This window comes from Chiloscyllium punctatum, chromosome 18, assembly GCF_047496795.1.
Source record: "Chiloscyllium punctatum isolate Juve2018m chromosome 18, sChiPun1.3, whole genome shotgun sequence".
NCBI classification, from domain to species: Eukaryota; Metazoa; Chordata; class Chondrichthyes; order Orectolobiformes; family Hemiscylliidae; genus Chiloscyllium; species Chiloscyllium punctatum.
The window spans coordinates 1,083,954-1,156,042 of NC_092756.1; positions in this window are offsets into that span (position 1 = coordinate 1,083,954).

The window sequence follows — 72,089 nt, forward strand, 5'->3', positions numbered from 1 at the left end:
ATTCTACGACTAGCCAAGAGGAAAAGGGAAGCATACATAAGGTCTAGGTAGTTAAGAACAGAACGGGCCCTGGAAGAATACCGGAAAAGTAGGACAAGTCTTAAACGAGGAAACAAGCGGGTTTAAACGGGTTATGAAATAGCTTTAGCGAGCAGAATTAAGGAGAATCACTAAGCATTTTATTCTTATACAAGAAGCAAGAGAGGAACTACATAAAGGATTGGTCCACTAAAGGAGAACAAAGGTAAGCTGTGTGTCGAACCTGAGAGAATGGGTGAGATTCTGAATGATTACTTTGCATCTGTGTTCACTGAGGAGAGGAACATGAAGAATGTTGAGATTAGAAATATAAGTTTGATTATTCTTGATCATGCTGACATAAGTGGAGAAGATGTGCTGGGTAGGCTAGAGTTTATTAAGGTGGACAAATCCCCAGGACCGGATGGGACCTATCCCAAGTTGCTGAGGGAAGCGAAAGGGGAAATAGCTGGGACCCTGACAGATATCTTTGTGGAATCCTTAAATACAGGTGAGGTGCGGGAGGATTGGAGGGTAGCTTATGTTGTCCCCCTGTACAAGAGGGTTAGAGGAATATTCAAGGTAATCAAGGATGAGTGTGTATGATGTCAGTGGTGGGAAAGTTGCTGGGAAGGTACTGAGGGATAGGATCTACTTATATTTAGAAAAGAATGGGCTTGCAGTGATAGGCAAAATGGTTTTGTGCAGGGGAGATCGTACTTTACCAACTTAATTGAATTCTTTGAGGAAGTGAGCAATTTGCTAGATGAAAGAAGGGCTGTACATGTCACATAAATGGACTTTAGTAAAGCGTTTGATATGATTCCCCATTGTAGACTAATGGAGAAATTGAAATCATATGGTGTGCAGGGTATTCTAGCTAGGTGGATAAAGAACTGTTTGAGAAACAGGAGACAGAGAGGAGTATTTAAAGGGAGTTTCTCGAAATAGTGAAAGGTGACCAGTGGTGATCCACAGGGGTCAGTGTTGGGGCAATTGTTGTTTGTAATATAAATAAATGATCTGGAAGAGGACACTGATGGTATGATCAGCAAGTTTGCAGATGACACGAAGATTGTTGGAGTAGCAGAAAGCATAAGGGACTGTCAGAGAATGCAGGAGGATATAGAGGGACTGGAGATTTGGGCGGAAAGTGGCAGATGGTTTTCAATCCAGACAAATGTGAGGTGATGCATTTAGGCAAGACCAATTCTAGAGCGAATTATACAATGAACAGAAGAGCCTTGAGAAAAGTTGATAAGCATAGAGATCTGGGAGTGCAGGTCCATTGTACTCTGAAGGTTGCTGCACAGGTGGATAGAGTGGTCAAGAAGGCATATACTATGCTTGCCTTCATTAGACGGGGTATTGAATATAAGAGCTGGCAATTCATGTTAAAATTGTACAAAGCATTGGTTCAGCCACATTTAGAATACTGTGTACAGTTCTGGTCCCCACATTGTCAAAAGGATATAGACGCCTTTTGGAGGGTTTTGAGAAGGTTTAAGAGGATGGAAGGTGCTAGCTATGAAGAAAGGTTGAGTAGGCTAGGTTTATTTTCATTTATAAAAAGGAGATTGAGGGGGGACCTGATTGAGGTTTACAAAATCGTGAAGGGTTTAGACAGGGTGGATCGAGACAAGGGTGAAGGATTCAATAAGCAGGTCACACTTTCAAGGTGAGAGGTGTAAAGATTAAGGGGGATACACGCGGCAAATACTTCACACAGAGGGTGATGGTAGTTTGGAACACGTTGCCAGCAGAGATGGTAGATTCATTTAAGATGCATATGGTCAGATGCAGTAGATGAAGTGCAGAGGGATATAGATGTTTAGGAATTGACCGACAGGTTTAGACAGTCCATTTGGATCGGCTCAGAATTGGAGGACGAATGGCCTGTTCCTGGGCTGTGAATTTTCTTTGTTCTTTTTTGTTAACTTATGCATTCCTTTTCATGTTGTATTTATTAGCAGGTGAGATGTTGGAAAGTGCTTTTGGCAAAAAGGACCCGAATGTCCTTGGTCACACATCACGAACAGAATTCATGCAGAGCATCCATTCACCAGGACAGGAAATGAAATGTCAGCCTTCATTACAAAATGAATCATGTGTAGGAGTTGTGGGGTGTTGTTGAGGCAGTATTTGGGCTATTCTGGACAGTCTTTCTGAGCTTTATAAATCAATGGTCTACTTGTCACAGAAGCAGTGCAAAGCTGTTTTATCAGAATAATCTCTGGGATGATGGTGACATGAAGAGAGTGTAAAGGAAATGGACGTTTAATTTGTAGCACGGTGAGAGAATAAGAGTTGACTGCATTGAAACTTGAAGATTATGGACGAACACACATTATGTTCAGAGATAGACCTTGATGGCATAAGAAATACATTTTCCCCAAGATACGTGCTTCTTGGTAATTTATGTACCTCTGTGAAGCTCCTATGTTGGTTGGGAGAGAGCTTCAGGCTCTGAATGAACTCTCATTGCTTCAATCTGCAGTTGGTGTGTGACTCTGCAATGAAAGTCATATTGTTCACTAATCTGTCAGCAGCTGCAATGCCTAACTCCTGAAAATGTTAGCCGTTCCCAACAGCTTCTGACCTCCATAGGGAATATCGGTCTGCCTTCTCGGAGATGTCCTCCCTCCTCACCATCAACAAACCATATTAATGTATCCATTGTGTACCATTAGCAATGGAGCCAGGAGGAACGGCATGGAATAGTCTATCCATGCAGTGTCTGTTTCATTGCTTTGGCTTGTTTGGTCGTAGATAACATTCTCCTATTCCTGTACAAGGGGCTTGAGCGGATGAATGGCCACCTCCTGATGTCATGGGAGACACTCAAGAACCTGACTGGGCAACCAACCCGTGGTTCCTGTTTAGCAGCTCAATGCGTTTGACGGGACTCCTTACCTTCCTGTGTAATAGTCAGGAGAGAATGAATGGGCTATCCCTATTCTTATCCAATAGCATTGATGGGCGGAATGACCTCCTCATATTCCTGTTAAGTAAGCTTGAGGTGCTGAATGACCTCCTCTCTTTACTCTGGTAACGCACAGTGTCCAGCAGAACTGTAACATGAATGTTACCGACACTCTAACAGCACAAGCCTGAATGCTGTCCGGGTCTTGCTGCACATGGACACAGACTGGTTCAGGAGCTTAGGGGGACACAATGTTCTGAACATTACATGATTTTCAGTCACCATCTCCACTTCTGAGATTCTGATGGGAGGCAAGACACCGAGGCGCAAATGAGGATGTTTGTGCTGTGGATCTCCTGCAGCGACGTCCCGAGACTTAGATGGGACATTTCGAAGAACCACAAACATCTTCGTTGTGCTGAATCACTCCAACCTGTGGGGAGGTTACCCTTGAGTTCCATAAAGTTCAATTTTCTTCAGATTCCTTGATACCATCCTCACTTAACCACTGCCTTGTTGTCAGGGCCAGTCACTATTACCTGGTTTATATATATTTTGTTCATGCCAATAGGTCACGGTGTATTTGTGCGGTGTGTTTCCGTCTCAGATAGGGGTGCGACCATCGGGACTTCTCTATCCTAGAGAGGCTGGGGAGATAGTGTGAAGACAGGGATGGATGGATGTTTGACACGGCAGCCACTTCAGGAGTTGGGGCATAGAGCAGATCAGCCATGATCTTATTGAAGGGAAAGGCAGGCAGTAGGGGCTGAATGACCTATCCTGCTTCTCATGTTCTTGAATTCTGTTATTGGAAAGTTCATCATTGTTATTTTCCTGGTTGTCCTGCGAAGGAATGTTGTAGTCAAAGAGACCAGAGGATTTTGTGAGCAATATCTGGGTACAGAATAGGGTTATTATTCACTGTGAATCTGGGTCAACAGCATGACAAATAAATGGAGACAGTGGAAGTTCTGTAAAGAGAGAGGAGGGGACTGTTTCACAGTAATAACAACTCTATTTTTTGCCACTAACGTTTTCCAATCGACACCAAATCATGTTTGACGGTATTCAGGGGCTGAATGATCACCTCGGTTTCTGTTCACCAGGTTGTAGGAGTTAGTGGTCTCCAACTGCTCCTGTGTAGCAGATTGAGGGGCTGAATGGAATGGGGCGAAGTAGGACTGAGGAACATGAATGGGTCCCTGCCCGACCAGGCACTAAGGTTGTGGCTGATCAGATTGTGGTCTCAGCTGCACGTTCCTATCTGCAGTTCATTATCCTTGAGTCACTTTCCCGTCAAATATTTAAATAACACACCTTTGAATAAATGCAAACACACAGGTACCGCAAACACACAGGTACCACAAACCTGTGGGGAGGAGAAATTCCCAATCAAATGGCCTTTTGAGGATTTCTCCTTATCCCTGTTCCTATCGAGGTGAGAGAGTCATTGCTTCTTTTTCTAGTCCAACTCCTCCAGACGTCACGACAAATTATCATTGTAACTAAGTGTGTGATATGGTAAATGATATCCGTCTCAGACTGGGTCAGGTTCAGTGTTAGGAACAAGTCAGACAGGTTTCTTAAATTTATACAAAATCTAAAACAAAAGCACAGTTACTCGAAATACGATGGATATATAAAAGCATAGAGTTTGAAAATTGACAATATGTACATCAACATTTATTTTTCTATAAATCTGAGACACAGAAATATGCACACAAAGACACACACACACACGTCTGAAGGCAAACAGCAAAAAATGAAACTCTGCAGAATATTAATTCGAAAGAGTTTTGTCCAAATAACAGTTAATTTCATGACAATAGCAAAACTGAGATAGTTTCAATTGTTATTCTGCCTCTGAAGTGATTCTGCCTCACTGAAGCTGCTGGCACTGGGGTTTCTTCCTGGAACAGTTGGATTTGGCTGAATTCCCTTTGCTATATGCAGAGGAGAGATTCCAATTAATCCTCAACAGGAACCCTCAAAGAGTGCTAAAGGTGGCTGATTGGTTTTCAGCTCTCATATGTTGCCGTAGAGAAGTACAAGTGGAGACGGAGAATTGGCCGTTGCTTCTACGACGGTTTGTATTTGCTGCCTCTCTGATCTGAAACATGCAATAATGTGACCCGAGCACCAACCAGGACTAGGTAAGGTCTGGTTGAACATTCTCCTGATTGAATGACTTCATCCTCGTTACCTGCTCCATTTTGGAATGATTTGTAATTTATAATTTGAAGGTATATTTATATGTGTCTGCATAATTTTTGCAAAATAAATTCATGTCTTTATAGCACCTGTGTTAAAATGAGTATGTTGTTTTATAAAATTGAATCCTCAGTTTTATTCTCTCATCCCTCAGCTACGCCCCAATACACTCTCCTCAGGGTCTTATATGGTTCAATAGGATCAGCTGTCATTCTCAGACTTGAAGTACTCTGACCTTGTAGAGGCCATGAGGGGCATTGATGTGGGTTATTTTCCAAGACTGGAGGAGTACAAACCAGAGGGCAAAGATTTAAAGTGAGAGGACAATATTAAAAATATACCTGTGTGGTAACATTTTCACAAAGAGCGTGTATGGGACGAGCTGGCAGCGAAAGTGATGGAGGCTGGTACAATTACAACATTTAAGAGGCAATGGATGAGTATATGAATAAGAAGGCTTAGAGAGTTATGGGGTAATGTTGGCAAGTGGTTTTACATCAGAGTGGAATATCTGGTCGTTGCAAATGAGCTGGACTGAAGGGTCTGTTTCCGCGCTGTATGACACTATGGTTCTATCAGGTCTTCATTCTAGCAAGGGGTAAAGTGAAGCATCTGTGAAAAGCTTCTAAAACAATTGCATATTTTTTTCTTTCAATTTCAGGGTTCATTACTACATACAATACATTCGATGTAGTCTCAGCATTGTCATGTACAGCTGCAGTAAAACATCCCGATGATTATATCGGACAGCCTTTGCATGAAACAGCATCATTCAATGCACTTCCCTAATCACTTGCTGAATCTACTGACTAGGTTTATATGGCTCATGTACCAAGACGCACACATCCCTCCGGACCAATGCCTTCTGTGATGTTCTCTCCATTTAAGTAGATTACTGTTATTTTATCTGTTCTGAGCACTGACTTCCCTTAGCCCTTGTTATACTGTTTTCTGCAAAAGCTTTGCTCACTAACTTCCCCGTTGGTATCCCATTGCAGGGTCTCCATGTGCTGTTAAAGGACTGTCTTGTTAAATGAAGTAATTGAGCTCCAATCCAATCGGTCACCTCATCCAAGTCATTGGTATAGATTGTAAATTGTTGATAATGTCAAACTGATCCCTGAGGCATTCCACCAAGTTACAACTTTACAACCTGAATATAAACATTTATCCCGAATGTTTATTACCTGATAGTTTACCAGGTTTCCCCTGTTGCTAGGCAACAGGCTAGAAAGGTAGGATGATCTCATCCTACACTGTGTAATGCACTTAGACGGCTGAATGACTTCAATCTCTTCCTGTGTAAATATTTAGAGGGCAGAATGGACTCCGCCTGTCTCATTATAACGATGCTGACTGGCTGAACAGGATTTTTCATTATCTCTGTAACATCATTGAGTGGTTGAGAGAATAACCTATGGGATAGGGGCAGCAGTTGTCCATTCAGCCTGCTGCACCATTCAAAATGTGCATTGTTGATGTGATTGTAAGTAATCATTCCCTTCCTGTCAGTTCCTAATAAGTATGGATTCTCTTGTTCATCAAAGATCTATGGAACTGAACCTTTCCAATTCGGCATGAGAACATCACAGATCATATAACCCTAAAGAGAAATGAACATCCCTGTCTCAGTCAGAAATGGGAAGGTCCTTATTCTCAAAATGTGTTCCCTCAAACCAATCACCACTCCTTTGATATATAAGGAGTCGACCATTCGGAACATATATCGACCACTCAGCCCCTCAACCCTGTCCACATTCTCATTAACTCTCCAAAATCAAATACATACCAAATTCAGCCTCCACTGACGTCATGGAATGACGATTCCAGGCACTGCAAGATCAGATGAGCAATGAACCCTGGAGCAGAATTTGACCTTTCAGCCCATCTTGTCTGCCATGAGATTTGATCGCGGCTAAAATATTTCCCAACCCCATTCTCCTGCCTTCCCCGACTGACCATTGATAACTTATTAATGAAAACGTATTTATCTCTGTATTAAAGACAGCGTGTGCCTGTATGTGGGGTTATGTTCGTGTGTTTGCGTGTAAACGCACATATCTGTGTGCCTATCTCTGTGTGTATATGTTATGTGTGTTAGTGTCAGTATCTCAGTTTGTGTGTACCTCTGTCTGCATCGCTGTGCAAAGTTGTTTTTGAAGTAAATAGATTGAAATTGGGATCAAATTTTCCCTCCTCCTCTCTCTCTGTCTGTCCCTGTTGATCGCAGAGTTCATACAATTCCTACAGTGTGGAAGCAGGTTCTTCGACCCAACACATCCACACTGACCCTTCGAAGAGTAACCCACCCAGACCAGTTCAAATACTATCCTATGTTTGCTCATGACTAATGCCCCTACACATCCCTGGGCAGTATGGACAATTTAGCATCGCCAATTCAGCTCACATACGCACCTTTGGAAAGTGGGGGGAAACAGGAGAATCCGGTGGAAACCCTCGCAGACACGGAGAGAATGTGAAACTCCACACAGACAATCGACCGAGGGTGGAATTTAGCCCGGGTGCCTGGCACTGTGAGGCAGCAGTGCTCGCCTCTGAGTTTGGTGATTAGATTGATACAATACCATCCTCTGCTGGCCTCCCCACACCACTGCATCAGTGGCAGATTTTTTACTGTCAGAAGATAACAAATCCTTTACTGTGAATCTCTCAAATTGCACGACCGTTTGATTTTTCCAATAATATCTTTGGAAGCATAGAGCTGTTTTGTCCGATACTGAGCAATGTTGTTCCTGCGTCATTACCAACACTACTGGGCCTTCTTCAGGACTTTTCAATAGTTTCTCCAATAAGTTTCAAGCATTGCAAGTCACAGAATGAGAAATCAATTCATGTCCCCTCCTGACAAAATGATTCACTCGGAGGTGAACATTTCCATTCTGACAGGCCCAAGTATATTTGCAACCCTCCAACTATCAGCATTGTGTGTGCGAGCCTGGTCGTGTGTGATTGTGTGTGTGTTGATTTTGCTGTCGGTTTGGATCGTGCTGTGAGCTCTCTCACTCTCTCTCCCTCCCAGTCTGAATCCTCAAGTAATGTCACTCTCTGCCGCTGTCACTGCAGTAAGGTGGGGAGGCCAGCTGAGGGAGAGATTGTTTCATTTTCAGCACTACAGAGACGGTCAGACAAGCACTTACATATAGATACTCACAGTGTCAAATATAGACACACAGGTACGGGTGGTGGTGGGGAGAGATTGATATTGGGCACTCCACTACCTGGCTTGAGCCTTTCCATCCTATTCCAGGCTATTTCTCTTGAAATGCGAGAAATGGAGGGAGGAAGTGAAGGTGGGAGTGGGGATCCCGACTGTTCGTGCTGATGTGGGTGGGGGGTGGAGAGGGTGATGTGTCCATAGTGTTGTATCCAAAAAGTGTTATTAGTGAGAGAGATATAGTGGAGGGGAAAGAGAGAGAGAAACAAGGTGCTGCTTGCAGCAGTGAGAGTGGTGGAGCTTGAGCCTTGTTCGGGGGGTTGTGCTATAACAGATACACAGCAAGTGTGAGGGAACAGAGAGAATATGGTGTCCCTTATCCTGACAGAGCGGAGAAGGTTGTTGATGCTTGCCCTGTTTTGCTGGACACGTCTTCAGACCGCAGATACTGCACTGAGCTGGGTGGGGAGCTCAGACCATGCTCAGTGGGTCTGGTGTTGTGGCCCCCTCTGGGAAGGGAATGGTCCCCCTCTGTACTAGCCCATCCACTAGGAGTTCAATGCCCCTTTCGACAAACCGTGGTGTAATTGTCCCTTATCTGCCATGCTTGGGGTAAACTGTGCAGGGCAGCTCCAAGCTGAGAAACCTCAACCATGTGCCCACTGCCCTTTTAAAGGTGGCACCATTTTCAGGGATCACGGACTATCCAGGGGCATCTGGGCAATGGTGAGTACGTCCAGCCATGATGGGTGGGAGATTCGGGCTGGTATTGAGTGAGATGGACACCATGGGCGGGGGGGGGGGGGAGGTTGGGTAGTTAATGAGGTGCATTCGATAAGACAGCACCAGGAAACAAGCTCAGCCTCGTCCAGACAATCCCTCTGTCTCACTCAATGAAAATGTCACTGAAACATATTGTTGTTAGAATCCAACCAATGAGTTGAAGACTCTACTGACCCCAATCCCAGTGACAAGCTGCAGCTGCTTGATCAATGCTCTCAATCACAGAGAAGGAGCTAAACGTCACCTTACCCTTGGGAATAAGGCAGTGGGGAGGGTGTGGTTTTGGTTTCAGTGGGGGAGCACTTTATGGCAAGTCGTCATAATTCTATTATATTCAAAATAGAGTTGGAAAAGGATGACCCAGGTCTAAAACTCACAGTTCTAAACTGTTGAAAAATCTATTTTGATGATATTAATCAAAAATTGTCAAAGTCGATTGGGGTAGATATTCGCAGAGAAGGGGGTCAGTTGAGAATTGGGAAGCCTTCAAAAATGAGACGTAAGGAGGACACAGACATTATGTCCCTGTTAGGGTGAAGGCTAAGGCTGGTACGTGTAAGGAATGCTGTAGGATTGGAGAAGTTGAGGCTCTGGTCACGGATAAGAGGGAAGGATATGTCAGGTATAGACAGCAGGAATTGAGTTTTATTTTCTTAATTCATTCATGGGATGAGGGCGTCGCTGGCTAGGCAAGCATCTATTACCCATTCTTAATTGCCCAGCGAGCAATTAGCAGTCAACCACATTGCTGTGGGTCTGGTGTCACGTGTAGGCCAGACCAGGTAAGGATGGCAGTTTGTTTCCTTAAAGGGTGTCAGTGACATCGGAATGGTCATTATTAGCCTCTTAATTCCTGATTTAAAGTGAATCACTAGAAGAGTCTGAAGGCAACAAGAAAATACTTAAGAGGAAATTGGGAGCATAAAGTGGGGACATTTGATAGCTTTGGCTAATAGAGTTAAGGAGAAGCCAAAGGTATTCTACAAATACGTCAAGGACAAAAGAGAAACTGTGGAGAGAATAGGACATCCGTAAAGATCAGCAAAACTGCCCATGTGCAGAGCCACAGGAAATGGGGGAGGTACTGAATGAATATTTTGTATCAGTATTTACTGGGCAGGAGGACATGGAAGCTAGAGAACTTGGGAAATAGGTAGTGACATCTTGGAAAGTGTCTATATTACAGTGGAGCTGCTGGAGGTCTTAAAACATGCAAAGGAAGGAAAATGTATTGGCATTATTAGATGTACTCTGTACTCTATGGGAAGCTAGAGGAATGACTGCTGGGCCCCATGTTATCATCAATAGCCACAGGTAAAGTGCCGGAAGACTGGAGGTTAGCTAATGTGGTGCCATGACGGAAATGATTTAAGAAGGGTTAGAAGGTAAAGCCAATGAGCGTGACGTCAGTGGTGGGGAAGTTGTTAGAGAGGATTGCAAGGCATTGGATTTTCATGCATTTTGAAAGGTAACGACTGATTAGGGATAGTCAACATAGTGTTGTGTAAGCAATATTTTGTCTCACGGACATGACTAGGATTTTTTTTGAAGAAGTGACTAAGAAGATTAATTGAGGTCAAGAGGTATACATTGTTGATATGGAATACTGTAAGGCATTGAACAGTATTGTGCATGGTCTTCCGTTTAACAAGGTTGGTTCATATGAAATACATTGAGAACTAGCCATTTAGATACAAAATTGGCTCAAAGGTCGGATACCGAAGGTGGTGATAGAGGGTTGCAATATCCTGGCAAAGATTTGCAATTTTCCCCCTGCTGTACAGATAGTCCAGTTTATGGAGTAGTACACCAGCACGGCCTGCACAGCTCTCCATCTTAGCCGTTACCTTACCCCAGTTTATGGTGTCTGGGCTGATTCTGTAAAGCAGATTCAGAATTTGAGGCAATGGACCATTCTAGCGGACCTGGCAATATCTTTATTCAATGTGTGCATTCTTGTGATTGGGCCCACTGTTGTCTCACTTATCCAGTTATCCCAATCCCCCCATCTCCTTGTCCACATTTTCACCAAATTATCAGTTAATTAATTATTTGCTCTTTTTTCTGTATCATTCCCTGGCCTTGGCTTTTGACTCCCTCGTGTATCGAATGCTGGCATGATGAAGCTCAGAAACATTGAAATGGTGTGTGTCCGGCTGTTGTTCACTTCTCAATATGTCCCATGTGGTGCTCCATGGACAGGGGTGTTCCAGGAGATTTTACTCGCGTGTTTGAAACTTGGTATGCGCCTGCCCGCAGAACACCTCTGTTTGTCTCTCTCAGTTGATTGTACAGTCAGTAACACGAGGAAGACCTTAGAGTAGAATTGTAAAGGACCAGTCATCTACCTAGTATCTGAGGGGCTTGTGACTGTCTCCTGTTATTGAAAAGCTAGTGGGGTGGCTGGGGATGGTTTGCTGGAGGTTGTGCTGTGAGCTGCCTCAGACCTTCAGGGAGATCTGAGGATTTTGTGACCCAACACTGAATGGACCATGGGGACTGTAGTTACTCCATCTGGGTCTGTAACATGAACAACAAATGGAGCAGAGGCTGCAGAGAAGGGAAGCTCTAAAACCATGGAGTGAGTGCGTGTGGGGAAAGGGACACGCCGTATTTGCCTGTGCCTTAGTCTGGACAAGTACACCTTCTCACTCTACCCGTTACATACAATGATGCACACTCTCCCTATCTGCCCCTCACACACATTCACACTCCCCGTCTCATACGTTCCACATACGCACTCCACTCTGTCACACCCGGATGCACACAGAGCTTCTCTCTCTCTCCCTGCCTCACACACATGCACAGCCCCCCTCACTCTCTCTCACATACAGAATGTGTGTGTGTCTCTCTCTCTCCTTCACACAGACACGCACCCTCTCTCACTCATACACACGCGCGCTACTCCTAATTTGTAAATAAAACCAGTCTGACTCCAGGTCAAGACGCAGACAGAGTCCAACCAAGGCCTCACGCTTAGAATACATTGTCTGACCACAAGTGTTACTTCATTTACATCGATAGTACCTGAAGGTATCTCCAGGCAGTGACTTGAAATAAATTCTACGATTTGCATGTTAATCAATGAAACTCGCATCTCCATTCTAACTGATGAAGTACTTAAGAGCCATTTTAGGTGTGTGCACAATTCATGTGCATAAGTTGTACAATCCTTTGATCTTGGCTAAAGATGGCTGGAAGTGAAGACTTTCCGAGGGAACGGTTGATGAACAGTGGAAGGCTTTCAAAGCAATTTTTCATGTTCTCAGCGACAGCATATAACCGTGAAATGGAAGGACTGTAGGAAAGGGGTAATCTGCCGTGAATGTCTCAGGAAATAAGGGAGGCTATCGAATTAAAATAAATGGCATAAATAATGGCAAAGACCACTGGGAAAGTAGAAGATTTGGAAAACTTTAAATGTCAAAATAATGTCAAAACCATTAAATGTCAAAATAAAGCAACAAAAAATGTATCAAGACACATCAGATAGGTTATGAGAGCAAACTACCTCAGAATATAAAGACAGATAGCAAGATATTCTGTAAATATACAAAACGAAATGAATGGCTAAGGTAAGCAATGGTCCTTTAGAGGGTGAGAAGTGGGATCCATGTAATGGGATATGTGGAAATGGGTGAGGAATTGAAGAGTTATTTAGTCGGTCTACACAATGAGGGACACTAATAACATGCCAGTATTTGTCAAAGAGGGGAAGGTAAGTGAATACCTGGAAACAACCATTCCCAAGAGAGAGATAGTGTTGGGCAAGCTAATGGATCCAAAGGTAGATAAATCTCCTGGCCCTGATGGAATGTGTCCCAAGGTACTAACAGAGGTGATGAGAGAAATAGCAAATGCACTTGTAGATGTTTTTTTCTGAATTCCCTGTACTGTGATGCAATTCCAGCAAATTGGAAAACAGGAATTCAGAAACCACTGTTTGAAAAGTGAGGTAGCCAAAACATGGGGAATTATAGACCAGTTAGCCTAACATCTGTAGGGAAAAATATTTCAATCTGTATTCAAGGAATAAATGGCAATGCGTCTTGATAGAAATTGTCCCGTTGGGCAGACACAGTGATGGTTCATGCAAGGCTGGCCATGTGTAACTAACCTACTGGAATTCTATGAAGACATTACAACTGCAGCGACCCAGTAGGTGTGGTGTACTGAGATTTCCAAAAGACATTCAATACAGTGACGCCAAAAAGGCTGCTGCGTAAGATGTGGCATTACAGGTAATGTATTAGCATGGAAACAGGCTTGGTTAACTAAAATGAAGCAATGAGTGGGGATACATCATTGTTATTCTGGTTGTTGATCAATGATTGGTGCAGTGCCTCAGGGATCGGTGCTGAGACTGCAATTATTCATAGCTTGCATCGATGATTTGGAGTAGGGGTCCACGTGTACTGTCTCAAAGATTGAAGATGATACTAAAATGAATGGCAGGGGAAAGTGTGCAGAGGACGGTTAAACTTTACAACGTGACATAAAGAGTTCAAGTGAGTGGGTGAATGTCGACCAGATGGAATACAATTTTAATTAATGTAAAATCATCCATTTTATTAGGAAAAATAGTTAAGAGGACTCTTACTAACTACAAATAATCCTGTATTCTCTTGTGCAGAGGGACCTGGGTGTCCTTGTGCATGAATCACAGAAGTTGGTCTGCAGTGGCAACAGGAAATTAACGAGGCAAATGGAATTTTGTCCTTCATTGTGAAATGGATTGAGTGTGAAAGCAGGGAGGTTATGTTGCAGCTTTAAAGGGTGTTGGGGAGACCACACCTGTAGTACGTGCAGTTTTGGTATTCTCATCTGAGAAAGGAAATAGTGGGTGAGAAAGGAATTTAAAATACTACAATGGATGCAGAGCAGGCTCGCGAGGTTGGTTCCAGAGGTGGTGGGGGAGGGGGCGGGGAAGGTGTTAATGAAGAGAGACTGAATAGATTGGTATTATACATTGAATGGAATATAAAAGAATGAGGGAGAAAGAATAGAAACATATATAATTGTGAAGGGAGTCGATAAGATAGAAATATAAAGGACGTTTCCAGTAGTACGTGAAACTAGGACAAGAGGACAAAGCCTCAAAATTAGATGGAGCAGAATTAGGACTGAATTGAGAAGGAACTTCTTGACCAAAAGGTTGTGAATCTCTGGAATTCTTCGCCCAGTGAAATACTTGAGGATTTGTCATTGAATATGTGTGACCCCAGATAGATAATGTTTTGAACACTAAAAGAGTTAAGGATTATGGTGACTGGGCAGTTAAGTGGAGCTAAAGCCATGAAATTATCAACCACTATCTTACTGAATGGTGGCGCAGGTTTGAAGGGCCAGATGGCCTATTCCTGCTCCTAGTTTGTACGTTCTTATGTAATGAGTCAACATGAAATGGGAATTGTATTTGAGAAACTGGTCGATACATACAGAAAAGAAATGAATGCAATGCATTTAGATTTTCAGAAAGATCTTGGTAAAGATTATGGCTGAATGTGCAAACTCAAATGTTACGACATTGGGTCTAAAATATGAACATGATTAGAGAATAGGAGAACTGTCACGAAACAGTGAACAAGAATAAAACAATCTGTTTTGAAGTCGAAGGATCATGACGTGTCATAGGGATCAGTTTTTGGTCCCCAACTATTCTCAATGCATATCAAACATTTAGTTGAGGGAATCAAATGCAATATTTCTCAGTTTGCTGACAGCACTAAACGATGTTGGATTGTTAGTGGGTGAGGAGGTTTAAGAAAAAAGCTCCAAAGTGATTGAGACAAGTGGTGTGAATGGGCAAATACGTGGCAGATGAAGATCAGTGGTGGATGTGATGGTGTCCACTTTGATGGGTACAATGGAACAGCAACCTTTCATTTGAAAAGGAATTGAATGAAGCATGTTGATCTTTAAAGGGATTTATGTTCTTTCTTCTTTTTTTTTCCTGCTGCGCAGGACAGTGAGTTCTGAAGCCAGAAGTCAGTACTGGGGATGGCATTGGCACGCTGACCAGTATACACAAACCCACCAACAGGGGAGCTGTAACATTGAAAAGGATCTATATCTCCTTGTGTACCAGTCACTGGAAGTAATATTGCAAGAGCAGAAAGCAGGCAGGAAGATAAATGGTGTGTTCAGTGACAGAAGTAAGGGTGTTTTACCGCAGCTGTACAGGGCCTTGGTGAGAGCCCATCTCGAATATTGTGCAGTATTGTGTGTAGTTTTGTTCCCCTTACCTAATAAAGGACAAACCTGACATTGAGGAAGTGCAGTGAAGGATGACCACACTGATCTCTGGGATGACAGGTTTGTTGTGACAGCAGAGTTTGGGGCGATTGGGCCTGTATTCCATTGGTTTTAGGAAAATGAGTGGAGATCTCAGTGAAACCTATAAAACTCTGACAGGGTGTGACAGATTGGAAGCAGGGATGATAATTCCCCTGACTGGGAAGTCTAAAACAAGGGGCCACAGTATTAGGTACAGACAGGCCACTCTGCATTGAGATGAGAATAAATGTCTGTACTCAGACACTGGTGACTCTGGGGATTTCACTCCCAAATAAGCTGTGGACCACAATGCACTGAATATAAATAAGGATTTCTCAACACACAAGGGATTGGGAGGCATCTGGAGTATAGCTGTCACAAGCTCCCAGATGTGATGAAGGAGGCCTCTGCAGGGTCAACTGGACTGTGTTTCCCATTCCCGTTTCCGACACTGAGGCTGGTTCTGGAAGTTCTGTCAGTTTTATCCTTCCAAACATCGGAGCAGTTTGATACAATTTTGTGCCTTGCTTTACCATTTTGGAGACCATTGAAAAGTTTATCATATGCGTGTGTGTCTAGAATATCTTAGAGGTCAGACCAGGGATGCATGGGATTCACCAGGCCAGAATTCACTTCCTGAAAGTACATTGATGAAGCAAATTGGAGTTTGCAATCGACATTGATTTCTGCATCACCGGTACTGATACCAGATTTTAGATATCGATTTTTAAAAAAAAATGTTATTAACTTCCATCAGCTGCCAGAGCATTAGCCCAGTCTGGATTAGTAATCCCATAGATGTCCACACCAGCAACATCTCCACGTAGAGACCTATTGGAAACCATACTAAGCTGGCTATTTCTGTGCTGTTTGACAGATCTGTCAAAAAAAACTTCTACCAGTTTAAGTATCATAATGGGACTGAGGGGGTGGTAAATGGTCAGATTGTAATTATTCTCCTCTTAGCGAACTGGACATAGCTGAGCAATATTCCACATTGCCAGGGAGATTTCAGAGTTGGGGCTGGAATGAAACAGCTTCCCCAGGGACACGGCTTGTTGTGCAGCACAAGTCTTCAGTCCTGTTGCAGGAATTGTGTCAGGGCCAATTGTCTTTGTCGTATCCACTTTATTCACCTGTTTCTTCATGTCACTTGCAGCAAATCCAATTGATTGAAGGCGGGCATCTCTGATTCTGTGGGCATCATGGCGAGGGTGAGGTGGATCATCCACTCCACACGTCTGGTGGAGTATCTTGCCAAAGCTACATCCTTATCTTTTACACCGATGTATAGGACTGTTCCACTATTTAGGATTAGGATAGTAGTGGAGCCCTCTCCTCCATGAAATTGTTGAACCGTCCATCACCATTTATGGCTGGATGTGAGAGTACTGTTGGTTTTTTGGTGTTGGGATCTTTACACCTACTCTATCAGATGTTAGTTCTGCTGTTTCCAATTCAAGCAGTCAATTATGGTAGCTTTAACAGGTTGTCATCAGGTTTACTTAGACACGACTGGGACACTGGCATGTTCATCTATACACCACTGAACCATAGATCAACTTGGTTGGAATAGTAGATTGAGGGATTTTCCCAGGAAAAATGTGATAGACTGTGCTTGAATTTAATTCTGCTTCTGCTGCTGCTGTGGTCTGCAGAACCACATCAATGTCAGGAATTCATTATTTCATCAAGTTTGGAGAGTTAGATCATTTAAAGTATTTGAAGATGAGTTTTGCCTTGGAAATAAATTGAGTGCAATAACGGACTAGTGATGAAGGAGGAGTGAAAGAGTTATCGACTCTTAGAATCACATAATGTAAAAACAGACCATGATCACCTGGTTTCCTAAACTGAATGATTACTATTTTTATTCTTTTGGCACAGACCCCTCCAAACCTTTCCTATATCCAATTGTCTTTCATATGTTGCAATTGTACTCCCCAATGCCACTTCCTCTGACAGCTCGCTATATGTACAAACCACCCTCTGTGAGAAACAACTGTCCCTTAGAACTTTTTAAAATATCTTCCTTCTCACCTTAAACCTATCCTGTCTGGTTCTGAACACACCAACCTGGAGGAAATGATCTTGTCTATTCATCCTATCCAGGCCTGTCATGATGTAATAAAGGCCACTTCTCAGCCTCCAACGCAATAGGGACAAAATCCCAGTCTTTCCTTATATCTCAAAATCGCCAATCCCCGTCACATCATTTTAAATATTTTTGTCCCCTTCCAAGTTTGTAACATCCTTCCAATAGCAGGGCAACAAGAACTGCACTCAGTGCTTCAAATTTGGCCTTATCATTCTCCTGGAGAGCCACAACATGATGTGCCAATTCATATAATCAATGCTCTGACCGATGGAAGTCAGCTTGCCTTATGCCTTATTCACTGTCCTGTCAATGTGCGACTCCACTTTCACGGAACTACGTACCTGGACCCTGGCTCTCTCTGTTTCACAACACTCCCCAGCGCGTGACCATTTTCTGAATAAATCGTACACTTGTTTGTTGAACAAAACGCAACATCTCACATTTATCTGCATGAAGATCCATCAGCCAATCCTCAGCCTACTTGTCGAGTAGATCAAGATATCTTTGTTCTCTAAGATAGCCTTCTTCACTGTCCACCATAATTCCTATTTTGGGGGTTTCATTTCCAAATTACTATCCACTGTTCCAATGTTCTCATCGAAATCATTTACAAAAAACAATGAATAACAGCAGCCTAGTCCTTGTGGCACAACTCTGGACACAGGCCCCCAATTGGTACAGCAAATCTCTCCCAACACCCTATGTCTCCTCCGGTCAAGCCAGTTTTGCATCTAATTGGATCGCTCTCCCTGATCTCCTGTGATCTACTTTATTAACCAGACTACCATGTGGAACCTTGTTGGGCCTCACTAAGGTCTACGTAGACAACATATGCTGTTTTACCTTCATCTATCTTCCCGATCACCTCTTCAAAAACTGCAATCTAGTTTGTGAGACATGGAATCTCAGACATAAAGCCGTGCTGAATATCGCTAATCAATCCTTGCCTTTCCAAATGCATGTAATTCTTGCCTTTCAGAATCTCCTACAAACACATATCCACCCTTGTCAACAAACTCACTGGCCTGTAGTTCCCTGGGATTTCCTTGCAGCCAAATTGTAAATAATGTAACGAGATTAGCTGTGTTCCTGTCCTTCAGGACCTCAACCGGGACTGTCAATGATACACATAAGAAAGTCAAGAGACTGCAGATTTCATAAACCAGAAACGAAGACAGAAATTTGCTGGAAAAGCTCTGCAGGTCTGGCAGCATCTGTGCAGAGAAATCCGAGTTAATGTGTTACAACACAGGGAGAACCTACCACCGCCCCCCTCCCATCCCTCACTAATTTAAACTTGCAACACAGAAAAGATTTAACCCGTGCTGTAATCTGTAAAAATTCGGAAGGCCAATCCTTAAGGTCAGTATTTAAAGTAAAAAATAACAACTTTTTAAAAATGTCTAATAGAGAATAATTAACTAACAACTATTTGCAACTCCTTTTTTCTGACCTCCGATAACCCCCCACCAATAAAATTATACCAAAACATTCAAATTTCAGAACTAGTCAGCTGTCAAATCTTCTCTTTTTATCTTCCTCTGTCATCTTTTCTTCTGCTTAGAATTTCTGTGTCACAGGTCATTGATAAATAAAGGTACATTTCGGAGAGTTATTCTCCAGGCAGTCTGCAGATGTTGGTGGCGTGGCAGTTCTCCCCTAACTGATCATTTTTTTTCAGCTTTATATCCCAAAGCATCGGGTCATTTCATTTTTTTATAATATTGCCAAATGCCAAATTTAAACTTCATTGTAGTTCTGTTTCTTAGGACATAATTTAAATGGATTGATCAAATTCGATTTTATTTTTTGTCTCATAGCATCCCAGGTACGGCCAGGTGCTGGACCAAATGTTACATTGTGAATTTTCCAGAACTCCCTGAGCTTGTAAATCCTTCAACTCTCTTAAAGGTGCAGTACCCTTTACACGTTCATAACACCTCTCTCAAAAAAGAATCATCATAATTGAAACACGGTCTCATTTGTTTTTCTATTCTATAACCACATTACCATAACATACAGATAACTTCAATCTGAGTTCACCTTAACTTATTCCCATATAACTATATTTAACATTGCATAAATACAAATCTCGTCTAAACTTTATCAGTTAAACCTGTGAGAACGCATCTGCTATTACATTCGTTCAACATGCTACATGTCCAATTTTTTAATTAAAAGTCTGTAACATATGACTCCAATGAAATAGTCTTTAAAGCGTTCAAAGAATGTAAGCCGATTGGGATCCATGTACACAACCGTCTCCAACAGGCTGTTTGTGAGTGCACATTAAAATGTTATAAGGCTAGTAACAAACTCAATAGTTCTTTCTCAATCATGGAATATTTTCTCTGGTGGTTGTTGAGTTTCTTTGAAAAATACCATCACATCTCATCATCCTGTAGCAGTATAGCTCCAACTCCTATGTCACTAGCGTCGATGGCCACTTTGAAAGGTTTTGAAACGTTTGGTGTAGCTGAAACGGGATTGATGGTCAATATTTCTTCTTAATGATCGAATGCCTCCTGGCATTGTTTTGTTCACCAAAACGTTATGTTCTTCTTCAGCAAGTCGGTTAATGGTGCCACAACACTGCTGATGTTTGGAACAAACTTCCGGTAGAATCCGTTGACTCCTAAGAAGCGAAATGCCTTTTTCTTCAAGGTTGGTCATGGAAATTCCTGGGTAACTTTTGTCTTTGTGTTCCATGGGGTCAAATTTCCATGACCGATGTTTTGTCCCAAGAACATCACGACTGCTTTCGTGAATTTAGTTTTGTTTAATTTTATCACCAGTTTTGTTTCTCGTATTCATTCAAAGAGATCTGCCAACTGTACCAAGTGATCTTTCCAGGACTTAGTAAAGATCACTACATCATCGAAACCGCCTGCACAATTTATTAACCAGGTCACAACTCTGTTCATGGGTGTTTGGAATGTGTTGGGTGTGTTCTTCATTCCAAAGGGTATCACTTTGAATTGATACAGTCCATTTAGCGTTACAATTCAGATATTTATTTTGAAGTCTCTGATAAAGGTACCTGCCAGAAACCACGCATTCACTCCAACTTGGTGATGTAACTGACTTGTCCAACTTTCTCGATACAGTTCTCCAATGACGGTATTGGATATAAGTCTGATTTTGTAACAATGCCAATCTTCTAATAATCCAGCCAAAATCATTAAGTCCCATCCGGTTTGGGAACGAAGATGATTGGCGAGCTCCACGCTCTCTGGCTTGCTTCAATGATATCCTCATTGAGCCTTGCCTCCAGCTCCTTCTGGACCTGTCTGGCTTTGAGAGAATTAAGCCGATAGGGTGTTGATTTATTGGAATAGTATTCCATACATCTACTTCAGGTACGATGGCATTAATTCTCCCCATATGATTCTTACTAATGTCCTCATATTGCAATAACAAACTTTTCAACTGTGTTCTATGCCCCTGAGGCAGATTGTTTATCATCCTATCCCGCTGCTCAAGGGCTTCTAAATTTTTAACATATTTTGAAGCACATCAAAATCCACAACATTTGGAATTGATTCCTCACTCTGTGGGTCAGAAACTAGCACCTGTTTCTCCAATTCTTTCTCTCCTCTAATTTTCCGGAGGGCACATTCATTTATAAGCCACATGAAGTGGATTCTGAATGTGGGAATTGGCGACAGAGGTCCTAGTTTCATTACTGCCTGTGGCCTACCTATTATTTGGCATGTATGATACGTATGCCAGAAGTTAAACATATCTTTGTGCATTCCAGGTCAATAAAAATGTTTTTGTCCCTTAGCCTGAGTCTTTTGTACCCCTCGGTGAACTCCCACAGGTAGTTCACGTGCTACCCGGAACACTTTCTGTCTCTATGCTACCAGCAACACAATCTGGTGCACTTCAGCACACTACTCATCTGCACTAATCTGCCGTAATCTCCATTTACGTTCTAGGATTCTAGATATTTCTGATAATAATCCTCAGGAATATCTCTACCTTACTTTCAGAGCACGCATTCACATGTATATCTTTTCTCATCTTGCCTTTCTGTTGCAAATCCCTTAGCCTTTCAGGACTATGCACCTTTGTCTGACCCTCTGTTTGTTCATGCTTTCCCAGCACCATTACATCAAACAGGATGTCAGCTAACTGAACCTTAACTCTTTCATCGTTGTACTTAGTTTGTGCTTCCGGTTGTGACTTATGATAGTGGGATCTGGTTACTGTACAGTCTGGGAAAATACCAGTAAATTTCTGTTTTAACTCCTCAGTTTCTTGGTCTTCTTGGGATTCTCCACAACAAGAGGTATCGCTCCCAACTTGGACCTGATAAATCATTCTCGAGAACAAACTGGATTCCTGGAACTCACACTCTGTCAGTCACTCCTACGGTTACTTCCCCAGTCTTGAGAAGGCACTCCAACCTCATCTTTTGAAGAGGAAAGCTAAAATTCTGTCCATCTATCCCACAAATTATAACACTCTCGGGTAATAGATCGGAAATACTGCAAAGTTGCTCATCTCTTACTACTAGAAACTGGTTAGATCCTGTATCTCTCAAAACTATAACTTAGTCTCCTTCTCCCCCTGTTGTTTCTGAGTAAATTTTACTCAAAGAGGCGAATTCTTTATCGAGATGAGATACTAACTGCATACGCAGCTTCTTCCAAGGCTGTGCACTTTCCTGCAGCTCTTCGGTTCTTATTGGGGTTTCCTTTAAAACTTTTACTATTGCCACGGGCTTACCTTCTTTTACCACATCTTTTCCCACAGTCCCTTTCTTAACGATCAGCACTGTGACCATACATATCCCTCCTTATGGCAGTGAAAACATCTTTTCCCAATGCTGTTCTGAAACCACCGGTACTGTAGATTTCTGTGTCCCACTCTATTACAGTGAAAGCACCTGAGGACTTTCATCTTCTTTATATCCCCTTGGGCATCTTCTTTAACCTGTGGCAAACTCTTATTCTCTACAGTTTCTTTTACAGTGCAGCATCTCCACATCTCCCAAATGCGATTCTGCACAGGACAAAATTCTGGTTGGAAGCTTGTCTTATGCAGCAACATGTAATCATCTGCTAATTCTACTGCCCTTCTCAATTTCTGAACTTTCTGTTCCTCCACGTGAATTCTTATCATCTCTGGAAGTGAGTTTTTCAATTCCTTCAGCAGAATAATCTCATTAGACCCTCTTAGGTCATACCCATTTTTAAAGCAAGCATCAAAAGGCCTATGTTTAATTATTTCAAACTCAACATTTATCTGACCTGATTACGTCTTTATGTTTCTGTACTGCTGTCTATATGATTCTGGTACCAATTCGTGAGCACTTAAAAGAGCTTGTCTGACGTCTTGAGAATCTCGTGACCCCTCATCTCACAGCGGAGGAAATCCCTCACTCGCCCTGCCTACCACTTTAGTCCGAACTAGCGTTACCCATAAATCCTTGGACCACTGCAAATGCGTAGCCAATTTTTCAAATGAGATAAAGAAGACATCAACATCTTTCTCATTAAAATGTTACAGAGTTTTGATACGAATGCATATAACACTACCGTATCTTTTAATCTTCATCTTTTTAATGTGACTTTGCTGACTAAATCGCAATTTCTCACTTTCAAATTCTCTCTCTTTTTGGTCATCTAAGAACCTTCTCTCTTTTTTCTCTGTCTCTCTGTTCTGTCTTGCTTTCTGTTTCTTCTCACTCTCTTTTCTCTCCCTTTGTTTACCTTTAAACTGCATTTTCCTCAATTGGAATTTAAGTTTTTTTTCTCACTGGTCTGTGTTTCTGACACACCTTAGTATGTGAAAAATTCCCAGACAATTTCAGCTTTACTTTTGTCCTTGGTTAAATCCAAATCTAACTTCTTTGCTAATTCCAGAAGTTTCGTCTTTATCTTTCCTTCTAAGATTTCCTGGCAAATTTGAGAATCATCTTCAAACCCCTCTTCATAGTTTTAACAGCCATTTCTCTCACTTTTAGTTTAAACAACCACAAGTCATCAGAATTAAACAAGTTGTCTCACTTACGTTTTATTTAGAGATCTCAGACACAAACGTGCAAATGTTACAATATACTTTGTTTTCCTTTAATCCCTGAAATCTATACAAATCTGCTCAAACCTCAGACTGGATCTGTCTAAACCTGTTCATATCGTGGACGAAAGCCCCCAAGCTGTTTCGACACAGGGTTAACCCCTCTCCTAATTTAAACCAGCCACACAGAAAAAGTTCACCTCATGCCATAATCTGTTAAATTTCGAGACGCAAAGATCCATTTACAGAGATCACAATTTAAAGTAAAATTAACAATTTTGTTATTTAAGTCCAACAGAGAATAATAAAACAAACAACTATATGGAACTTCCTTTGGTTAAATGTTTCTTTGACGTCCGGCTCTACAATACTGGTCCGATAAAACAAAAAAAAAGATTAAGGTTTACAAAAAATTAACATGTATCAAAACCTGTCAGCTTTGTCGATTATCCTTTGTATACGTTCCTATGTAGAGTTTTATCTCGGTTGGCATCGATGTACTGCTGTGCAAACCTCTTATAGACAGGTACCTTTCAGAAAGCCCTTCAATTCACAGTCTATCTTTCTGGATGTCCTTTGCAGTTCTCCCCATAAATATTCAAAATGTCCAGTTTTATACCTCTAAACATCGGACCATTTCATTGATTTTAAAGTCATCAAGTATTTCAAACTCAATTTGATTTCAGTTTGTTGGGGCAAAATTTAAAGTGGCCGGATTTGATTTGGTTTTCGTTTTGTGACAACTCAGCTATTGATTTCACAGTCAAATGTTACATTTAACTTCTTTCAGAACACTTTGTGCCAGCTTCCAGTCTCTCTTAAATGTAAAATATTCATAAACTTCACCTACACCTTCATAACAATAACTTTTATCTGCCTTGCATAGCTTTTCATAAATTTGACCAACTTAGTAAGTTCACATGATAGACTTTTTCTGTTCCAAAAAGTCCCATTTTCTCTCATCCTTCCTTTACCTAAATCCTTCTTTCCAGTTATCATTCCAATTAATTACATTGTTACCGGTATTCTTCAACAAAGAATTACAGTGTGTGTGTGCTTGCATGTGTGTGTATGTGTGTGCATGCATGTGCGTGTATATGTGTGCGTTTTGTAAATAATTCTCTGTAACTAGACTCAGATGAAAGAATGAGATGTTATCACATTCCCATATGAAAGAGTAAATGTGCAACGTTTCCAAGCTTTCTGATATCGAAAAAAAGTAAAAACCTCCTTTATTCATTGATTGGGAAAGTGAACAAAGTGTCCATGGACAGAACAGTAGTAATGTAATGAACCTTTACAGGGATCATTGAACGACCAAATAGTTAGTTTTCTCTTGAGAGTTTAAATACAGCTTTTTTTTTCAATTCTGTGTTGCATACGTTTTTATCAATATGCAATCAACATCGGTGACAAAACCCGATGTTGCTGGAAATGCTCAGTAGTTCTGTCATTATTCAGGATTGGTGGTGCTGGAAGAGCACAGCAGTTCAGGCAGCATCCAAGTAGCTTCGAAATCGACGTTTCGGGCAAAAGCCTTTCATCAGGAATAAAGGCAGTGAGCCTGAAGCGTCGAGAGATGGGGATGGGGAGAAAGTATTCTGTCATTATCTCTAGTGGGAAAGCAGATTCAACATAATGTAGAGGAATGGGTCTGGGTTGTTTGTACTTTGCCAATAGTGGTCAGCGATGTGCCACTTAGGTGCATTAGTCAGGGGTAAATGCAGAGTAACAGAGTAGGGGAATGGGTCGGAAAGGGGTCATCTTCAAAGGGTCAGTGTGGACATGCTGTTTGAAATGGCCTGTTTTCCCACCGTAGGAACTCTGTGATTGTATGATTTCTTCATAAAAAGGGTGGTCGGCGCCAGGATCAAGAATGTCTCCGAGCATGCTCAGGGCATATTGAAATGGGAGGGTGAACAGCCAGCTGTCGTAGTTCACATTGACACCAATGACATAGGTAAGAAGAGTGAAAGGTTGAAATATCCTGCAAAGAAAGTTAAGGGTGTTAGAAATGAGGTTAAAAGCAGGATCTCCAGGATTATATTCTTGGGATTACTCCCGGGCATCTGGAAGTGAGACAAGGAAGAGGAAGATAGTCGAGTTGAAAATGTGGGAAAGAGTTAGTTTGGGAGAAGGGATTCTGATTTTTGGATGATTCGGAGATTCCACTCCCTTCGTAAACCACAGCTCCCGCGCACTACAGCTTCCTTCCTGCCTGACAGGTACATATTTATCTCGGACACTCAGGAGCTGTTCCTTGAATAAGCTCCACTTTTCTATTGTGTCCATCCCTGGCAGTTTCATTCCCCGTCCCATGCTTCCTAAATCTTGCCTAATCGAATCGTAATTGTCTTTCTCTCAGTTGTAACTCTTACCCAGTGGTAGACACCTATCCCTTTCAATCACTGAAGTAAAAATAACAGAATTGTGATTGCTATCACCAAAGTGCTCACCGACGTCCTTTTCTAAAACTTGGCCAGGTTCATTACCCAGTACCAAATCTAATGTGGCTTCGCCCCTTGTTGGGCTGTCTACATACAGTGGCAAGAAGCCCTTCTGCACACACTGGACAAAAACTGACCCATCAATATTACTCGGATTAAAGTGTTTCCAGTCAATATTTGGAAGGTTGAAGTCCCACATGGCAACTCCCCTGTCTCTCTCACTCCTATCAAGAATCATCTTTACTATCCTGCCCTCTACATCTCTGGAACTATTCGGGAGGCCTATAGAGAACTCCCAACAGGATGACATCTCCTTTCCTTTTTCTAACCTCAGCCCATTCTACCTCAGTTGACGATTCCCCAAACATACTTTCTGCAACTGTAATACTGTCCTTGAATAACAATGCCACACCTCCCCTCTTTTACCATCTTCTCTGTTCTTACTGAAATATATAAATACTGGAACGTGCAACAAACATTCCTGTCCCTGCTCTAACCATGTGTCCGAAATGGCCACAACATTGAAGTCCCAGGTAACAACCCATACTGCAAGTTCACCTACTTTATTCCGGATGTTCCTGGCGTTGAAGTGGATACACTTCAAACCAACTTCTTGCTTGCCGGTGCCATCTTACATCCCTGAAACTTGATTTCGGACCTCCCTACTCTCAACCTTTTCAATACTCGAACTACAATTTTGGTTCCCATCTGCCTGCTGGATTAGTTTAAACCCACCCAAATAGCCTTAGTGAATATCCCGCCCAGGATATTGGTAACCCTGTCGTTCAGATGAAGACCGTCCTGCTTGTCGAGGTCCCACCTACCCTAGAAAGAGCCCCTATTATCCAAGAATCCAAAACCCTCCGTCCCGCACCATCCCTGTAGCCACGTGTTCAATTCCTCTTTCTCCCTGGCCCCTGCCTTACTAGTACGTGGCACGTGGAAACAAACCAGAGTCAATAACTCTGTTCATCCTAGCTCTAAGCTTCTAAACTAGCTCCCTGAATTTCTGCCTTAAATCCCCATCTCTCTTCCAACCTATGTCATTGGAGCCGATGTGGACCACGACTTGGGGCTGCTCCCCCTTCCCTTTAAGGATCCCAAAAACACGATCAGAGACATCACGAACCCCGGTATCTGGGAGGCAACACACCAATCGTGAGTCTCTCTCGTCCCCACAGACCTCCTATCTGTCCCCCTAACTATGGAGTCCCCAATGACTACTGCTCTGCTCCTCTTCCCCATCCCTTCTGAGCACCAGGGACAGACTCTGTGCCAGAGCCCTGTGCCCCATTGCTTTCCCCTAGTAACCCCCCCCCCCCCCCGCCAACAGTATCTAAAACGGTATACTTATTGTTGAGGTGGATGGCCACAGGGGATCCCTGCACTGCCTGCCAGTTCCGTTTCCATCCCCTGACTGTAACCCATTTGCCTTTTTCATGTACCTGAGGAGTAACTACCTCGATGTAACTCCTCTCAATGACTCCATCTGCCTCCCGAATGATCCGAAGTTCATGTAGCTCCAGCTCCAGTTCCCTAACATGGTTTTCGAGGAGCTGGAGTTGGGTGCACTTCACGCAGATGTAGTCATCAGGGACATGAGTGGTGACTCTTACCTCCCACATTCTGCTGGAGGAACATTTAACTGCCCTCACCTCCATTCCCATGATTCTAAATTCCAAAAGAGACTGTTGAAAAATAAGGAATAAAAAATAAACTCACTACCTTACCAATCTGGCGCACAGAAGTTTTTTTTGGACAGAGAATGAGATGGTGGGAGACACTACCCGAGTAGTGTTTTTGGGTAACGCAACCACACAAATATATGACTTCCCAGAAGTCGTTCGCTCCTCCCTCACACCTCTCAGCAAATGGAGGCCCGACTCCCGAGGTAAGTCCCTTTTAATTCTTTATATAGGTCTCAGCATGTCAAGGAACGGGCAAATATTGGTCTTGGGATCATATTAGGAAAATGTGTCTGTGTTAGAGCAGAACGACGAGTGGAATGGAAAAAATAGTGTATCATTTCAATGAATTCAGTTAAATGAATTATTTCCTTACTATTAAGCCTTTGAGCAAGGGGAAGAGCTACTCTTTATTTTCCTTTTCTGGACCCCTCATGTTGTTAAACACCTCCACTAGGAGCACCTCTCAACCTCTATATAAATTCTGTATATAGACTTACAGAAGGAGATCAAATCATATCGTCAAGTCTACCTTGAACTGGAAACAAATTATTAAATTATATGACTACTTATCTTCATATTGTAAAACATGTTCAAAAAATGTTATTAGAGCAGGGTGGATCTTCTAGCTGCTCCTGGGAATGCAGGCAGTTAAATACTTAATATAGTCTGTTTGCAGTTGATATTATAGTTTATTAATTTAACATAATTGTTTCAATTTTGTTTTATTAACATTCAAAAACAAACAAAATAGCAAAAAACTCACGATTTTCTTTCAAACGAGCATTTTTAAAAAAGTGTTGTTAAGGGTGGTTTGCAAAAAAAATGAAACGTCTATTTTTGTTTTAATAGGTTTCTTTTATTACACTGCAAAAGTTTTTTTTTTGTTTTGTAAAATTAATTAATTAAAATAAGGAGGTGTACCTTCATTCCCGAGAATCGTACACATTTTCAGCTCTGGAGAAGACTATTTTCTTCTCGGACTTTATTGGAGAGGAATATTTCTATTAATTTAATTTGCTAAATTGTTTATTTTGTTTAATTTTTCTATGTTTGATACGTATATGTATATATATTTCAATTTTAACATTATCTGTAGGTAATGAAATGTAACAGAAGGTTTCGCAAAAAAGTTCTGCTTTTAGGCATAATATTATTAAGGTTTGGAAAAAAATATTATCCAGCATAACAGTCATATAGAAGTGTGGCTCTCAGGAAAGATACAAAAGTAGTTCAAAATTCTCTGGTGGTTATTCCTCAATCAAAATGCTTTTCAGCTTTTAGAACAGCTGAAGGGAATTGTCTCTGAGGATAATGGAAGAGCAGTCAATTATTGGACACTTGGAATGATTCTTATGTTCAGCAGCGTTTGAGAAGATTTAGTAGAATTATTGCTTCAGTGGAGTTTTCTATCAGGGGCATTAACAGAGGATTCTGTGGCAGTGACCGTTAATTGAAGAGGGTTTGTTGATTTCCCTGTGTGAGGATTAAGAACGTCTCGAAACATTTCAAGCACGTTGTTAAAGGTGAGAATGAGTAGCTAAACATTATTGGAGATATTGGCAGGAATGATATTTTTAGGGAAAGATTAAAGCAGTACAGAGTGAACTTAAGAGGTGAGGTAGATTATTAATAATAAAACCTTGAAAGCAATACTTTCTGGTTTACTCCCAATGCGAAACCCAACTGGGAAGGAACAAAGGGTTAACGGAGAAAAACCAATGGCTGAAGAGCTACTATGTTGTTGAGGGGTTTCGATTTTTCGGAAATTGGAATCTATTTTTGAATAGAAATGACCTGTTCGGAAAGGGTTTTGATCTAAAATAAACTGGAAAGCAGCCAATATCTTAGCAGGGAGATTTGCTCCTTCTATGTAGTGAGACTTTATGTTGATAGAGATGACAAGGGGGATATTCAAGTAGAATTACAAATGGTAGGATGGATGTAGAAGTTTATGAATGTGAGAAGAGCACGTCAATTAGAAAAGAAAAACGAGCGAGTCAAAAGTGCTGAAGTTCGGAATTGCATTTATTTCAATGTGTGTGGTCTTCCAGGGGATGTTGATGAACTCGGGGCATGTTTAAGAACATGGGATCAGGACACCATATGTATTACAGAAAATTGGTTGAGAGATGATCCATTCGGAAATAGAGCTGGGAAAGCACAGCAGGTCAAGCAGCATGTGAGGAGCAGGACAATCAATGTTTTGGGCAAAAGCCCTTGATCAGGAATGGGCTGATGAAGGGCTTTTGCTTGAAACGTCGATTTTCCTGCTCCTTGGATGCTACATGACCTGCTGCGCTTTTCCAGCACCACACTCTCGACTCTAACTTCCAGCATCTGCAGTCCTCACTTTCGCCTGAGAGATGTTCAAGATTGGCAATTCAATGTTCCAGGTGGTATGTGTCAGAGAAAGGATGGAAGCAGATACGCAGAGGGCAGGGAGGGGGAGGTCTGCAATTTTTGATTAAGGAATAAATTATTGCTGGAACTGGGGAAGATATTTCTGAAAATTTATCCAGTTAAAATATGCAGGTAGTATTAAAAATAAGAAAATAAAGTTCACTTTGAACAGATTGCACTAAATGCTCATTATATTGGTCGAACTTAAAAATAAGAAAGGAAAGAGCACGTTGGTTGTATTGTAATATATGCTTTCCAAAAGTAAGAAAGAAATTGAGAAACAAACATGTAGGGAGATCGCGGATATATTTAAGCTTAATAAGGGTGTAATAATGGGGGATTTAAATTTTCTTAAAATTGATTGGAACTACCACAGCGTTAAAGAGTTGGATGGTGAAGAATTTGTCAAATATGTTCACGAAAATTTTCTTCATCAATATCCGGATGATTGTAACAGAGATGGAGCAAAACTTCTTTTGTGCATTAGGCAGGGAAAGTGACTGAAGTAAACGTGAGGGAACGTTTTGGGCATTGCAATCATAATTCTATTAGTTTCATAATGGTTATGGAAAAGAATAAGCCTTCAATTAATGTTTTTTTTAATTGGAGTGCCATAAATGTTAATGGCATGGGACAAGGACTTATCAAGTTTGATTGGAGTAGACTGTCAGCAGGTAAAACAATGTCTGACACGTGGGAGGCATTCACCACTGTGACGACGGGAGTTGAGAGGCATTATGTTCCTGTTAAAGTGAAGGGAAGATGAAGGAACAATGGATTTCTACAGTTATTGAGCTTTTATTCAAGAATCAAAGAAAACATTACCTTAGATATAGACAACTTTACTCAATTTAATCTCTTAGTCAATATATAGAGTGTAGGGCAAAGAGAGAAATCAGAAAAGCAAAAAGGCGATATGAGATAGAATGGGCAGATAAGTTTAAGGATAATCCAAAAATATTGTGCAACTACATTAACAGCAAGAAGGTAACCATAGAGAGGGTTAGGCCTCTCAAAGATCATGAAGGATATTAATGTTTTGAACCCAGGAAATGGGGAATAAAATAATTCCATTCGTGGTGCAACAGATAGCAACAAACACGCACTATTGTCTGCACCTCGCATTCATCCAGCTTGAACTCTATCTGCTGTCTGTCAGTCGATTGCCCATTTCATCAAGATCGTTTTATATTTTTAGAAAACATTCTTCACTGTCCACTGTGCCACCAGTTTTGGTGTCACCACAAACTTACAAAACATGCCTTCGATATTCTCACGCAAATCATTTACATTAATGACAAACAAAGAAAACCCAGAACCAACCTCTGTGGAACACTGCTGGGCACAAGCCTTCAGTTCAAAAAGCAACCGCCCACCATTGCTCTGTTTCCTGCCATTGCACCAATTGAAAGTGCTGGAGAGAAACCCCACAGGTCAGGCAGTATCGGAGCGGAGAAAAATTGAATTAACTTTTTTTGATTCCAACATAACTTGTTGTAGATAGGTTCATATAAGACTGGATATGTTAACTCTGGTTCTCTGCCCAGATCCTGGATCATCTGTTGCATTTCTCCATCATGTTGCATTTTCATTTCAGATTTCCACTATCTCTAATATTTCGCTTTTTCTTGATTGGTCTGGATGTTGAACCTGATTATATTTGGACAATATGTTCCATTCCTGTTCCTATCACTTGTGTCAATAACACATGTATTACACTGGAGTCTGTTTCTTCTTTAAGTTCTGAAAATAAATGCGCGGATCTCACCAATGTGATTTTGATTTAAAAGGCCTTTTAGAGACAGCTACACTTGATGAAAAGTAGGAATAGTTCATTAATTACGACATTGTCTGTGTGTTTTATGACTAGACTTGTCTCCTCAGTCTCTGAACATTTTCAATACGTTTCTTTGAATAATTACAACAACGATGGTTTTCATGCAGCCCATCATCTCTGCACCATCTCAGTTGAGCTGTCTTCACTCTTACTCTGCTGCAACCCAACACATTTTATAATCTGTGTCTGTTTTTATTTCTGTATATCCCATCCCGATATAAACAATCTTAACAACCTGTATAACCTGTCATTAAACAGTCTAGAAATAAAACATAATTATGTACATTACATTTAAATTTGTCCTATTCTGTTTACATTGTCGTTCAGCATTCCATGTACCAAAGGTCATCTGTTATCTTGCTCTGCATTGCATTTCATTGCATTTGTTCGAAACAGTGATTCAGAATACTAGTGACTCGGAGATATTACTGCACTCCCCTCAGGTCTCCTCAGCCACTGGCCGCAGCTCTTTCTGTCTCATAGCCATTTTCATTTTCATTCCATCCCTTACTCATTAATTCATTACTTATAATAAACAAGGTTATTGAACCTTTGTTATGGGCCAGCCCCGACACTCAAAACTTTCTTAAGCACGTATCTCAGTCCGTAATGTTGCTAGTTGTTGAAGGTAAGTGTATAGTGGATATTCCCAGAGTGAATTAGTTGGTCCGACTGCCGACTTTCAAACAAACAGAATGAATTTGTAAAAATAAGGAACCGAAAACACTGTACCTGAATAATTCATCCTATCTAAAACTGACAGGCTACCTCGAATTAAGGATGTTGAAACAAATTACTTGCAACAATCCAATAAACAAACCCTGAGTACAAAGAGTAAACATTATACCAAAGAGCTAAAAGTTTACAAAGTCAGAGGACTGAAGGAGGGGGAAAGAATCCAATTTCAACAGTGACCCTGACTCAACTAACCCTCGAAATGAACTGAACTGTGCAGCTGGAGAGCTGGCTACATCCCCTTGATTACATCAGTTTTCCTAAAAGGCTTGAAAGCCTTCTGGCCGACGCATTATCTGTTAGGCAAAAACAAAGGACCCCAATGAAGCATTCAATATTGAGACATGTTGGAACATTGGGTCATTTAGAACCTCTCTGAAAAAAAGTCAAGGACAACATAAACTTGTAAAGATACTATCTGTGTGACAACTCCCCCAATATAAAACTGGATCGTCAATATCCAAGATAGCTTCAGTTTTCAAAACTCCCCAAAAAAAGTGTTCATACTCTACAATGAGCATGTACATTCGTTTACTATAAACATGCAAACATGCGCAATTACATCCTGAATCAGTGTGTGGTCCTTTCATCTTTGAGTGACTCCATTTGTCACTCAAGTCTCAACAATACATTGGTAATCATGTTTTCAAGACCTGCCACGTGCACAATTTCCGAATTGAGCGGCTGTAACAACAGGATCCAGCTAACAGTCCCCCATGTTTGTCCTAATATTTCTCAAAAAGACTTCATTGAGTTATGATCAGTGCAAATGGTTGTCTCTGATACGTTGCTGTTAATATAAACACTGAAATGCTGTCATACCAACACAAAGCTCACAGTGTCTTTCTCAACTGTTGAATATTTCTACTACTGAACATTTAACTTCTTGGACGAATACCCAGAATGTCTCTCTGTCTTCTCGTCGTCTTCCTCCAGGAGCCCAACACTGATATCCACTTCATTCGCAATTACATCCACCTTGAATGATTTTGTATGATCAAGTGTGTCTGATCGTGGGTACTGAATTTCAAATGCCTCAAATGCCTTCTGACAGTCCTCTGTCCACTGAAACTTCTTGCCGTTCTTTCACAATTCAATGAGTGGAGCAGTAACACTTTGAAATGAGGCACAAACATTCGATTAAATCGACTTAAACCCAGGAACTGCTCCTTTTGTTAACAGAATGCGAAATTCCCCAATTACAATCACGTTTAAATCTCATGGCACCATTTTTCTATGTCCAATACCATGGCCAAGGAAGGTGAATTTTGCTTTGGCAAATTCACTTTTCGCTAGGTTTACCATCAAGCCTGCCTTCCGAAGTCGATTGAACAAGTCTGATAGATGCTGTAGTGTTCCTTACATGAGTCAGTAAAAATCACAAGGTCATCGATGTCAACCACAGGTTGGATAATCCGGCAACGTATTGGTTAGTCCCTGAAATGTGGCCGGCACTTATTTCATACCAAATGTAAATTGCTTGTCCCACATTTTCAACATAGTCTTCCAACCGTGGAACTGGGTATACATCAACTTTTTTAACTGCATTGACGTTACGATAGTCCACACATAATCGTTGGGTACCATTTGGCTGGCACCATGACTATGGGTGATTTCCAGTCACTGTAACGCACATTGATTATGTCATCTTAGAGTTTGCATTCAATTTTATTCAGAGCCTGTGCCAACGTTATAGAGGATTATGCCTGTAAAGATGTTGTTTAATCATAACGACATCTCCTATAGCTACATAGTGCACAATTAGGTGATTACTTCCAAGTTAATATCTTCGTAATTCCACATGTGATAGTAATGCCTCTTTATGATCATTTTAATTTTTCTCATGAAGGTAAATCAATAAGTCATCCCAATTTTAGACAAGTGCCTCATTGTCCACTTTAATTTGAGGAATGTCTGATTCAGAATCTTCTGAACTTGGTTCTTACTTCTGTGCCGTAATCATTAACACCTTGCCCTCTAGCTTTCCTTCCCCATCAAAGTACATTTTGAACATATTCACATGAGATACGCTGTGAGATTTCTTTCTTTCAGGAGTCCCTATCAAGTAGTTATCCTCACTCTATATCCGTTGTATATGATAAGGTACACAAACTTGGTTTTCAAGGTTCACCTCCAACTGGGAGTAACAGGAATACCTTATCCCCGATCGCAAAATTGCATTTTTTTGATTTCCTGTCCGCTTCCTGTTTTATTGCATGCTGCAATTCTTTTAAATGCTGTCCAGCGAACTGCCCAGCACTATTAATCGTTCCCTAAAGGTTGAGACCTAGTCCATATGTGTGACCTTTGAATTCTGATTTACTATTTTCTCCTTAATCAATATTAATGATTCCCTCACTTAATGCCCAAAAAATAATTCAAATGGATTGAATTTGCTCTGTTAATTTGGTGCATCTCTGATCACAAAAAGCACAAATGGAATTTCCTTACCCGAATCATCTGAATAATCCTGATCTTAAACCTTCAATTGGTCTTTAATGTATAATGTCACCTTTCTAGCGCTCCCTGCAATTTTGGATGGTATGCAGTCGATTTCAATTACTTTATTCTTCTACCATGATAGTGAATAAATTAGATGTGAAGTTTGAACCTTGACCTCACTCTTTCTCTATTGGTAGTCCGTGTCAAGTTTTTAAATAGAGTAAATCCTTTGCAATTCTTTTAGCTGTGATACTGCATCTTGGGATGGCCTCTGGAAATCTAGTCGATACATCCAGTATTGTTAACAAATACTGGTGCCCACCTTTTGTTTGAGTTCGGGGACCTAGCCAATCAATTAAGACTCTTGTAAAAGGTACTTCAAATGCAGGAATAGTTAAGAAAGGCGCAGGTTTTATTATCGCTTGTATTTTCTCCAATTAAATGACATGTATGACATGTCTGGAAAAATTCAACTACATTCTGTTGCAGTCCAGGCCAGTAAGTGTCTCTGTGTTTCAGCCTGTGTTTTCTTCACTCCTAAATGACTTCTAGATGGTAGCTCACGCGCCATTCACATCACCTCTTTTCTGTATCCCATTGGCAATACGATTTGATGAACTTCTGCCCAATTATCATCTCCTTGAGTCTGTGATAGTCTCGAATTTCCTCACTTGGACATCGTTTTTAGGGTAATAACACTCAGGGATATATTCAAAATTCCTAACGTATGTGCTTTTTGATAAAACCGCTTTAACCTTTTATCTTTTTGCTGTAACTCAATTACTTTAAATGAACTAAAATATTTGCAAGATGCCCTGTTTCCTCAATAGTTTTTTTTTCACAACTATGTGATGGAAGAAAGTCTCTGTAAATGCCACTTCAACTTCCTTATCGTTACATTTTTGATATCACCTGTTTCAACTGGTCACATTGGGGCTTCGTTACCCACACTCAGGAAACTTCCAGGATAAGACTCCTGCATTACTTTAGTTGCCTGCGTCTCCACTGGCTTTTCAACCAGAGTAGGCAGTCCTCCTACCGCTGAGTCAGCTGTATTTTTTGCAAAGATAGATTGTATTCCTGGAGCTGAGAGTTTGTCCAATACTTCTACCACAATTTCTCCACACTTTTCTGGACACTTTATCCTCACATTACATCATTATGGGCTTTTTGTCTCAAGGTGAATTCCCTTTAGCAGTACCTTTTCTGGAAATAGTCTTTCTGGAGTATATATGTTCTGATCTTTCAGCATCACGGACTAAAAGGATCCTGAGTCCCTTAATATTGCATCTTCTTTACATGCTCTCTGTCTGTAAACTTTCCCTTTGCAGGTATATTTTCTAAACAAATCTGCCACTTCCTCTTTAACAAACCTCTGATCAGCTTATACACTCTGATGCAGCTTTCTAGCTTCCACTGTGCTTTCTGTTACCAGTCCAACAAAACTTCCAAGCTTATACTGTTTTTCGGCATCTGTATGTTTTTTTTTCGTGAACCCACCAACACAGAGATTTCATGTGACCTAATTTATTGCAATGAAAGCACCGGACCTTTTCAACTTCTTTGTTTCTTTCAGGTGTTTCCTTTTTAGCCTGTGCGAAGCTACCCTTATGAGCTTCTTCGAGATGTACATTTCCCTCCCATGTGAGGATTTCTCTTTGCCCCAGTTTCTATCCCTCATGGACTGAAATTGATTCTAGAAGCCAAACCATGTTTTATGGACCAATTCATAATCATCAGCCAATTATGCTGCCAGCCTTCCCGTTTTAACTCTCTGCTCTTCCAAATGTGTTTGCACTATGTCAGGCAGTGAAGCTTTGAGTTCCTCCAAAGTATTGTCTCTCCCAGAGCATTGTAAAGCTCTTTTCCAGCTTTCAAAATACTTTGTTTGATCCTTTAAAACTCAATATATGTTTGACCAGGATCCTTCCTTATATTCCTGAAACGTTGTCTGTCAAATTCTGGAACAAGCTCATATGCAATTTCTTTACCTCCCCATACACCCCAGATCCCTCATCTGATAGTGTTGTGTTGCGACTACTTGCCGAACTCAACCTACAAGTTTTGTTTGGATCAACAAAACCCATATGGTCACTGGCCACTGCAATTGTTTAGCCACTTTTTCAAATGAAATGGAAAAGGTTTCCATATCCTACTCTTCAAATTTAGGCAAGGAGTGAATATATTTCAACGTTTCTCACCAGGTTCTTGACTATCATGGTTTTGCTCATCCTCACTCTGTTCTTCACTAAGCTCACCTTCAGCCTTCATCCCCATCATTTTAAGTTGAATTTCCATCCTAAGTGTCTATCTCTGAAGCACAAACCCTCTGTATTTTTCTTTCTCTCCTGCTAAGGACATTCATTGTTTTTGCTTTCCTCTGCGAAACCTATTCGTTCTCTTTCTTTCTCATGTGATTTTAGCCATAAGTTAAACTGCTTCATTTCCGCTTTTAACTCAAGCTGCGTCATTTGAAATTGATGATTGCTCGTCTCTACAGATCCTGATGGAGTTTCCAGCAATTTGGAATGCTGAGCTACTGCTGCAATCATCTCATCTTTCCTCACGTTAGGAGGTAGCTTCAGCGCAAGCTTGCCCACTATTTCCCGCAGCTTGGACTTATGTGCATTCTGTTAAAAACCCCAAGGTCACTTCTTCCACCTCCAAACCATCCTTGGCTCCTGCAAGAGCCATTGCTATCTGAAGCTCAGTGTCCCCACCAAATCAACACACGGAATAGGAGACACTAATACTTGCCACTCGCTGCCTAAATCCCGCAAATGCCCCCCATTCTGTTATAGAACAAGCCCGACCCCACAGAACTAGCCCAGACGGTAACATTGTTATTTCTTAAAAGTTGATGTAGAGTGGATCTTCCTTGACTGAATTAGCTGGTCAGACTGCCGAGTTTTAAACAAATAGCATTTATTTAACAAATTACCGAAGGAAACACACGAAACCAAAAATAGAATACCTGAATAACTAATCCTATACAAACACGACAGGCTATCCAGACTTTTGGATCATGTTACGAATACTTGCATCAATCCCAATAAGCAAACCCCTCAGCACCAAGAGTAAAACTGACACAAAGGCTTACAGGTTATAAGGTCAGAAGGACAAAAGGAGGGGGAGAGCGTCCAGTTCCAACAGTGACCCTGACTTAACTAACCCCAGAACTGGTCAGACCTGTCCAGTTAAAGAGTTGGCCACGTCCACTTGATTATACAAGTTTCTTATTAAAGTATAGAAAGCCTTCTGGCTGAGGCATTACCTGTGAGTTATAAACAAAAGGATCCCAATGTAACTTTCAAGGTTCAGACATATTGGAATCTTGGTTCATTTAGACCCTCTTTTAAAAAATTAAAGACAACATAACCTTGTAAAAGGTTTTGTGACAACATGACACGTATGGCTTTGAAATGAATCAATAAATGTAAGTCTTACTGCTTTGAAGCCAACAAAGTGCGTTCAAGTGTTTGTGAGTTTAAATAAAACAAAGCTGAATCGCATTGTGTGTTGAAGGTTCAACATTGTTTTATTAGAGCAACGAAAAGAATGTCCAGACAGATCCACACTTCCTGTGAATGGTCAGGGCAAATATTCCCATTGAGAATTAATAGGCTGGCGTCTGGTCGAGTTGAGGAGAGATCAGCACTCTAACTACATCTACATTGCGTATTTTCTGGGTGGCTGTGTTGGGGGGGACGGAATTCAGGTGGTTACAGCATTGCAAACAGACAACACAGCAGAATCATCTCGCCTGCGATAAGGAAACATCCGTCATTCTCCCTCAAAACTAACTTCACGAGAGCAATTGGTGATGGGAAATGTGATCAATAGTCAGCGATGTCAACATTCAATCAAGTCCAGTTGTTATTTGTACCATACTGAAAGGTGTTAACTGGATCTGTTTGTTCAGTGACTGTGATTGATGTCAGTCTCCATGGATCCTAATGATGTCGCTGGATGGTTTCCCTTTTTTATTAGTAAGAGGCTTCTTGCAATGATTTATCACATTGTAACAGCAGATGCATCACCTGCAACACGAACACGAATCAGCAATTGCAGAGGCAGGGAGAGGAGAGGTCAGAATCTGAGAGTAGACTGGAATGTTCTAACAATGGAGCAGAACCTGAGAACAGTAGACTGGAATGTTCCAACAATGGTTCAGAATCTGGGAACAGTAGACTCGAATGCTGCACCAATGGCTCAAAATCTGAGAACCCTACGATGGAATGCTGCAACAATGGACAGGAATTTATCCTGGGGACTTTTCTATGTTTCCTGGAACAGATTACTATTTCAGATATATGGTGTACTGCTCATTATTCAGGCTGGTTACTATCCCATGCTTGCTATTGTTGGTGTTCCTGGTAAGTCTCCGCATCTCTATATACTTATTAATCCCATAAGCCATGGTGAACTTCAGTGCTATTTCTGTTACCTATATTTGGCAAAGTTGGAAAAGACTGACTTCAGTTTCAAATGCAAATCTATTCATTACCACAAATTTCAAAACCGCGCACACCCCCGCCCTCACACACATCTGAGGACAAGACAGTTCGCAATCCGGAAGTACCTATTTGCCCTGAATTGATTTATGTCTTCACACTCGCTCCATCACCAAACAGACCAACTACCAGCTCCATGGTATCCCCATTCCCCAGCTTGACATTTGTGCAGTTGGTAAATTCACCATTTTATTTGCCTTGGAAAATTTCAGACTTTATGTTTCCAGCTCTCTTCTAATCACTCTTTCCATTACAATGTTTCCATCATGCCCTTGTTCTTGTCTATGAAGTAAATTCATGTCAGGGACACTGTCTCCGAATAATAATGTCGCTGGCCACGTTATTCAGTGGTCCAAGTTACGACACTAAAGACATTGTTTCAAATCCTATCTCAGATGATGAGAGAACTTAAACTCAAATAACAGGAACTGGAAATAAAAGCGAATGTCACGAATATAACCCCACTAGCATTTTGTCGATAAGTTAATCTATTTCACTGATGTCCTTTGGTAAAGAAATATAACATTTGGACCTGGTCTGGATAAAGACGACGTCAGGTCCACAGCAATGTGCTTTGCTCGATACTGCCTTAAGGAATGGCCTCACAGTAAAGAGCATTTAGTGAGGGCAACAAACGGTGCCCTTAACAGCGATGCTCTCTAGTGACAACTATAAACGTTGTGAAAATAAAGAATGATGTGCGAGATCAGGCGAATGAGGAAGTGCCAGAGAAACTGAGCAGATTTGGCAGCCTCGGATGGAGAGAAAAATAGAATTGACATTTCGAGTCCGATGACCATCCATCAGAACTACACACAACTGGGAAATAGTGTGATTGATGTTGGTGTCAGGGATGTCTGTTGTGAAGGGGAGAAGGAGGGAGTTGAACAGATAGCGAAAGAGAGAGATAGAGAGAAAGAAGCAAATAGAGGGATTGTTTATGACCAGCTGGAATGGGAATAAACATCAAGATTAATCTTATTTATTTTTCTCCTGTTGCCATATTAACTAATGCCCTGTCCATGTATGGTATACGCCAAAGTCGCGGTTTGAAGTGAGTTATGTCCCTTTGTCTCCCTTTCCTAAGAATAATCATCTTTTTAAAAAATCACTAATGGGATATTGGGACAGCATGTAATTGTCTTTCCACATTGTCCTTGAGAAGCTGTTGGTGAGCTGCCTTCCTGACTACTGCAGTCTGTGGGCTGTCAGCATTCAATGCTTAGTTCAGTCTGGATTAATTTCTTTGAGACTTTATGAGTGATTTCACTGAGTGGTTGGGCTTGGACATTTCAAACGGCTGCCGAGAGTTAACAACATTGCTATGCGTCTCGAGTCATATGTAAGCCCGATCAGGTGAAGGTGATAGATTTTATTCCTTGAAGGGCATCAGTGTGCAGGTAGGTTTTTTCTGACAATCGTTTCATTGTTTCTTACTTCGTGATATTTTATTGAACTCAAATTCCAATATTTGCTGTGGTGGGAATTGAATCTGTGCTCTGGGTCATTACCTGGGTCGCTGCAATAGTTATCTGGAGATAATACAACTCGACGATCACTTCCTCAGCATCTCCAAACATCTAGCAATAGCAGTAGTGATGTTGCTGTTGGCCTGGCGGTTCTGGAAGCATCGCGTTTCGCAAGGCAAAGAAACGATTTAGCAAAACATACCATCCTTCTCATTTTATATTTATGAGAAGGGGAGATGATGGGAAGTGCTCTTGGTGAAAAGGAGCTGAATGCCCTTGGTTATGAGTCACTGACAGAACTCATACAGAGCATCAAGTAATCACCACAGTATATTGTATAATGTCCTTCATTGAAAAATGATTCAAATATAGGCGTGAAGACACCTCCCTGCAGTTGTAGAGAGATATTGAGACATCATGTGGGGCACTGTGAACAGATTTTCTCTCCATTATAAGGAATGATCTCCTTGCCATAGTGAGATAGTGTAAAGGAGCTTGACCAGGATAATCCGTGCAGTGATGGTACCACGAGGAGAGTGTGAAGGAAATGAGTGTTTAATCTGTAATGCTGCAAAAGGTTAAAAAGTGATTGCAATAAAACTTGAGCGTTTTGAACCAGGACTCATTATTCCCATAACAAAACAATGATAGCGTTAAATATAACGTGTTTACCTGCAGTATATGCTTTCATATGTGTACAGATACGTTGATAGGAAAGGTTTAGGAGAATATGAGCCAAGTGCAGGGAAATGGAGTTAACATGAATGGACATTTTGGTTAGCATAGTCCAATTTGGGCTAAAGGGCCTGTCTCCCTGCTGTTAAACTCTATGATTCTCTGATAGTTTACACTCTCTGTGGAGACTCCATGTTGTTTGTTAGATAGCTGCAGATTCTGAATGAACTCTCACCATCTTAACGTACAGTTGGAGTGCGACCCTGCAGTGAGCATCATTTTGTTCACAAACATGTCAGCAGCTACACTCTGATAGAGTTGGCCATTCCCAAAAGTTTCTGATCTCCATGCAGAAGACGAGCCTGTCTTCTCGGAGATGGCAGATGCCTCCTTGCGACTTGGGACCAGGCATCCGGTGTGCTCCTCTCCATCAGCAAACCACACTAATGTAATACATGTGTAGCATTAGCAAAGGAGGCAGGAAGAACAACATGGGCCAGTCTGTCTGTGCAGTCTCTGCTTCATTGGTTTGTCGTGTTGCAGCATCAATGACATCCTCCTATTTCAGTTTAACAGTTTGGTCGGGCCGAATGGTCTCTTCTTTTCGTGTGTCAGCGTCTCGAAGGGTTGCATTTCCAACTCTTGATCCCAGGGAAGAGGTTCATTATTGGGTGACTCATGGTAGCTGGTAACCAGCTTGTTGTGCTGACTAGATTCCTTATCGTCCTGTGGAATAATAAACAAACAGGAGGCTGGAAGAACACAACAAGCCTGGCAGCATCAGGAGGTGGAGAAGTCAATATTTCCAGTATAACCGGTCTTTAGGATTGGTTGTGGGGGTAGGGGGAGCTGCAGATAAAGAGAGATGGAAATGGTTGGGTGTGGGGAGAGCAGGGAAAGGGGGATTGAAATGGGTGGTGACTGGGATACCACGTCTGTCCCTTTGGGCACGGCTATGTTAGCTGGGAGGCAGGTGAATCTCTGTTTTACCTGGAAAGACTGCTTGGGGCGTTGGATAGAGGTGAGGGAGATTGTGTGCCAGCAGGTGATGCATCTTTTCCGTTTGCAGGGGCAGTTGTCAGTGGGCATTGGAGGGTTTGGTGGGCAGTGTGGCACGAACCAAAGATTAGCAAAGGGAATGGTCCTTGTGGAAAATGTACAAGGTGTTGGGATCCAAACTAGTTCACTGTATCTGGTTCTCCCGATGGGGTATTCTCTACATTGGTGATCCCAAGTGTAAACTAAGGGGATATTTTGCTAAGCATCTCAGCTGAGCCCATAATGGCTGAGCTGACCTACCAGTCACTGCCTATTTCAATTCCCCCTCCCACGCCCTTTCCAACGTGACCATCATTGACTTCCTCCATTGCCACTATGAAACAAACCGCAAATTGGAGGAACAACACGTCATCTTCTGCCTGGGCAGCCTACAGCCCAGGTGACTCAACACTGAGTTCTCCAATTTCAAATAGCCGCCCCTCCAATCCCCCAAATACATTTCCAGCCTCTCCTCCTCCCTTCCATTCCTCTGATCAGCCCTTCGTCCATCTCCCAACTGGATTCATTCCTCCCATCGACCAGCCCAGTCATAACCTCTACTTTTGTTCACCTATCCCCACCTCACCATCCTGTCTCCACCTCCCTCACTCCGCCTCTTTAAATGTAAACCTCCTTAACCACCCCCACACCCCCAGTCCTGAAGAAGGCTTTTACTCAAGTCGTTGACTTCTCACCTCCTGAAGCTGCCTCTCTTGTGTTGTTCCAATGTCCTGACTGTCTACTTTGAATTCCAACATTTGCCGATTTTTAAAAAAAATCTCAGAGAGTGAATGGGCTGTGTCTCTTCTTATCGAATAGTTTCGATGGGCTGAATGACTTTCTCAGATTCCAATGAAACCAGCTTGAGATGCTGAATGAGTTCCTATTTCTATATTTTGGAAATGTTCACGGTCCAGCAGTGCTGACACACGAATGTTATCTGCACATTAACAGCATGAGCTTGAATAGTGTCCAGGTTTTCATGCTTTATGTGATCTTCACTGAACATCTTCACTTCTGATTGAATGACGGAAGGAAAGACATTGATGAAGCAGCTGAAGATGTTTGTGCTAAGGAGGCTACCGTGAGGATCAACCACAGAACTATCCAGGGACTGAGAGGATTGATGTCCATCAGCGACATTCTATTCTGAATGACACAACCACTGGGGAGTTTCCAACTGATTCCTATTAAGTTCAATCTTGTTCTGATCCTTTGAAACTTTGCTCATTCAAATCTTGATGTAAAGTCAGGGCCAGTCACTCTGACGCTGTGTTCATATCTTTTGTATTTGTCAATAGGCCAAGGTATATGTGTGGGGAGTATTTTCTTCTCTCAGAGGATAGTGATTGTTGGGGCTTCTCTATCCAAGACAGTTGCATCCCTGAAATGATTTGGAGGGGGTGAGGAGGGTGTCAAATGATTTTGAGAGAGTCGAGGGCTACAAAGATTATGGCATGAAAAAGAAATTGCTGCCAAGACCAAATCAGCCCTGACCTTACTGAAGGGAAGGGCAGATTTGAGGACCCAAATAGCCTCGTGTTATTCCAGCATTCCCTAGAGTCCAGTCAGTTTGTGGTCTCTTCCATTTCCTGCGTTACTGACTGGAAGTAGCTGAATAGACTGATCCTGTCGCTGCATAACAGGATACCGGTGCTGCATGATATAATCTCTGCACAATTGTATAGGTTCGATGGGCTGATTGGCCTCCTCCGGTAACTGTATATCAGGCTCCCGGGGTTGAAAAGCCTTACCTTTTACTGGTGTAACTGAAATCCATATTGACTAAATCTACCACCCTAGCGGAAAGTGAGCACTACAGATGCTGAAGATCAGAGTCCACAAGTGTGGTACTGGAAATGCATGGCAGGTCAGGCAACATCCGAGGAACAGGATAATCGAGGTTTTGGACATTCCTGATTCCTGAAACATCGATTCCCTTGTTCCTGCCTGCCCTTCTGTGTTTTTTCCCGATCCACACTTTTTGACGTCTACCGCCCCGACCTAACAACCTTCCTAGTCACATCATCAAATCACTTTAAGAAATTCTTCAAGCACATAGCCATTCTCAATATTCCTAAACAAACCCTGTATTTCCAATTTAATGTACATTTTATTTTTCAGAATTTTCTCATGTCACGTACCTACCACAGATGTTAAACTTACTGCTCCATAGTTTCAAGGTTCTTTTTTAGACCTTCTTAAGTAAGGGCACAATATTTGATATCCTTCAGCCTTCCAGGATCTCAACTCTCATTAATGATGATTTAAACCATCAGCTAGGTCCCCCGCAAATGCTTCTCCAGCTCCTTACAGTGTTCTTGGATATATCTGGTGAGGAACGTGAGATTTATCCAACCTCAAGCTTTCTACTATGTCCAGTATCTCCTGTGCTATGATATGGACTGTACCGAAGAAGTCACCATGAACTTCGCCAAGTTCCTAAGTACTCGTGTCTTTCTCCATGCTAAACACAGAGGAGGAATAGCCGTTGATGATCTCTCCCATCTCTTATGGTTCCACACATACATGCCACTTTGGCCTTTGGCGGGCCCTATTTTCTCACTAGTTATTGTTTTTCCTTTAATATACAGAAGATACCATTTTGGGATCATCATAATCTTCTCAGCCCCCTTTCATGTCCCCTTTTCGCCCTACTGATTTCCTTCTTCAGTAAATTCCTGTGTCCCTTATATACCTCCTGGGATTCAATTGATCCAGCTGCCTGTAACGGAGCTGTGTTTTATCCGGTCAAAGCCTAAATACCTCTTGTCATCCAGGGTTCCCCATTCCTGCCAACGTTCCTTCCACCCCCACAGTAACAAATAGATCTGAAAATCCAGTATCTCACTTTCAAAGGACTCCCTTCCTGCCAGCGGTCCCTTCGCCGACACTGAACTATTCCAGCAAACCCCTGCAAACTCCTACCTAATTCCATCTAAATTCATCTTGCCCCAATTTAGAACTTGAAGCTGTGGACCAGTTTTGTCTCTCACCATAAATATGTGAATATTAATAGAACTATGGCCATTGGTTCCAATGTGCTCCCACACTGTCACCTCCGTCACCTGTTCTGTCTTATTTCCTAAGAGTAGGTCGAATTTTGCCCCTTCCCGAGAAGGCCCAACTATATACTGCTTGAGGGAATTTTCCTGGCGCAATTAACGGATTTCACCCCCACCAAATCCCTTAACTCTCTGGCAGTAACAGTCAATGTTATAAAAATTAAGTCCCCAATTATGTCAAGCCTTTTGCTTCTGCATGTCCCACCTCTCTGCAAGTATATCAGTTGCTCTAATTCCTGGTGACTATTTCGGGTCCTATAGTACAGCCCCTATAACATCACCGTACACCTTCCTATTTATTAGCTCCATCCACAAATCCTCGCTGTTTGATCCTTCAGTTATTTCATCTCTGATTACCGCTGTGATACTCCATTTAATCAGAAATACAATCCCCTCCCCACTTTCCACCATCCCTGTCCTGCCTAAAGCAGTTATACGCTGGCACATTAAGCGGCCAGTCCTGTCCCTCCCTTAGCTATGTTTTTGTAATGCCTGTAATATCCTAGTCCCACATAGCTACCTATGCTCTGAGTTCTTCGGCCATACCTGTCAGTCCTCTTGCATCGAAATAAAAGCAATTTAATAAAAACATGCATTCTTGCTCCCTGTTGTGTTCCAGCCTGACCTGTCTTTTCAGTTCACTGTTTCTGATTACTGTATCTCCTTCCAGCCTCGCACTTGCCTCCATGCTCTTGAAGATCTCACCCCCTGCCAATCTCGTTTAAACCCTCCCCTGGAGCACGAGCAAACCTGCCTGCCAGGATATTGGCCCCCCTTCCAGTGCATGTGCCACCTGGCCCTCTTGAACAGGTCAACTCTGTCACAGAAAAGACTCCAATGATCTAAAACTCTGAACCCCCCGCCCGCACCAATTTTTTAGTTATGCATGCATCTGCCATATCCTTCTATTCTTACTTCCATGAGCTCATGAAACAGGAGGAAGTAATCAGGAGATTACCACTTTGAGGTCTTGGTTTTTAACTTTTCTCCTAGCTCTCTGTAATCAGTCTGGAGGACAGCAGTGCTATAATCCTGTATCATTTGTGATGCCAAAGTGCACAATGACTTCTGGCTGATCACCCTCCCCCTTGACAATGTTCTGCAGTTTCTCAGAGACTTCCTGGACCATGACACCTAGGAAGTAACACAACTTGCTGGATTCCAGTTTGAGGCCCCAGAATCTCCAATCTATCCCTCAAACAATCGACTCTCCTGTCTCTAAGACCCTGTTTAAATTTACCTTTCCCCCCAGTGTACCCCAGAGCCAGTGGTAGTACCACCAATTTGGCTACCGCTGCTTTACCTTGAACGGTCGTTCCCTCCAACAGTATCTGAAGTGTTATACTTGTTTTCGTGGGGAATGGCTACAGGGCACAGCTGCACTCTCTGCCTACTACCTTTGCCATTCCAAATCTACTCTCTGCCTGGAACACGATATGGAGCAAGGACTGGCTGTTGGACTAAATTGTGTTTATTTAAATGCAACAGGGCTGACCGGTAAGAATGATGAACTCAGGGCATGGAGGTTTATGTGGGACTGTGCCATTATAGTCATTATAGAAACATGGCCGCGGTGGGTCTTGGGCGTGACCACCATCTAGCTCCAGCTCCCAAACATAGTCTCCCAGGAGCTGCAGCTGGCTGGGTGCACTTTCTACACGTGTAGTCAACAGGGACAGTGGAAATCTGTCTGAGCTCCCACATGCCACAGGAGGAAAGTGCAACTGGTCTAACTGCCATCTTGACTGCTGTAATACTAAAGTAAAAGGACTTTATTTGAACTTGCCTGTACTTTTTTTCTGAGCTGCTCTCTGAAGCCTCTCAAACCAATGACTTACTACTTACTCTGCTACCAAATGCATTTTCTCCACTCCTCCACATTTACTTTTGTTTAGGGAAGAAGGGAGATACTACAGTAATGCGATGTTTGTGCCTTTAGCACTCTTTGACACCAAGTCCATGACGACCTGCTCTCCAGAGCACGTTATTACTTGTACTTGGAGGGTGTCTTGCTTAGTCTTTCTCCTGCTGGTGGTGACTGCGCTGAGGCAAATATTCATACCAACAGCCAATCCGCGTTTTCGCAGTCCCCTGGTCCTTTCTGTCTATTAATACGCATTTATGAAACCCTTGAATCCGTCGATTGCATTCCGAAATGTGTCTCACTCCAAAGGGAGAGAGGTTATGTTCCAGTGAACACAGGGCTGTTGGAAAAAGAATTGCATTAGACATTGGAGCAACATTCTTGCTATCTGCCCACTGAGTCTGTGGTTCTGTTCAATTCCGTTATATTTATTCTGATAATCCCCACTCTACTTGACTGCATTTTCCCTATAACCAACACTTGTTTAATAATCAATCTGCCTCAGCCTTCAAGATGTTTAATGATCTAACCTCTACAGCCCTCAGAATTGTCTACAATTGCTTCCCTCTCACTGCTGGGAGATTTGGTGGTCTTTAATCCTTATTTCTAGCACTCTATGTGAGAGTTGTGCCAATGTTAGATGTTATCGTGTCCCATCACACCTTCGCTGTGACCAGAGACTAGAGAAAAATAAAAAATGTCAGAACCTGTGCTCTTTTCCTTCATCTTCCACATCAGCCTAAGTTACAGCTCACCCGGATCTGGGGATTTGCCCACTCTTTCCCCTGCATAAACATCCAATTCTTCCTTGGCATCTGTGTCAAATCGTTCAAGGTGCACACTGTCACTCTCCCTGAATCCAGGAACTGCTTCTCCCAACTGAAGACCGATATGAAACCCGTGGTTAACATATCCTGTGGCTCCGTGCACAGGTTGTCCCGTTGTCTCTACTAGCCTCCCCCCTTCTTTCTGCTGTTACCCTCTTCCTCTTAATAAACTGATATAATGTCTTTGAATTCTTGTTAATCTTACCCATTAATGTTTTATTACGATTCCCCTTCTGCTCTTCTACTGAAGTTTTAATATTAGCCTGACACTTCCGATATTCATTTAGTGCATCCATTGACCTGCTCACTTAGTACCTGCTTTAAGCTTCTCTTTCTTTTTAATTCTGTTCTGATTTGTTTGTAGACAACCGAGGTTCTTTGGGCTTGTTTTCCAAATTTTCATCGTTCGTGTAACACGTTGGGCGGACACTCTCATTAATTCCATTTTTATCAAGTGATCCCCAACCCCCCGCAACACAGTGTTCTGCTACAGTGTCACCATGAAGCCGTTGTACTTTCGCCAGATTCCGTCATATTTTTTCATAAAATCGGTCTCCCGAATCTAAAAAACTTTTATTTACCAGATAGTGCAATTTTAAAATCTTTTCCTTACCAAACATAAAATGCATGATGTCATGGTCACTGGCCATATACTGCTCTCCCAATCCTGCCTGCAATATCCTGTCTGGCTTCATTCCCAGAATCACTGCCGCAGATCCTGAGATCTGCGCCATGATGATACAAGGAGTTTCTGGAATAAATTTCAAGGCATCTGTCCCCAGTTAAAATATTATCACTGCCACAATTAATGCTTGGAAATGAAATGCCTGTGTAAGATAAACCTATTATTGTTTTTACACACCTCAGTAAATTGGTTTTATATCTGCTCCTGTACTTTCTTTTGTCTAGTATGTCCCCAGCAGTGCCTGTGCCATGGTTTTGATCCTGAGATCTCACTACCAAGCCTCATTAGAAGATCTTTCCAAGATATCGCCCCTCCTTACTGTAGTAGCTGACTCCATAACTAATCATGCAACACCACCTCCTCTTTTACCCCTCTCCTGTCTTGCCTATAGTTCTTGTATCACAGCATATTGAGTAGTCAGTCCTGACCTCCCTCAAACGCATCTCTGTAATGGCAACAATGTCACATTTCCACGTGTCACCTTGTTCCATTATCACATCTGTCTGTCCGATAATATTCCCAGCATTAAGGTCAAGCACATCCACGCTGGAATATAACACATGGAATACTCTGTACCTCGGAGTTCTTGAATTATTCACTGTTCCTTATCAAGCTGCCCAATTCATGAACAAAAACTGTAACTCTGGGACTGATTTAGTATTTTTTCAAATGCAGTTTCGTTTTTAATAAATGTGTTAACCTAATGCAATTTTCCAGAACTGAGCAGTCTGCTCCACATACAATGTGTTTCTGCTGATTAATTCCCTGTTCAGTGTGCAGAGGGGACAGTCCTCAGTAATAGGGAAAATGAAGACGGCACATGCTGGAGATGAGTCGAAACCTGTGGCACTGAAAATGAACAGCCAGTCAGGCAACATCTGAACATCAGGAGAGTCAAAGATTTGGGCATCACCTCTTCATCAGGAATCTTCCCATATTTTTCATTCCATGGTTCACAAGATATTGGGAACCATACATGCTAATTGAAGCAGCACGGTATATAGCCCTGAAATGGAAAACAGTCAATCAGTTAGTTGGACAGGGAGTAGACAATTTCTGGTGAAGTGCAGACTAATTGAAGTATAAACATAAGAATAGATAAATCCCCTGGTCAAAGGGGAAACACCCTAGGTTGCTACAGGAAGATAGGGAAGAGATTTCTGCGCCTTTGGCGATGGTCTTTGCGACTTGACTCTCCATTGGAGTAGTGCCAGATGATTGATGGTGGCAAATGTTCAGGAAAGGGAATTGGGATAATCCTGAGAATTACAGTCCAGTCAGTCTTACATCAGTATTGGGCAAAGTAGTGGAGAGGATTCTGAGAGACAGACTTTAGGATTACTTAGAAAATCATAGCTTGATTAGAAATAGTCAGCATGACTTTGTGAGGGGCAAGTCATGCCTCCCAAACATTATGGAACTCTCTGAGGATGGAATCAAATACAATGAAGAAGGTAGAGCAGTGGATGCGGTGTGCATGAATTTTAACAAGGCGTTTGATCACGTTCCCCATGGCAGATTCATTCAGAAAGTAAGGAGGCTTGTGTTATGGAGAAACCTGTGTGTCTGGGTACAGAATTTACTGGCCCATAGAGACACAAAGTGGTAGTAAATGGGAAGTATTAAGTCTGCAGCTCGGTGAAATGTGGCGTTCTGTAGGAACTCTGCTGTTTGTGGTTTTTATAAATAATTTGGATGAGGAAGTGGAAGGGTGGGCTGTTATAAATGTCGATTGGTAGAATTGTGGATAGTGTGGAGGGCTGTTGGAGTTTGCACTGGGACAGTGACAGGATGAACAACGGAGCTGATAAGTGGCAGGTGGATTTCAACCTGGAAAAATGTGAAGCGATTCATTCTGGATAATCACATTTGAATGCAGAATGCAGGATAAAAGATAGGTAGTGCTCGTCAGGTCCCCAACAATTCACCCTCCTGTCTAGGCACCTTCCGCTGCCACCATAGGAATGCAAGACCTGTGTCCATACCTCCCCCCCCCCGCCCCCCCCCAAGGCCCAAAAGATCCTTCCACATCCATCAAGGTTTCACCTGCAGTTCCACACATGTCAGCTACTGTATCCGTTGTTCCTAATGCGGTCTTCTATACTTTGAGGAGGTAGGACCTCTACTCACAGAGTACTTCAGAGAACATCTCTGAGACACCCACACTAAGCAACCCCACTGCCCCGTGGCAGAACGCTTCATATCCACCTTCCACTCAGCTGAGGACATGCAGGTCCAGGGCTTCATCCATCGCCACTCCCTTAACACCACTTCTTCGACCTTGGGACACTCCAACCCCATGGCATCAATGTGGATTTCACCAGTTTCCACATTTCCCCTCCTCCCACCTTATCACAGTTCCAAACTTCCAGCTTAGCACCGCCCTCATAAAATCAAATCTTTTTATTTAAAGTGGGATTGGATTTTTTTTTGATTCCCTACAGAGTGGAAGCAGGCCCTTTGGCCAAACAAGTCAGTACCAAATCTCCGAAGAGTAACCCATGTCTCTCTGACTAATGCACCTATAACTATGGGTAATTTAACATGGCCAATTTACCTGGCCTGGACATCTTTGGACTGTGGGAGAAAACCGGAACACTCGGAGGAAACCCATGCAGATATGTGGGAAATGCGCAAACTCCACACAGAGAGTCGCCTGAGGCTGGAATCGAAACTGGTCCCTGGCACTGTGAGGCAGTAGTGCTCACCACTGAGCCACCATGCCCAGCTGTCCATCTTCCTTCGCACCTATCCGCTCCACCCTCGCTCCGATGTATCACCCATTACCCACACCTTCATCCAATTATCGCACTCTCAGTTACTTTTTTCCCAGCCCCAATCCCTCCCATTGATCACTCCAACATCATGGATCCCATTCTTATTGCTGATAAAGGGCTTTTGCACGAAACGTCGATTTTCCTGCTCCTTGGATGCTGCCTGAGCTGCTGTGCTTTTCCAGCTGCAGCCTCACGACTCTAATGTCCAGCATCTGCTATCTTCGCTTTCGCCTTGTTAACGGCTACACTTAGTGCCTTCAAGGTTGGAAATATATAGAGTCTGGGAGGTAAGCCAGATGTCATCACCGTAAGTAATTTGTGTGGTTTGCTTCTGACACTCCATGTCCACACATTTGCTCTCTGGGCCAGGGTCTGACTGAAAATGAATTTGTAAATCTTGGTTGCTAGCGAGTCAATGATATCTAATTTGGACAGCATTTGTACTTACATAGAGACCATTGATAGCCTGGTGGCTAGTTTCCCCCCGGCCCAAGGTGGATTCCAAATGATTTGTTGTGAAATAATGCTTGAATGACTGCCTGAATCACGTGGTCGTGCTCTGGATACATTTAGGTGCAGGCCAGGATCTCACTAAGTGCCAAAGGCAGCTATGAGGTTCAGTAACACTCTGCCTGAATTCAGAACCTTTTAAATCTATTTTCCGTGAAGCTTATGATTGCAAAGTGATGAGTTTATGATCCAAAAAATAATCAGATATCTGCTATGTTTCATGAATTGCTCAAAAATAAGATGTGAAGTATGATTATTCAACTAAACAATAATTGAATTATCTCTGAAAACAATTAGGTTGATGGTACATTTATGGAACAAAAATACAAACTCCTGTCAACATTTAATGACTCAAAAATAAAGAATGCACATTTTTAAAATTTCGAACAACGAATATGCTATCTGTTTATAGACGTGATTGCAATTATATACTCATTGTCGGTATTCAAGTAAATACATTGTCACACCAACATTTGAAAAGCGCTTGACGTTTAATCAATTACATTTTTAGATTGAGAAAATAATTGAACAATCATATAGAAAAAGCGTTATTATATATTTAAATAACAATCAGTTTAATTTCTCACTTAAATGTACGAGCTTCAGTTATTTACCGAAAATTGAGAAATGACAATAATTCTACATGCACTGTGAATATTAACTTAAATAAATGATTTGTGACATTACGTTGAAGCGAACAATAATTCGAAATCTTGCATTTCTTAAAAAGAATGAATGGCATTCAATGCGAAATTTGTTTAGTGATAAAAAATGATGAACATATTTCCGTATGAGAGAAAAGTCAAACATTTACAAAGTGTGTTATGCTAAAGAAAAGAAATATTTGTTTTAGTAATTGGGATACAAGATTTAAATTATTTATATGCTGAGTAATAATTAGACTTCATCATCAAGCTGATATTGCAATACTTGCATTTTAAATGGTTATGCTGCAGCAATATGATCCTATATTTACCAGCATTTCCAACAGGAAATAATCAGATACTGATGTTGACTTGCGTCTGTACATGATAGAGCACAGAATGTTAATGGACAGAAGGAGGTTATTCGGCCACTGTATATGCATCAGCTCCGGAAGGTTCTCCCAAACTCCTCCCTTTGCCACCCGGTCTAAGCAGCCCTTTACATTCGTAACTTACAAATATATATCCAGTTTCTTTTTGAATCTTCATTCACAACTCTCCCAGGCAGGGCATTGTAAATTCTTACAAATCTCTCAATAAAGACGTTTTTCCTTATCTCACTTCTAGCTCTTGTGCTGACAATCTTGAAACTACGACTGTAATGCCAACGAACAGAAACACAGTATTCGTATTTTAAGCTGTCATTTTTTCCATAATTTTGAGCACTGCAATAATTCCACAGCTTTGTCCGTTCTGCTTAATGAAGAGTTACCTTAATTGTTCGCATCCTTCTTTTAACCATTTCGTTCATTCCAGTTGTCATTCCGATTATTTATAAGGTTACTGGTGTACTTCTACAAAGTAATGTGGTGTGCGCTTGTCTGTGTGCCTGTGTGTGTGTGCGTGCGTGTGTGTGCTCATGTGTGCCTTTTTGTGCATAAGTATGTCCGTGTGTGCACGTGTGCATGCTTATGGTTAGCGTGTGTGTGTGTGTGTGTGTGTGTGTGTGTGAGAGAGAGAGAGAGAGAGAGAGAGAGAGAGAGAGAGAGAGAGAGAGAGAGAGAGAGAGAGAGAGAGAGAGAGGGAGAGAGAGAGAGAGAGAACAATCCGCTGGAATGTCGGAATTACTCCCAGTGCCACGTGGAAAAGAGATAATGATTAGGAAGATGGTATAGTTTAACATGTGGTTATAGAACTGGTACAGGGGTGAGAGTTTCAACTATTGGATCATTAGGTTCTCTTCCAGGGCAAGTGAGAGTTTTCAAAAATGGACAGGTTGCATCTTAACTGGAGGAGCACAAACATCTTTGTGTGGAAGTTTGTTAGTGGAAAGTGGGTGGATTTCAACTAATAAACCAGGAGGCTGGGAACCAAAGCAGCAGGTCAGAAACTGAGCAGAAAGTAGGGGTGAATAGGAAAGCAGGCATGGCCAGTCTCATCACCATATTGAAGGATGCATCATGTCATTCAAAAGGTGAGTTGGAGATTGGAATAAATCATAGAGATGAGGTGCATAATTATCAGGATTAAACACATATGGTTGGACAGTGTGGGGGATGTGAGGGAGTGAAGTGTGTGAGATCAGGAAGCTAGTGTACAAAAAGGATGAGAAGGGAAAGACAAATCAATAAAACGTATTTCCAAACTTTGTACCTAAAAGCAAAACATATTTGGAAAAATATTGCTGAGCTGACAATAGGTACAGAAACTAATGTGTATGACCTGGTGCAGATTGCTGAAACATTGTTACAGGGAGATCAGGACTGGGCAGTGACATGTCCGAGGGCACTCACTATTCCGGAAGGTTAGACAAGGAGGAGCAAGAGGTGGAATTGATGTATTGGTTAAGTATGATATCAAGGCTGCATTAGGAAATGATATTGGCACGAGGGAACGACACCGTAAATCAATCCAGGCATAAAATAAAGCAAGAGAAGAAACCTCTTGGGAAGAGTAAAGTTCTGCCACTGTTCACCAAAAGCATTTCTGAGTTCAGAAATAATGACGGCTGGTGACAACAGTGGGATGAACATGCATATTGACTGAATTAATCAACTTGTCAAAGGTAGCCTCGAAGAACAATTCGCAGACTGTATGAAGGATTGTTTTTGATAGCAACATAGCATGGGTTCAACCAGAAAACTATTTACTTCAGATTTGATATTATGTGACATGGAAGGATTGATAAATGATCTTGCAGTCAAGGATCCTCTTGGACGCAGAGACAGCAACACACTGTAGTTTCAAACTCAGATTGAATGTATAAGGACAAGAGTCACATATGATGGTTTTAGTGTTGAGCAATGATAATTATATTGGGCTAAAGAAGGAGTTGGTTTGGGTGGACTAGCCAGGAAAAAAAAACCATCAAGTGCAGGACAGATAAAAAAAAAGGTAAGGACACCAGGAGATACTAAATAACTTCTAAATTAAAGTATATTGGTGAGTGGAAGAGGAATTGCATAATGGAGAAAAATCATCCATGATTTGAAATGGAAATCAATAATAGATTGAAGGAAAAGTCTCGGGAAAATCATATTACACAAGTTAGCCACACTCTGGAGGACTGGACTAGACAGTGGCTTGGTGGTGTTATCTCTGAACTGTTCAGTGAGACACCCAGCTAATGTTCTGATGCCCTGGATTTGAATTCTGCCATTGTAGATGGTGGAGCTTGAATTCAAATGCGGAATTAAGAGACTGATGATGATCGTGAATCGATTGTAAGATAAAACTCATCTGGTTCACTAATGTCCTTGAAGGAAGGAAACTTCCATCCTTATCATCGATTCATCACTCTCTGGCTGAAGACATTTCTACTTATCTCCGATTTAAAAGGTATTCCCTTAACTATGAGAATATGCCGTTGGATCCTTTCCCTGCTAACAATGGAAACATCTTTCTGACATCTATTCAGGACAATTATTTTGAATGCTTCAATTAGATTCCCTCTTCCTTCTCAGCTTTAGCGAGTTTAATCCCAGATACCTCATACGTTAGGCTATTGAGTCATTCCGGTGAACTGACTCTGAACAAGGGGCAGTACATCCTTCCTGAGATATGGGGCCCAAACATCACACAGTAATCCAAATGTGGTCTGATTAGAGTCTTATAGTGTCTCAGAAGTACATCCATGCTTTTACCTTCAAGTCCTCTAAAAATAAATGTCATCATTGTATTTGCCTTTGTGACCAGCCTTGCCACCTGAAATAATGAAATTGTGATGGACAATAACAAATTTCCATGGAGTTACAAAAGTGAACAATGATTAAAGCATGCTGAGAAATGGGTCCCAGCTTTGAGTGAACTGTCTGTGCTTATCCACATGCTGTAGAATCCAGACAGGCTGCAGGTACCCACAGACGGTTTGTAAACAAACCTGATAGCTATAGACCCTGCAGTACAAACCTGGAGTTGAATTTGAATGGGACAACGGAATGCCTCCCTTGGGCCATCAATGTGCCAACCCTTGGTTATGTCTGATTGATCAGAGTTATCCAACATGGTCATTCTGTTGGCAGATCCTCCATATCCTCCCAAAATGAGGTGAAGACTCTGAAGAACGAGAATCACCGCAAAACCCCACTTAACGCAGTAAATCGAGAATATTCAGCAAAGCAGAAGATGCCTCCAGATTCATCGTAAGAAGGAAAATTCAGCACGTAGAGCCGGTAATGTTCTGTTGGGGTGGTATACGATCATATGAAGTTAAGTTAAAGGGTTAAGTAGTTTGTAGTGTGTTTCGTTACGTTATAGTACAATTTATTGTTCTAATATTAATTGTGTTCAATAAACAGATGTTAACGTTTATGACTCGACTCACAGTTCTTTGGTGAATATAACATTTTAAAACACACTGTGTCGTGATATAGAAGTTTCCTAACAATTATCTTTGCACTTCAGACTAAAGAACTTTCATGCATTTGGAAAATATTCCATGCCGGGTTTCTTCTTACCAAAGTGCATGACCTCAGACTTACCTCCATTGTATCCATCTGCCACTTCATTACCGACTCTCCTAACGTGTTTTATCCCTTCTGCAGCTTCGCCACTTCCGCAATGCTTCCTGTCTCTCCACCTATTTTTATATCTTCTGAAAAGTTAACCAGAATGCACTTCGAACATTCATCTAGATCATTAATTTACAAAGTAAAAAGTCGTTGTCACAACACTGAGCCTTGTGAAATATCACATGTCACTGGCTTCCATACTGACATGATCATTTTTATCCTCAGTCGCTGTTTTCTGCCTATTTAACCTTTGTTGTTTCTCAATTCCACCCACAATGATTCTACACCATCTGTCCATATTTCAGTGGTGGGAACTGAGTGAAGGGACTGCAAAACTCTTTAGCATTGGCGCTAATTTATAGCTAGGACATGGACTAAAAATATGACATTGTCGATTCCACTGAACTATGGCGACAACCTATGTCTTTGACGAAATATTCTGTTTGCATTATGGAAGAATATAAACATGTGAACCTGCTTGAGAGGACACAGACAATTTCAAATGTTTGTATTCTTCTATAACACAGACAGAATATTTGGTTAAAGACAGAGGCTGTCGCCACATTCCAATGGAATTGACAGTGTAATATTTTTTACTTTATTTGCTTTCATTTGTATATAAAGAAGACACGATTTAATAAGGAGACATAAGTTGGTCAAATGCACAACAAATATTGGTGTATGGAGAATAGAATGGAAAATGTGTCTGTGTTCAAATATGTTGGAAGTGCAATGGAAACGTACGAATTGTTTAAATGGAGAGATTGGATTGAGGCACAGAGGAATCAGGCACCTGGATCACACACAAAAGGTCGTGTACATCAAGGCTTTAGATAGGCCAGACAAATATTGAAACTTTTCTGAAACAGAATTCATTCAGAAGTAGGAAGAATTTTCTACAGTTTTACAGGGTACTGGTGAGATCACATCGAAAGAGCTATGGCCATAATGACATGCAAAGCAGTCCAGAGAGGATTCACTCAACTGACTCCTGTGAAGAATTGTATTTCAGGAGTAAATATTGACCAGACTGGCCCTGGATCTCCTGGAATTTAGCTGGACAATATGTGATCTCGTTTAACCTCAAAATATTCCGAATATTCTTTTTAAGTTGAATTCTGAAACGATATTTCAGTTTGTATGAGAGATTACAATAAGTGGATGGAAAGTAAAACTGAAGAATATCACATTGAATAAGACGTGTGTTGTTTCAGCCCTCTCAAAGTGTTGTGTATTTGTGAAACTCTCTTCCTAGAGATTGATGAAGGCTAGAACATTTAATATTCCTGAGGCAGAGGCAGGCAGACTCTTTACAAAGAATGACACAGTAACATTGTAAGGGCAAAGAAGGAACACCTACGCCTGATGATAGCTTCTACTTTTTGTTGTCTTCAGCTTCCAAAAAATTAGGAGATCATTCTCATAAACATGAAGACTTTTCCTTTCAGATTGATGGGCACAACTTTCCAAATGTGTTTTTTTAAACAAGTGAAAAACTCCTTTGAAACTGCTTTAGAAATTAGATAATGTCGAATAGATGTCTTAATAGTGCAACTTCCTTTCAGTTGTTGTTGTGAGGTGAGTTTCATTAGCAAAGGCCACTGATTCGTTGCCTATGTTTAATTTCCACTCATAATGTGTTAGTGAACCCCAGTGGTCCTCGTGGTTTTGGAATACTAACATTTTTGTTTCAGCGAGATTTACAGGATTCTGAACAAGTGACAGTGAAGGGAAAATGGTTTCTATTCAAGTCAGGATGCAACATGACCTTGGAGATTAAATTCTTCACCAATTGATGCTGACAAGTTATTGAAATGGTGAGAAAATTTTCCGTTTTCAAGGCTTAAAGTGATAGAGTCTTATGGCACACAAACAGGCCATTCAGTGTAACATATCAGCACCAACCAGAATACACCAAACTACTTTAATGAAAGTTACCTCAAGCCACATGGCCGACCCTGCTCTGGCATTTTGGGCTCATTCAGCTGCTGATTAAATGCTGCATTAACTTGTGGTTATTCGTGACCTGGGCTGTCAGTTGGCCTTTTATTTTAATGTATTCACGAAATTGTGTCTGTAAATACATCACACTACTTCAAAGGCCGCAACAAGCTCATCCAATCAGTAAACACGGTTATATTGTTCAATTATTATCAGTAAATTTGATTTTTCAAAAATTCATTCGGGATTTTAATGGAGCTAGTCCAACATTAATTGCCATTGAGAAGTTCCAGTCCAGTTGGTGTTGATACACCCATAGTGGCTGTTGGGAGGGAGTGTCAGCTGTGCATCTCGTGCCAGTTTAGCTTGAGTAAGTATTACTGGTGGTGGAGGCAGTGTTAAACAAGCTGCTGTACTGTGATGAACAGCTGGCAGAGGGTGGGGCTTCACAAGATATCATGGAAACGTATTATAAAGAATATGCCTATCAAATCGGGCACCATCAAGTGTTGATACAATTTTGCCAAGTTTGTACGGTTTACTTCCTCAACCACCCTCACAGGCAATGCATTCCAGAAGCATATCACCCTCTGGGTTCACAGATTTCACAAATCATCACTCATTCTCTTGTGTTTCACTTTAAACGTGTATCGCCTTTTATTTAACCGTTTGACTAAGGGCAATAGCTGCTGTCGGTTCCCTCTGTCTATATCTTTCATACTGTTATACACCTCTGTCAGGTTCATCCCTTAATCTTTTCTGCTCCAAAGTAAAGCAAAAGCAAATCTAGCCTATCTCCATGGCTTGGGTACTGTCTTGCTTTGTTACTTCTTTCAAAGTGCAGCATCTCATATATTGCAGTGTTAAGTTTTTCGGTCATTGATGTGGCCATTTGAACAATCCTTTTGTCACCTCCTGTAACCTAACACTTCCGTTCTCACTGTGAGCCATAGGACAGATGTCGAAGGTCGTTTCTTTTCTCAGCGAGCAGCAGGGGTGTGGAAAGCACTGCCTGCAACAGTAGTAGACTCGCCAACTTTAAAACCATTTAAGTGATCATTGGATAGGCACATGAATGAAAAATGGAGTAGTGTAGATTAGATGGGCTTCCGATTGGTTTCATAGATCGGCGCAACATCGAGTGCAGAATGGTCTGGACTGCGCTGTAATATTCTATGTTCTACATGTGCACAACCCTGTCATCTGTATATCCAGTGATTGAAGAACTTATGTAGCATACTATTATTTCCATTTGAAATAGCCCTGTTCACATTCATCAAATGCATGTCGTGTGGAAACAAGTCCTTGGAAGAGTCTCCTGGCCAGACACATTCGTCTACAGCTCCCCACCCGCCCCCGATATTGAGCCCTCACTATTGTGCCTAACCTACACATCGGTGAACACAATGAGAAGATTAGCTTCGCCAATTCACCTAATCTGCACGTCTTTGAACTGTGGGATGAAATACATTAAGAACTGGGGAGAATATGCAAACTCCACAGAGATTAGCCTGAGGTTGGAATCGAACCAGGCCCTAAAACTGTGAAAGTGTAGTGCTAATCACTGACCCACAGAGTCACATCAGCTATCAGCATTCTATCACATTTTGGTTGCTTTGCTTTGTATTTCATTCTGTCTGTCAGAAAGCGTGCTGGTGTCTGGGGGAATATCGTTGTCTTCCCCTCAAATCTCCACAACCACTGCCCCCATTCCTTTCTGTCTCCTTATTAATGTTAATTTCATTCTGTCCCTGGCTCATTAATCCAGAGGTTTTAATGAATCAGGACTTTGTATATTCCGATTTTTTCTTTGGACTGAATTCAAAAATGTAAATCTCACTGTTTTAAAGCGAATAAAACAGCAATAAGATGCTTGTCGATTAAAATAAAACCTGAAGCGCATTGCGTGTTGGCATTACAGTGTTGCGTTCAGATAGCAGTCAGAGTCATGTCCAGACCTATCCAAACTTTCTCTGTACGTCAACAGCAACTATGCCCAGGGACAATATTTTGTTTGGCAGTTGTTCTAGTGGCGGGGAGAACAATAGAATAACAACAACTTGATTGTCTGATATTTGGGGCTGCAAGCCATTACAACATTGTACATGAACAGCACAGCAAAATAAGTTAACCTGCAAAAAGAAAACATCCATCACTCCCACCCCCCCCCCTCCCCACCCACCTCGCCACTCACCTTGTAAGAGCAATTAATGTCTGGAGATGTGGCCAATAGCTAAAGATGTCGATATCCAATCCAGTCCAGTTGTTAATGTGAGCTGCAAGTGCAGTAGTGAAAGGGTTAATTGGAACTGTTTAGAAACTGACAGTCTCCATGGATTCAACTGTGTCAATAGAGGTTTTCCCTCTCCTATGAGTAAGGGAATTCTTTCGGTGCCTTATCCCTTGGTAGCAGGAGATGCGCCACCTCCGACACTAACGGAGTCAGCAGCGACAGAGACAAGGAAAGGAGAGATCAGAATCTAAGAACGTTAGACTGGAATGTTCCAATAACCGACCAGATTCTGAGAACATCCGACTGGAATGTTACAACAATGCACAAGAGTTTATCCGATAGTCTTTTCTGGTTTTCCTGGTCTCGATCAACATTAGCAGACCAAATATACGGTGTGCTGTTGATTTTTCAGGCAGGTTATTATCCCATCCTCGCTATTGTTGGTGTTCCTGGTAAGTTTTTCCACCTCTATCTATTTATTAATTACATAAACCATGTTCAACTTCATTGTGTTTTTTGTTATCTATATCTGGGAAAAACAGAAAGAAGTGTATTTAGTTTCGTTATAAATTCCACTCATTATCCACAAATTTCAGACATCTTTCTCACAAACATTTGAAACAAAACTATGAGCACCCTTTTTGCATTGAACTGATTAATGTCTTGGTATTGTCTCCATCACCAAACCTGCTCACTACCAGCTTTATTGTACCCTGAGTCTCCACCATTGTGTCAGTGGTGTTGCTGAATAAACCATTATCTGTGCAGTAGTAAATTTCAGATTTTACAGATGCAGTTCTCTTCTATCCCCTGCTCCAATTACGAATAGATCGATAACAAACTTGTAATGTCTCTTAGGTAAGTTCGTGACACGGACACCATTTCAGAGTAGTAATGTCGCTGGATGGGTAATTCAAAGGCACAGATCAGAATACTAAAGGCACCGTTTTAAATCCTTCCATAGCTGATCGCAGAACTTAAATTCAATTGATAAGAATCTAAATAAAAACAAATGCACAAACGGTAACCATAAAACGAAGAGCATTTTGTCTAAAAATCTACCTGTTTCAATGATGTCCTTTGCTAAAGGAATCTAACCTCGTTACCGGTTCTGGATTCAGAGTGAGTTCAGACCCACAACAATGTGCTTGGCTCTATACTGCGTTGTGGAATGATCACAATTAAGGGCAATTAGTGATGGTCATCAAATGCTGCCCTCGGCAGTGATGATGACATCCCATGAAATACAAAAAATAAACATTCAATCAAACAAAGAAAGCTACTGAAGATCTGAAACAAAAAGATACAAAGTGCCGGGGAAACGGAACGGGTTTGGCAGTTTCTATTGAGAGAAAAACAGAGTTAACATTTTCAGTCCACTCACCATGCATCAGATCTGAAAGCAGCTGGGAAATAGTTAATTTGTGTTCGTCGAGTGAGGTGAATATATGGAGAAATAGAGAGAATGAGAAAAATAATCAAACAAAGGAATTGTTGATAATCAGCTGGGATGGAAATAAAATGTGATATTTATCTCGTTGATTTTTAAAAATCTTTTCCATATTCCTGAGTATTATGCCTATGTAGATACATATCCAAGTCCCTGCTTAAAACGAGGTATGTCCTCTCTGTCTCTCTTCCCTGAGTGTGGTCATCTTCTTTTTTTCAATAATGGAACATGGGTGTCACTGGCTGGGCCAGTATATATTTCACTTTCCGGGTTGACCATGAGAAGGTGTTGGTGAGCTGCCTGCTTGAACCAATGTTGCCCAAATTCTGTAGGCTGCCAGTGCTTAGATCTGTCTGCTTTCATTTCTTTGAGATCTTGTAGTGATAAAACTGAATGGCTGGCTTGGCCATTTCAAAGGGCAATTGAGAGGCAATCACATTGCTTTGGGTCTGGTGCCACATGAAAACCTGACCACGCAAAGATAACAGATTCCCTTCCACAAAGGACAAAAGTGGGCCAGGTGTTTGTTTTATTTGACAATTGACAATCTCCATTAGATTGTTAACCCAAATATTACATTGAATTCAAATTCCACAATCTGATGAGGTGGGATTCAAGCCTAGGTCTGAGTCATTAGCTGGGCAGCTGGGTTAATAGTCTGGAGATAATAGCCCTCGACCATCGGATCTCCAGCATCTACACTGGTAATGGTAGTGTTGCTGTCATTGTGACTGAGGTACAGAAAGTTTTTCAACTACATTGTCAACTATTTCAATTGAGAACAGAGCCAGTAATATTTCAGCTCACAGGGACTGTGCAGAGCTGCAATGGTTTGTCAGCCAGGAATAGAAACTAAGGTGAAAAAGTAATTTCTAAACTCTGAGTGGGTAAGACATGTATACAGAGATTTGACTTGTACCTGCCACTGCAAAGTGAGTGGAGGTGCTCTGGATTGTTTTCTTGGGTTTGTATTATCAGCTACTGCAATGATTTAGGGAAACCTGAGGGTCTGGTGTCCCTACTCTGGACAAGGTTTGGGAACAGCATTTGGAAGAGAGTCTGGGTCTGCAGAGACTGCATAGGAAGGAGCAGGACACCACACTATCCTTTCTGAGATTTCCACAAGTATTTCCCAATGTTGTACCTTTCCCATGTGCAACGTGTGAAGCCAGTTAATTTCACCAATGGATTCACAAAGCTGTGAAACCTCCTTCAGCACAAACTGTAGTATCAGACAAGGGAGAGGACAGTACTCAAAATGCCCATCAAATATTTTGATTCTGGAACTTTCCAAGCAGGAGTGGGTGAAGTATCCATTTTGCACGAGTGCGATCCTCTCATGTACTCACAAGGTCATCTCCGTCCGGTGAGGTCAATATATTGGTTATGTCTCCAAAGAGGAAGGAATAGAAAATCTTCCCGAAATGTCAGGGTGACTGGCGAAAATGTGGAACTGCAAGAAGTTAGACTTATCAAAGAGGAAGTACTGCGAAAAAAAACAAAGCTCATTGTATTGAATGTTGGTAAATTGCTGGATTAAATGAGTTATGAATTGAGAGGATAACAGAGTTAGGGCTGGAGAGTTGTGCTTGACAGGTCGCTCTTTCGGGAGGTACAGAATGGCCTGATACTGTACAGTCAATTCCTTAACTCTTTGAGGGTTGCCAAAGTTTGTCCAAGCTTTATATGTTATAGAAAGGATACTGCAGACTTAGAAGTAATTACTGTGACCACAAATATTTAAAACAGAATACCAACTGATGAATAAATCGATCTCAGATGTGAGGGAAAATATTAGATTTTTTGAGTAATTCACAATAACTATATCCTTGGAGAAAAATGATATGATTTGCGGAGTCAGCCTACATTTTAGAAAGGGAAATCGTTTTGATTAACCATTTGGAGTTTATGGAGGATGTTGATTGTGACGTCGACAAATGAAAAACCAATGGGAACAGTGTATTTGGATTTTCAGGTGGCTTTTGACAGGAAAGGAAGAACTTTAAAGTCCTTGTGTAAGGGGTGAATATACGACATGGATTGAGAATTGGATAATGGGGAGAATACAGAGTGTAAGGTTCTGCTCTGGACGAAAAGTCAGTGCTCATAGGGATCACATGTATCAGTGCTTGGAGCACAGCTGCTCACAAGGCAAAGAAATGATTTGAATGTGAGCAACAAATACAGTCCTTTTCATTTTGTATTTGTTAGAAGACTAGAGATTGGGAACTGCAGTTATCACTTGCACAATTCACACGAGCCAGCAAGTAATCAGGGTAGTAAATGGTCAGTTGTCGTTCATTACAAAATGAATCAAGTGTTGAAGCAAATTCATTTGCCTGCAGTTGTAGAGTGTTGCTTGATCAGTATTTAGGCCACTGAGTACAGATTCTCTCTCCTTTATAAGGAATGATTTCATTGCAACTGAGATATTGCAAAGTAGTTTCAGCAGACTTATTTCTGGGATGATGGTACTGTGAGGAATGTGTGAAGACAATGAGTGTTTAATCCGTGGCGCTGAGAGCGAATGACAGTCTTTTACATTTAAACTTGAAGATTAGGCACTAACACTCATATTGTCAAGACAAAGACAGTGATCATGTGAAACATTACGTTTTCCCATGATATTTGATTCCCAATAGTTCACATCCCTCCGTGGACCCCCATGTTGGTTGAGACGCAGCTTCAGGCTCTGAATGAACTCTCTCAATATGCAATTGGTGTGCGAACCTGCAGTGTTCACAAATCTGTCAGCAGCCAGATCTGTCAGGAATACTGTATTCCTGAAAGATGTAGTGATTCCCTCCAGTTTCTAGTCTCCATAAAAACACCAGTCTGTCTTCTCGGAGACAGAAGCTATTTAGTTGAGACTTGGCTTGAACCATCCACCTTTCTTTCTCACCTTCAGTAAACCAAATTAAGTAACACGTGCACCACTGGCAATGGATCCAGGAGGAACAACATAGAGCAGTTTATCTGTGTCGTCGCTGCTTCAGTGATAATCATGTTGGAGCAGGAATGACATCTTCCTATTTCTGCATAATTGACTTGACAGGTGAATGGCCTCTTCCTGCTCACATGGAATAGACTCAAAGACCTGACTTGGCAACTCGTATCTCCTGTTTAACACCTCGATGTTCTGTTTACACTCCTTCCCTCCTTGTTTAACAGGCAGGAGGGACTGAATGGGCTACCCCTATTCTTGTCCAATAGTTTCAGTGGGTTGACTACATTCTGTTGCAACCAGCTTGAGGTGCTGATTGAACTCCTCTTATTTAAATGTGGGACTAGTTGGGCAGCTACATGAATGTTACCTTCACTTTAGCAACACAGTTTAGATGCTATCCAGGCATTGCTGCACATGGACATGGACTGCTTCAGCAGTGGACAGGTGACAAATTATTCTTAACAATCTTTAGTGAACATCTCCCACTTCTGACCGTATGATGTGGGAAAGACGTTGAAGCAGCTGACGAAAGCTACTTTGAGGATGCGCCCTGAGATGTCCTGTGACAGAAATGATTGATCCTCACCAACCACAAATATCTTCCCTTGTCCTCTGAATGCATCGAACCAGTGGGGAGTTAACAATTCATTCCCATTGCATTCAATTCTGTTCGGGTTCCTTGATACCATCCACAGTTAAATCCTGTCTTGATATCAGGGCCAGTCACTCTTACCGCGTGTTCATATCTTTTATTCATGTGAATAGGTCACGGTGTGTTTGTGAGGGGCGTTTTCTTCTCACAGAGGGTAGTGACTGTCAGGACTTCTGTATTCCAGAGAGGTGGGGAGGTAGATCACTAAGATGTTTGGAAGGGGGCACAATGGATATATGAGGCATCAGAATATTGAGGGCTGCAGGGATTGAGTATAAAAGAATAGTTGAGGATTTTGCAGATTAGCTATGATCATATTGACGGGAAAAAAAAGACAAGAAGGGCTGAATGACCTATTCGTGTATTTGACATTCTCTCATTCTGTTATTGGGAAGTTATTTTCCTGGAAGGTCTGTTATTGGGAGACCAGAGGATTTTGTGAGCCATCGCTGGGTGAGGTATGGGCGCTTTATTTACAGTGAATCGGGATCGGCAACATGACCAACAAATGAAGACAGTTCTGTAAAGACAGAGGCGTGAGATGTTTCACTCCACCAACTACCCTTTCTTTACCCAAGAATATTTTCCAACGCCATGTCAAACTGTGTGTGACAGTCTTCATTGGCTGAATGGTTTCCGCTGTTTCTGTGCACCAGGTTATTGGGGTAAATGTCCTTCGACTGTTCCTGTCCAGCAGGTTTGAGAGGTTCAATGGAACATACGAACATGGGACAGAGGAGAAGGGCTTGTCATTAGACACTTTGAGCCTTCTCCACCAGGCACTAAGATTGTGGCTCATCAGACTGTAGTTCATTGTCCATTCCTATCCGATATCATAGTAGCATGGCTTTGAATAAATGCAAACACACAAGCACCACAAACCTCTGGGGAAGACCATTCCCACTCAAACAACCTTTTGTGAATTTCTCCTCATCCCTGTTCAGACTTGACATGGAGATGTCTCTGTTTCATTTTCTACTCCAGCTCCTCCATTTGTCATGTCACATGTTAAATGTAACTATGTTGGTGATATGAGCAATGATGTAGTTCTCAGACCAGGTTTCTTTGTTCGGGAGAAGTCAGGTAGATAGCTTAAATTTGGAAAGGTAATTTACCAAAGTAAACTTACTCAACCTATGATGTAAAGATACATGACAAGCAGTGTGGACAAATATGAACTTTAATATTTATCGTTCAATGTATACTGAGACGCAGTTTGTATACACAGAAACGTGCACATACACAGACACAAACACTGAGACACTGACAATGTCACATACACAGGTACACACAGACACACACATACACATGCATGAAGACAAACAGAAAAACAACTCTGCAGAATATCAGTTTGAAAGAGCTTCTCGTAGCAAAAGTTAAATTCAAAATGAAAGGAAATGTTAAATTATATTCTGCATCTGAGGTTATTCTGTTCACACAAGCTACTGTCAATCGGATACCTTCCTGGAACATTTGGATTTGGTTGAATTCCCTTTGCTTCTGGCAGTGTGGAGATTCCAATGAAGCTTCAACAAGAATCCTTCACCGGTGCTAAAGATGAGTTTTCCCCTCTCATACGTTGCTGTGAGAAGGAAAAAGGAAACTAAGGAAACAATAAGCAGTGACTTCTCTTGCAGGTTGCATTTTCTCCACATTTTAAATGAACTATGCAATAATGTTATCTGACCACCTAATTGGACCATGTGAAGGCTCGTTGAACATGCTTTGGACTGTACGAATCCGTTTCTGTTCCCTGCTCCTTGTAGGAGCAATTTATAAGATGTCATTTGAAGATACGTTTGTATGTGTCCTCATAATTTTGTCCAATGAATTCATGTCTTTGGACTATCTGTGTTAAAATGAATACATTGTTCTCTTAAATTTGAATCTTTAGTTCTAGGTTCCCACACCAGAGGAAATGTCCATCAGCCAAGCACCTGATGCACTCTCCTCAAGATGTTATATGGTTTAGTATGAAAATCTCTCATTCTCAAACGTGAAGTGTTCTGGCCTTGTAGAGGTTTATAAAATCATGAGGGGCATGGAAATGGTAAATAGCCAAGGACATTTTCTGAGGTTTAGGGAGTCCAAAACTAGAGCACATAGTTTAAAGGTAAAGGGGGGAAGATTTAAAAGAAATAAAAGTGGTAATCTTTCTCGGAGTGTACGGAATGAACTGCCAAAGGAAGTGTTGGCGGCTGGGAAAATTACAACATTTAAATACCATTTGAATGGTACTTGAATAGGAAGGGTTATGGGCCAACTGCTGGCAAATGGGACGAGATTAATTGAGGACATCGGGTCGTCATTGACAAGGTGAACCGAAAGGTCTGTTTCTGAGGTGTAAAACAGAATAAGGCCTTCTTTACAGGAACACGTACAACTTTATAAAGCTTCCGAATCAATTGAATATATTTATTTTTCAGTTTAGGGAATCATTACTACCCGCAATACATCAGATATGGCCTCAGAAAGCCCCTTTACAGAGACAGTAAAATATACTCATAGCTTTTGAATGGAAAAGAATAATTCCATATACTTTCCTAACCACTTACCACATCTGCATAATTACTTTTTTGATACATATACCAGGATGCACAAATCCCTTTGTACCACTGAGTTTTGTGATCTCTCTCCTTTTAAGTTGTTTACTGGTGTTTTAACCTATTGTCACAGCATAAAATTCATTCGCCCAGGTTATACTGTTTCTGCTGAAGGTTTACACACTAATCTTCCCTGTCTCTATCTCCATTACAGACTCTCTACCTCTACTTGACATCTTATTGAATGAATGTCTTGGTGGCTGAGTCAAATTAGCTCAAATCCAATCAATCCCCACATCCAAATCATTGACAGGTTCGAAATAATTGTTGATCTTGCACTGATATCGAAGGAACTCCACCACGTTAAAGATTTCCAAAATGAAAACAAACATCAATCCCTACTGTCTATTTCCTGATAGATACCCAGGGTTCCCTGTTCCTGCGTAGCAGCTCAGAAAGGTTGGATGGCCTCCTCATGTGATTTGTAGTGTACTCAAATGGCTGAATGACTTTATCATCTTCCTTTGCAAATCCTTAAAGGGCGAAAAAGTTCTCCTCGTGTCTCATTGCTGACGGGCTGAATTGGATCTTCCTCTCCCTCTGTAACAGAATCGAGTGTTTGAGTGAGAAAATAAGACATGGGTACTGAACGGCAGGTGACCATTCAGCCCTTCGCGCCTGCTCGTCCATTTAGAATGTGCATTGTTCATGTGATTCTAACTAAACTTCCCTTTCCTGTCTTTTCACAACAAACGTGGATTATTTTGTTCATCAATGATCTAGGAAACTCAATTTTGAATGTCGTTAGTAACCCAGTCTTCACTGCTGCTTGGGCGTGGGAACACTACAGATCACACAACCCTAAACAGAAAGGAACATCCCTGTCTCAGTCAGAAATTCTTAAAATGTGTCACCCTCAAGCCAATAACCACTCTTTTGACACAGGGACACTACAATTAAAAACAGATATAGGCCATTCAAACCTCAAACCTGTCCACATTTCCTTAAACAACCGACAATCAAATACTGACCAAATTTAGCCTCAACTAAGGTTAGATGAACTCCAGATAGCATAAGCTCACAAGAGTGTAGGAAATTGGAACATAGAACAGTACAGCACAGCACAACCATTCAGCCTTCGATATTGTGCCAATCTTTTATCGTAGTCTAAGACAAAACTAAACTTCGTAACCTTCATTTTATTATCATCCATGTGTCTATCCAAGAGTTGCTTGAATGTCCCTATTGTATCTGTTTCTACTACCACCGCTGGCTGTGCATTTCACGCACCCTCCACTATCTGTAGAAAAAGAATTGTCTCTGACATCTCCCCTCAGCCTTCCTCTAATCACTTTAAAATTATACTTCCTGCGTGATAGCCATTTCCACCCCACTAAAAAGTCTCCAGTTGTCCACTCTATCTATGCCTCATCATCTTGCACACCTATATTATGGAGCTCTCATCCTTCTGCACTCCAATGAGAAAAGCCTTGCTCCCTTAGAAATTCACCATAAGACATGCCCTCCTGCACAGGAAACATCCTAGTAAATCCTGTCTGCACCCTCTGGAAAGCTTCCAATTTCTTTCCGAAAAGAGGGTGGGGGGGGGGGGGGTGGAGAACTCAACACAATACTTCATGTTCAAAGTTTGGGAGAAGATTTGTAGCTCGGGTGCTCGTTGTTGTGGTTCTGTTCGCCGAGCTGGGAATTTGTCTTGCAAACGTTTCGTCCCCTGTCTAGGTGACATCCTCAGTGCTTGGGAGCCTCCTGTGAAGCGCTTCTGTGATGTTTCCTCCGGCATTTATAGTGGCCTGTCTCTGCCGTTTCCGGTTGTCAGTTCGAGCTGTCCGCTGTAGAGGCCGGTATATTGGGTCAAGGTCGATGTGTTTGTTGATAGACGCTGTGGATGAGTGCCATGCCTCTAGGAATTCCCTGGCTGTTTTCTGTTTGGCTTGCCCTATAATGGTAGTGTTGTCCCAGTCGAATTCATGTTTCTTGTCTTCTGTGTGTGTGACTACTAAGGATAGCTGATCGTGTCGTTTCGTGGCTAGTTGGTGTTCGTGTATACGGATCGTTAACTGTCTTCCTGTTTGTCCGATGTAGTGTTTTGTGCAGTCCTTGCATGAGATTTTGTACACTATATTAGTTTTGCTCATGTTGGGTATCGGGTCCTTTGTTCTGGTGAGTTGTTGTCTGAGCGTGGCTGTTGGTTTGTGTGCTGTTATGAGTCCTAGTGGTCACAGTAGTCTGGTTGTCAGTTCAGATATGCTCCTGATGTATGGTAGTGTGGCTAGTCCTTTGGGTTGCGGCATGTCCTCGTTCGGTTGTCTCTCCCTGAGGCATCTGTTGATGAAATTGCGAGGGTATCCGTTTTTGGCGAATACTTTGTATAGGTGTTCCTCTTCCTCTTTTTGCAGTTCTGGTGTGCTGCAGTGTGTTGTGGCCCTTTTGAATAGTGTCCTGATGCAACTTCGTTTGTGTGTGTTGGGGTGGTTGCTTTCATAGTTTAGGACATGGTCTGTGTGTGTGGCTTTCCTGTAAACCTTTGTGGTGAATTCTCCGTTCGCTGTTCTCTGTACCATCACGTCTAGGAATGTGAGTTGGTTGTCCTTTTCTTCCTCTCTAGTGAATCGGATTCCTGTGAGTGTGGCGTTGATGATCTGGTGTGTGTTCTCTATTTCTGTGTTTTTAATTATTACAAAGGTGTCATCCACGTATCTGACCCAGAGTTTGGGTTGAAGTTGTGGCAAGACTGTTTGTTCTAACCTTTGCATTACTGCTTCTGCTATGAGTCCAGAGATCGGTGAGCCCATGGGTGTTCCGTTGATTTGTTGGTATATTTGGTTATTGAATGTGAAGTGTGTTGTGAGGCACAAGTCCAGTAGTTTAAGTATGCCGTCTTTGTTGATCGGTTCAACGTCCTGTTGTCTGTTATGTTTGTCCAGCAGGTTGGCTATTGTTTCTTTAGCTAGTGTTTTGTCGATGGAGGTGAATAGTGCCGTTACATCGAATAAGACCATAGTTTCTTCCTTGTCTATGTGTATATTTCTGATGATGTCCAAGAATTCCTGTGTCGATTGTATAGATTGTCTGGCTCCGCTGATCAGGTGTTTCCGTTTCTGCTGTAGTTCTTTGGCCAGTTTGTGTGATGGTGTCCCTGGTAGTGATACTATGGGTCTGAGTGG